The 72,089-nt window shown below is 36.8% G+C and overlaps 2 protein-coding genes across 2 annotated transcripts; both read left to right on the top strand.

Moving 5' to 3' along the window:
- Positions 1-50,617: 50,617 nt before the first annotated feature.
- On the top strand, positions 50,618-51,843 carry LOC111025840 (EH domain-containing protein 1-like). Its single transcript, XM_022303725.2, has 5 exons — positions 50,618-50,734; positions 50,862-50,941; positions 51,270-51,338; positions 51,417-51,480; positions 51,687-51,843. Exons 1-5 carry the CDS (start codon positions 50,650-50,652, stop codon positions 51,761-51,763), a joined length of 375 nt encoding a protein of 124 aa, XP_022159417.1. The 5' UTR covers positions 50,618-50,649; the 3' UTR covers positions 51,764-51,843.
- Positions 51,844-57,898: 6,055 nt separating this feature from the next.
- LOC111024297 (EH domain-containing protein 1) lies at positions 57,899-70,481 on the top strand. Its single transcript, XM_088118622.1, has 16 exons — positions 57,899-58,244; positions 58,372-58,451; positions 58,780-58,848; positions 58,927-58,990; positions 59,197-59,252; positions 66,876-66,918; positions 67,009-67,064; positions 67,174-67,287; positions 67,457-67,559; positions 67,829-67,878; positions 68,467-68,595; positions 68,676-68,927; positions 69,022-69,101; positions 69,408-69,534; positions 69,675-69,818; positions 70,042-70,481. Exons 1-16 carry the CDS (start codon positions 58,160-58,162, stop codon positions 70,225-70,227), a joined length of 1,638 nt encoding a protein of 545 aa, XP_087974748.1. The 5' UTR covers positions 57,899-58,159; the 3' UTR covers positions 70,228-70,481.
- Positions 70,482-72,089: the final 1,608 nt, after the last annotated feature.

The following is a 72,089-nucleotide window of genomic DNA, read 5'->3' as shown; positions in this document are numbered from 1 at the left end:
ATTTACTTTTTAAGTTTTTTTTATATCACTTTTTAAGTATTGTGAAGTATCTACTTTTAAAATTTTTGTTTTTATTTGAAAGAAAGTTACAAATAAAAAACAATATATCAAAATACGTAATAGATAAAATCTAATTAAAAAAATTATTAAACTATTTGAAAATAAAATTAAAAACAAAATGAAAATATCAAAATAAAATAACAAGCATTCTTTCTTATTTTAGAAATCTACAAATGACAATAGAGAATAAGATATAAAATTACTCAAATATAAATTTTATTGGTTTGAAGAAAGAGAAAAAAATGAAATAATAGTTACATTAACAAAAGAAAGTAAAGATATCAAATGTAAACTTACCATAACTTATTGGTTAAGATATATATCCCAATCAAAAACTCATAAATTTGAATGCATACATATGTTGTACTAAAATAAAAAAATTGCTGGAAAGACTTGCTTTTGTCGTGTTTCTAGTATTTGGAACAACTGTTTTCCAAGTTGGTTCACAACAAATACACTTTGTAGTAGTTTTGTCAATTTTATCCATAGCGGCCTTTTGAATTAATAAAAATGTTGCTGTTTTCAACTAAAAAAAATTAAGAGGTCAAAAAAAGAAAATAATGAAAGAGGAAAAAAGGAAACAAAGTGAAGAAAGAAAAAATTAGCAAATAAAAGTTAAGAATGAGAGAAATAAAAGATGTAAATAAGAAATTAATAAAAAGAGAAAGTAAATATAAGTAATAAATAGGAGAGAGTATGTATACCATTAAATTAAGAGAGAGAAAGTAAAATACGTTGAATAAATATTGCTTCTAGATGTGTGGGCCCCACATAAAATATATCTATTTTTATTTCTTATAATAATAAAGATACTTGACATGTGGCAACTTCTAAATAGAAGAAGTATGGAAGTTCTTCATACTACGGGAGGACTAGAAATTTTCTCGTCACTATCAGCTCTGTCCTTTCTGCATTTTTGATTATGATACTGTAGCATGAACAATGCTGCATCAAAACATTCAAAATTAGGCAATTCTTTGTAACTCTCAGCATTGTTAGCAAAAATAAGGAGGATAGTGAATTTATAACATTATTTTAATAACATTAGTGTAGATTGAGTGTTAGTGTGACTATCCTTAGCTAATTTATATGGAATTCTCTTTTGGAGAGTTATCACAACCCCAAACTTGAAATATTGGTTGTCCCCAAGCAATGATAATTCTACCTCTACACTCCCGAGAATGGAAAAAATAATGAATGCCAAAATCTCCCTCAAATGCCCATGATCCGTTACTACAGACAAAACCTTTATAATCTATTCAACTCTCAAGCTAGTTAGAAATCAATCCATTATTTGTACCAAGACTAAGGTGTTTTATTCACAAAAGACCACTTCATTCCACCCTCACCCTTGGCAGCCTTCAAACCTTTCCCCAATTTCCTTTCTTGAGCTAACTTCCACTCTCTTTAAATGCTAGCCTGCTACTACCCTTACTCATAGCTATGAGCTACTAGCCATTTCGAACCTTGCAGCTCTTTTTTAAAAATGTTTTTATCTCTTTTTATTTCTCTTTTTTTTTTCTGAACGATAGAGCTGAATTACGGGCCAAAATTTAGCATAGCTTTACAAATGAATACACTGCAAGGGAATTACAAGAATGAATGTTACAATAAAATGAAAGTCTCTCACCCCCAAAATTAAAGTGAAGCATTGTCCTCAATACTTGGTTAATGATATCGGAGAAATAAGGACAAGACTCCTCCAAACTTATAATGAAGATAGGATGAAGATAAATGATATAGGGAGTACTACCTATCATGATTGGTTCTAGAAGGGTGAATTTTTGCTACTTTTTCTAAGGCCATTAGCTTACTGGTAAGCGGGAAAAAGATATTCAGCCCTTGAAATTTTGCTAAGGTCAAATTTCTAGGGTTGACAGGGGATACTAGCAGAGTGAAGCTGCCCTTTGCTACTTAAAAACACCTTAGAAATAGGGCAAGAATGAACCTCTCTCTAACCGACTAACTTCAAGAATAGGCTTCCAGAATTTTGTCTAATCAGGACAATAGTTTGGACTCAACATGTATTATCAGCCATTCTACATTGGACCTCTCAATTTTCAACTTGGCTTGTCATTTTCCTTTTATTGAATTACACTGAGTGCAACTAAGAAACAAAAGCAAACTACCCTAGGTATTGAAAAACTAACAGCTACTAGAAATTAAACACTAATCTAAAACATGCAAGCAAATATAAGAAAGACAGAAGGTAAATCAGCATGGAAAATAAAATGTCAAGCATGGGAAACCAAATCCCCTCAGTCAGTCTTCTTCTTCTTCATCGCTAGAGCTGCTCGTGGGCTGAGATGCTCCAGCATTGATAATGTCCTCTACATGTTCGTAGGCTATGTTAAGTTCTTTCTCCAAGCAATCCAATAAGGTCTCCTTTTGTATTTCATTACTCAGCAAATTATCTATAAGTCTTAAGAGAGAGCGTTTTTCTATATCAGCAGGAAATTTAATAGGATTAAGAACAGAAAAGGTAACCCATTGATCGTTCACTCTCATGGTTCTCCCTATTATGTATATCTATTAACGCTCTACCAGTGGATAGAAAAGTCCTCCCCATAATTATTGGGATCTTGTTGTATGCTTCATAATCGAGGATGATGAAGTCAGCTGGGAAAATGAACTTGTCCACCTGCACTAACACATCTTCGATCTTGCCCTCTGGGTGAGTGATTGACCTGTCAGCTAGTTGTAGTGTCACCGTGGTGGGCCTTGCTTCACCAATACTCAACTTCTTATATACTAACAATGGCATGAGGTTTATGCTTCCACCCAAATCGCATTGAGCATGACCCACATTCTTACCTCCAATAGAGATTGGAATAGTGAAACTTCGTGGATCCCAAATTTTCTGTGGAAGCTTGTCTGTTAAAATTGCACTACACTCTTTGGTTAAAGCTACGGTTTCGAACTCTCCTAACCTCCTTTTTTTTAGTCAAGATATGCTTACAAATTTTTGCATAGTTGGGCATCTGCTCAAAAGTCTCCACTAAGGGTATATTGATGTGGAGTTGCTTCAACACATCCAAAAAATACTTGAATTAATTATCTTGGTTTTTCTTTTGAAGCCTTTAAGGATAGGGAGGTGGTGGTCTATATTCTTCTGGTGTGTCCACACTTCTCTGAACTGGTGCTTCTCTTGGTTCTGCTTCCTCCGTTAATTCTACTTCTGCTACTTTTTTTCCTCTACTAATTTCAAGTTTAGGTTGAGCTTTTGTCGCTAGTATCTGCTTATCCGATGCTCTAGCATCGTTCACTTCTTTATCACCAGCCAACACATTTTCTATAGTTTCCTCTGCATGGCAGTCTGCTTTATCTGCTCGCGTTTCCGAAGGGTATGATAGGGGTAAAGACTTGCTACACCTTAGAGTTATAGCTTTACAATGTTCCTTCATCTCTCTCTTGGGGTTTTCGGTGTAACTAGACAAAGTACCAAAAGGCTTATTTTTCAACTCATTTGCCATTTGCCCCAATTGGACTTCCAAATTTCTTAGAGAAGTTGCTTGGCTTTGGAGTGTTGCATCATTCTTCGCCATGTATTCTCTCATCATATTAGCCATAGAATTGAAGGAACTTGCTGTTGGATTCACTTCTTGCTGTTGATTAGACATTATGAGTCCAGGGAGGTGAATCGCCTTTTTCTGAGCTTGAAAGGCATTTTGTTGTCCTTAGTTTCCTTGATTGCCTCTCCAACTGAAATTGGGGGTGTTGCCTCCATCCTAGATTGTAAGTATTTGAAAATGGGTTGTTTGTATTGGGATTTACAAGACAGAAAATAGAAGCTGGATTTTTAAGGCAAGAATCATAATGGTGTTCATCCTCATAGTAGGAACATGAGATGACCATTATATTGCTGGCTCCTTGGCTAGTCGACGATGCTGTAGCACTATTCATGTTCTTAACCATATTGGTTAAATTAGTGATCCGGGCCTTCAGTGAAGCCATTGAATCATTGTTAGCAGCTCCTTCAATAGTTCTGTCAGTTATGGCTCTAAGATCTGACCACTGATGGTTGTTGGATGCAATCTTTTCCAAAATATCCACTGCTTCGACATATGCCTTAGATAATAAAGCTCCATTTGTCGAAGCATCCACTACCAACCTTGTTGCTTCATTTAGTCCATCTAAAAGGTCTCAATCTGGATACACTTAGGCAAACCATAGTGTGCGCACCTTCTTAGCAACTCTTTGAACCTCTCCCAGGATTCACTCACAGATTCTCCTAGTATCTGTTGGAAGTTATTGATTTCTCCCCTATACTTTGCATTCTTACTTGAGGGAAAATACTGTTGGGTGTGTTGCCCTAAACTCGTAGTTTGTATTTTGTAAAAACATATGTCTATTTAATAAAGTTTTATTCAATAAATTTGTTGTTGAATCATAGCTTTGCATTTTCCAAAATCCAATAAACTAAACATCCAAAGTTATTTATGATGTAATCGGGACAGTATATATACTGGGTATATAGTTGATATACGGGGTATATATTTGATATACCCCTGATATATGAATGGATAATGTCCCGTGAATAACCTAAAGGGTCTACAGTATATGGATAAGGCTGGGTACTTTATCCTGCCAACACTATGGATACGGCCCACTCTGTAAAGGTTACAGATGACTCGATCCAGGTCGTTCGTGTGGAGACATGCGAGTGGGGGTATCCTGTACAATGAGTTTGTATAAGACCGGACCACGAAATAGACAATCTTTAGATGTAACACCGTTAACTAATAGGTTGCCATTTCTTAGGATGACCAGGCAACTCATTCTCAATCATGAGTGAGTTATGGACTCCTGCCCGTGAGGGCTCGTCCTTTGATCTGTATGGGTGAGAGTGGCCCGAGTCGCCGACTCAACATTCCTACCATTTTGGGGACGAGACCGAGTGGGGAGCTGGGAACATAACTTCACAAGATGGAATTCACTCCTCCCCGACTTTAGGGGAGTAGGTGAGTGTTCCCTTAAATGCTGACTCCGGGACTTGAACAAGGGGCCCCACCCTCTCCTTGGCCGAGAGGGACTTGCAGTTATTGGTTGGACCACAACCGGGTTGTTCATTAGAGGAGCAGTGGTGTTTAAGGAGTAAGATGTAACTCAGGGGTAAAACGGTAATTTGACCCAACTTGAGTTACGAACACTCGTGAAGGATTGACTCGTCATTAATGGTCGTATATCCATGGACACGAAAACTTTTTGCAGTGAGAAGAGTGCAACTGCGGGTCTTTAGTGGAATGACCCGTAGTTAATGAATCTAGATTAACTCGGTCAATGAGTTTGACCGATTAATCTTGCATCGTTGGAGCTTCGGATCTGTAGGTCCATTAGGTCCCCTTGCTAGCTCATAACGGGTAAAACGAGAATCAAATTTTTGGAAAAATTTGAATTGTTCAAATTACTTAAGGGATTATATGTATATTGATACATTATAATATATATAGTTAATTGTAAATTAAAACTATATATTATGAGAGATATTATTTGAATGAGATTCAAATAAAATTAATATGAATGAGATTCATATTAAAACTATAGGTTAAAAATAATGTGCATAAGATGTAGATTAAAACTATAGGTTATACGAGAGAAATGTTTTAGTTAATGATCTAATTTTATAATAAATAATTAAGTGTTAATTATTTATGTATATATATATTTATTAATTATTAATTGGATTAATAATTAATTATATTAATTAATTTGATTAATTAATTATATATATATATTAATTATTATATATATATATATATATTAATATTAATATTATTATTAATATTAACTCCCCTGCAAAATTACAGGGGAGTGGGAGGTGTTGTGACGTGGGGAGTTACCCCACATCATCCTTCTTCTTCTCCAAGTGTTGGAGAAGGAGAAGAATATGTGGTTACAGAACTGAACAGAACTAAGGAACTCTCCCATCATTTTCTCTCAAAGGGCTCTCAATCTCTCCCTCTCGTTCCAAAGGATTGCTCCCACCAGCACGATCCCGAGACCCAAGAGGATAGCGAGGAAGAAATAGTGGTGGTGTTCGAGGAAAACTAGTTGAAGAAACGTTCTTCAAAGGTAAAGTTTTCTCTGTATTTTTCTTCTTTAAAATTTGGTTTTGTATCCCGAAAATCAGCAACGAAAATCCGTTTCCGCTCCGGGATTCACATCCCTTCAAATACTTCATCAAGAATTTTTTAGCAAGATCATTCCAAGAAGTAATTGATTCAGCTGGTAGAGAGTTCAACCAGTTTCTAGCCTCATCTCTTAGTGAGTAAGGAAACCGCTTCAACCTCAATGCTTCTTTAGATACCCCTAGCATTTTAAATGAATCACCTACTTCTAAAAAGTACCTCAAGTATTAGTGGGGGTCCTTAGACGCATGCTCATGAAACTGCCCCACCGTTTGGAGCATTTGGAACATGACAGGTTTCAACTCAAACGTTTCAGCCTCTATTTCTGGTTCTGCAATAACCAGATGAAAACCATGAAATGTAGGAGCAGCATAGACTCTAATTGCCATTTCTCCATCATCAGCCAGCATAATGGCATTAAGAGGAGGAACAGTTGGTACAACCACCACTCCTCTATTAATTCCTTCAACTTCTGGATTGGGAACCACATGGTTAGGATTTCTCAGTAGTTGATTCATAAGGCCAATTTCTTCTTGCTGTCTACGTTGTGCTCTTCTTTTGCGATGAAAAGTTTGCTCTATCTCGTTGTCAAGTAGATATTCCAATTCTTGTAGATCGTGCATTCACCTTCAAGATTCACCAAATAGTAGTTAAAAGAAACATTTCTAGCATAAATTTTCTTAAGCAAAAAGTGTAAAGTAAAACCAATCCCTGGCAACGGCGCCAAAAACCTGTTGTACGGTTTAGAACTCTTTTTGCAAATGTACACAATCGTTGTAGCAAGTGATAAAATGATCGTATCCTCAGGGATTGATAACTAAACACTTCAATTTCTACTTAAAAAAATTAAATAAGCTTAACTAAAGTATGGTTGAATACAAAGACTTTGGAATTTAAATGAAATAGTGCATAAAAAGCTTACTAACTAACTGAATAGAAAGCAAATGAATATAGTTCGATTTTAGGAAAGTGAATTAAACAAGGGTTAACTACTGATGTAACAAGGGTAAGGGGGAAGAGTTTATGTGACTTCTTCTGGGCTCACGTGTAAACAATGCTACAACATTAACAATGTAATATACTGGCCAAACAGATATGTAATCTTTTCAGATTTCCCAAATTTCTACTATTACATTTTAGGGCAAACATGATAGCATATTAGCACAATTTATAATCTTAATAGGTGAGCCTTATTCCTAAGTACCAACACTCTAAACTCAAGTAGATATAGCACGAGTTGAAGCTAAACACTCCTTATTACAATTTTCCATGAGCAAATAAAGAGGTATTCCAATATGGTGGCCAAGAACATTAAAAATCAAACGTTAAAAACAACTTCAACTCAATATATATATCATTATTAAAAACTGAAGCAAGGTTTACAACCTAAGAACAAGTTCACAACATCCTCCCCCTTACAATAAACTTAGCTATACAATGTCATAAAAGAAAAGGGAAGAAGAAAATACAAAAACCGTACACTTAATAGTACACAAGAAGAAGAAAAGGAAGAAAAACAACAGTTCTTCATTGTATCAGCTCCCTTTTTGTCTTCTTTGGGTTCCTCTCCAATTGTCTTCCCTCTTCTCTTGTCTTGTTATCTTTAAGGTTTGATTGATAATCAATGGAGGCACCCTTGAATGCAAGCTTTTATACCCCTCCTCAATTTTATGACAACCAAAATGGATAAAATGGGGTCCAACTCAATTTAAGGTGAATCTATGTTTTACTAAAGTAAATTCTCGGGTAAAAATTTGTAACTATCAGCTCTGTCCTTTCTGCATTTTTGATTATGATGTTGTAGTATCAATAATGCTACATCAAAACATATAAAATTAGGCAATTCTTCATAACTCTCAACATTATCAACAAAAATAAGGAGGATTGTGAATTTATAACATTATTTGCATAACATCAGTGTAGATTGGGTGTTAGTGTAACTATTCTTAGCTAATTTATGAAATTCTTTCACGAATAACTCTCTTTTGGAGAGTTATCAGAGGGGCATGTGGACTTCTCCCATAATTCGACGTCAATAGTTTGCACTGTCTATGGGGAGCGACGTTTTTTAGCAGAAAATGAAAACTAGTTCTCTACACTAAGACATCACTGGAATGACTTCTGATAAGGAATTGTCCTATGAAAGTTCTATCGACAAGGAGCGTCGATGTGACAAATTAGTTGACAAGCCCGCTCCAACTCCCCTCTGTACCATAGAAGGTTAGGGGATCACGCGACGCTGTCAACCCCCTTCACCCTATCAGCCAAATTAACAAGTGAAAAGGTTGGACGCCGCAAGGGCATTGGGTTCGGAGCGAAATGCGGATCGCCAACGCCTACATGACCTCCTAGATGGGGATTTTAATCGAGGTCATCCTGGCTGATCGAAGTCGCGGAACCATCCCTCCTCCAAATGGGAGTGCGATCAAAGGGGAGGTACCCGAAGGAGAGCTCCAAGCTCCGCCACGGGAGGGACTCACTAATGACGACCCCCAGGCAGCACTCGGACTCACCAAGGGCTCAAAGAACCTTAGGGACAAGCTCAACAGAAAACGGTCAAGACGTAGAGTGATAAGCTCCAACATAGAGTCTCGAACCAACACCAAGACGTCTAGTCGATCGAGCGGGTCACAAGTCGGGATTGGCTAGGAAAAGCTAGATTGAGTGAAGGAAGAAATCTTGAATCGGGTAAAAGTCGAGCTCGAAGTAAGGGGTCGCGAACCCACCACTTAGTACAAGCCCTCAAAGATCGCTCATGAGCCATTCACATCTAGTATCTATTGAGTGTGTTGCCCTAAACTCGTAGTTTGTATTTATGTAAAAATAAATTTGTATTCAATAAAGTTATGTGTTCTTATTCAATCAATTTTTCTTGAATTTATAACATTGCATTGTTCTAATCCAATAAACTAAACATCCAGGGTTATTATCATGTAATCGGGACAGTATATATACTGGGTATATATTTGATATAAGGTCGATATACAAGTGGATAATGTCCCGGGAATAAGCTAAAGGGTCTAGAGTATATGGATTAGACTGGGTACCTTATCTTGGCAACACTATGGATACGACCCACTTTGTAAATGATATAGATGATCCGATTCAGGTCGTTCGTGTGGAGACATGCGAGTGGAAGTATCCTATACAATGAGTTTGTATAAGACCGGACCGCAAAATAACCAATCTTTAAATGTAACGCTGTTGACTGATAAATTGCTATTTCATAGGATGACCAGGCAACTCATTCTCAATCCTCAGTGAGTTATGGACTCCTACACGTGAGAGCTCATCATTTTATTTGTATAGGTGAGAGAGTGGCCGAAGTTGCTAACTCAACAATTCTACCATTTTGGGGACGAGACCAAGTGGGAAGCTGGGAACATAACTACACAAGATGAAATTCACTCCTTCCTGACTTTGGGGGAGTAGATGAATGTTCCCATAAGTGCTGACTCTAGGACTGGAACGAGGTGCCCCACCCTCTCACTGGCTTGAGTTGTTTATTAAAGGATTAGTGGTACTTAAGGAACAAGATGTAACTTAGGGGTAAAACAATAATTTGACCCAGCTAGAGTTACGAGCACTTGTGAAATATTGACTTGCTATTAATGGTCGTATATTCGTGGACACGAAAATATTCTACAGTGAGAAGAGTGCAATTGTGAGTCTTTAGTGGAGTGACCTGTAGTTAATGAATGTTGATTAACTCGGTTAATAAGTTTCCAATTAATCTCATATCATTGGAATTTCTGATCTGTAAAAATCCATTACGTACTTTTACTCGCTCACATTGGGTAAAACGAGAATTAGACTTTGAAAGAATTTGAAATGTTCAAAATAGGGAATGTGTATAATGTATATTAATACATTATATAAATATATATTAATTTTGGATAAATATCTAAAATTAATACTATATATTATGAGAGAAATATTTGAATAAGATTCAAATAATAATTAATATTAATTGGATTCATATTAAAACTATAGGTTAAAATTAACGAGCATAAAATATACATTAAAACTATAGATTAAAGGAGAAAAGTATATTTGAATACCATTCATATATTAATTTGATCAAATATCATATATTTGGTTAATTAATTAATTATTTAATTAATAATCATATAAAGGATTTATTAATTATCTAATTAGTTATATTTAATATTAATTAGATTAATATTACCATTCCCCTCAATATTTGGTGGACAGTGACAAGTGATGAACTTTCGAACCACATCGTTAAAAGAGATGCAGAATTGTTCTGCATCTCTCTGGATTCTCCTGCAAAATTTGATTTTCTCCCAGAACTCCCAAATTTCTCCATTGCTTTCAAAACTGGAAAATGATCCCACAAATCGTTCCTCACCGGAGATATAGCAGGGAAGGCTCTCGTGGTTGTGTCGATTGGATTGAGAGAGAAGAAAAGCTTCAAAGGTAAATACACATTCTTCCTTGTTTTTGTTTTACTTTATTGTCAAAATTTGTCCTTAAATTCATGAATACGATCTTCGTCTCCAATGCTAAATTTTACGTCCCATCAATTGGTATTAGAGCGAGGTTTTCATTATCAATTTTTTGGATAGAATTCACACAGTTTTGGTGGGTTTTTTTTTCTGCATTTCATGAATATGGGTTTGCGGGTTGGATGTTTTCAAATTTTGGCATTTTGAATAGCAATTTCATCTTGCTTTGATCATGTAAAGGCCCATTGTTTTGGGCATTTTGTTTCTGTATCGAGCTTATAAGTCCGGGTCGACTGAAAAGTGTTGGTGGCGTCAGATTGGACAAATTTTTGAAAGAAAAAGCAAAGAAGATGAAGCTGACTATGACGGCAGTGCCATGACGTTATGCAGCAGCGCCATGGCGCTGTGTTTCTGGGCAGCAGCGCCGCGACGCTGCACTAGAGCGCCGCAGCGCTATGCAGCGCCATGGTGTTGTTGTGGCTGCTCTAGTGTTGTAGTAGTGCCACGACACTACTCTATGGCGCCGTGACACTGTCCCGGGTGATTCCGAGGTATCGGTTCGTGGTTCGAAGACTGGTTGGGCGTTTTTTCAATTTTTTTGCTTTCTTAGGATGCCAAAATTCGGTTCAACTTTGCTATTTAATTATTTTATGCATTTTGAATGTATATTTTAATTAAATGTATATTGCATAATGTTGCCATGTACTTTTAAAATCCCACCATAGGTTAAGCGTGATCATGCATCATATGTATATAATAGTTATAATGTATGATAACATGTTTTATATTCATAATTGATTGTTTACAAGTGTTGTATTAATTTGATGAAAATAAAGTTGCATTAAGCATGACATTACTTTAGTTAATATAATTGTTATATCATTGTATGTCGTCAATGCATGATTATAGGGTTAATTTCTTGAATTTTATAAGAGATAAAATTTTGGTAGGTAGAAATTAAAATTTTGGTGGGTAGAAATTAAAGAATTGCATGCAAACATAGGATCTAAGTTAATTAATTTTAAAAGGGTTTAAAATTAATTAGACCTTAGGTTATATCTTCTAATATGATTAGAGGGTAGTCTTTTATTTTGTTTTAACTAGGTTTAAAATGAAATAAAAAAAGACAATATAAAATATTTTCTATAAGGGAACCCTCTTTAAGGAAGTTCTGTGTAGGTTGAGGTATTTAAGCTGACCATAAGGGAACACCTCTACCTCGAAATCGACTTGGGGTTGAATTAGTCAATATTTTATATGCATGCAATAATGTTATTAGTTTATTAAAACATTTAATAAACTAAAACGTTAGTGTACAACTACCAATATAAATAGTTATACTAGACCGACTAAAAATTTACTTAGTTAATTTCACTTAACTGAAATTTACCTAAGTAATATACCCTAGTCTTAGAATACTAAGTGGGAGAAAACAAGAGTATGTAATATACTACATATATTTTTTATATACAAGGTATATATGACATATTTTTTTCTCACGTTTCTCCCTAAAGCTCACACTGTGAGTTTCATGCTCGACCTCATGTCGCCCTGGGTGCACGACTTCCCTACGGAAGGTGTTTGCATGGTTCAATATTGAGGTGAATGGAGATAGTATTCATAGTAAGTGGGAGAAGGATGTGTGACAATACATCCTATCGTCTCCACCATTAGTTTGCATTGTGAGATTTCATACATGACTTGTGTGTCGTCCTGGAGCGATCATCCCTACGGAGGGTCCATTGTATAGAATCGAAACCAAGGCAAACCCTAGAAATGGATAAGGGTTTCTTAGGTTTTGCTCCAATATTATCCTTCCCTATGGCAGGATTATTGGGGTGCGCTTTCGAGGTCTGAAAATGGTGGGTCACACTTACGAGGAATTGTTAAGCTAGTTAGTAATTTCCTAACCAAAGAAACAATGTCTTACGGTAGCTGTTGTTCAAAATCACTGAAGTGTCGTTGCAAAACATTTTTATTAGTCTGCTTGATTACTTTTGCTAAAATTTGATTGGGTTTAAAGGATAATGCATGAAACTGATATAGGTTTGTTTTTATTTTAAACATGTTGACTTCCATTATTGCTCTTTTAGCCGCTCAAAAACTTAATGGCGAGAATTACAAACAGTGGAAATCGAACCTAAATACTATACTTGTAATATATAATTTTATGTTCATCTTGCAAGAGGAATGTCCTCAAACTCCTACGCCTAAAGTCACGGTGGCAATTCGCAACGCCTATGACCGGTGCATCAAGGCCAACTATAAGGCCAAGGTCTACATCTTGGCGAGCATATCTGATATGCTTGCTAAGAAGCACGAGAACATGGTCACTGCCAAAGAAGATCATGGAATTGCTGCAGAGCATGTTTGGACAATCATTCTCACAGGCTCGACATGAAGCCCTCAAGTTCATCTATAACTCCCGCATGAAGGAGGGCTCGTCTGTGCAAGGACACATTTTCAACCTGATGGTTCACTTCAATGTGACAGAAACAAACGGGGTCGTCATAGACGAGCAGAGTCAGGTTAGCTTCATTCTAGAATCTCTTAAGAAGAGTTTCCTGCGATTCAGCAACAATGCGATTATGATTAAGTTAGAGTTACTCTTACCACGCTCTTAAACGAGCTGCAGATCTACTATTTGCTTATGAAAAATAAAAGATATGGGGGAGGCAAACATTGCCACCTCCAAAAGGTTCCACCGAGGTTCGACCTCTAGAACTAAGTCTGCATCCTCTTCATCTAGAAGTAAGATTTTCAAGAAGAAGAAAGCTACTGGTAATGGGCCCAAACCTGACTCTAATGCTGCCATTGCTAAGAAAGACAAGGCCAAGGTTGTAGACAAGGGACAATGTTTCTACTACAACGTGGACGGGCATTGGAAGCGCAACTACCCGAAATACCTGACCGAAAGAAGAAAACCAACGAAGGTAAATACAATTTACTTGTTTTGGAAACATGTTAAGTGGAGAATGATGATTCCACCTAGATATTAGATTCAGGAGCTAGTAACCACATTTCAGAGGATCAGTTCCTGGAGGAAGCTTGAAGCCGGAGAAATGACTCTCAAGGTCGGAATGGGATAGGTCATCTCAACCGTGGCGGTAGGGGAGCTCAAGTTGTTTATAAATAAGAATTTGTATATATTATTAGATAATGTGTATGTAGTTCAAAAAGTAAAAAGAAACTTAATTTCAATTTCTTGTTTGTTAGAACATTTGTATTCTGTTTCTTTTAATACAAATGAAGTGTTCATTTTTAGAAATGGTGTGAATATTTGTTCTACTAAATTTGAAACAACTTGTCTGTTCTAAGACCAACCATTACAAAAGCAGTTTTAAATACTGAGTTGTTTAAAAATGCTAAAACTTAAACAAAAAGGTAAAAAGTTTCTCCTAAAGAAAATACTCATCATTGGCACTTAAGATTGGGTTACATTAATCTCAATAAGATTGAGATTGGTTAAGAGTGACCTTCTAAACGAGTTAGAAGACGGCTCTTTACCACCATGTGAATCTTGTCTTCAAGGCAAGATGACTAAAACACCTTTTACTAAAAAATATTACAGAGCTAAAGAGCCTTAGAACTTATACATTTGGACGTTTGTGGCGTTTAACCGACTTTTCTAACTATGAGTCATTGACTGTGGTGTTTAACATTCTTCTCGATGAACGATCTAATCCTCTATAAAATTGCTCAATCTGCACACATGCGGGCAATCCATGGCTCGGGCACCTTCTAAGTAACTCTTTAAAATGCTCCTAAGCTTCTTAAACTGCTTCGTTCTCCTTTTGTCGAAAAGACATAATGTCCTCTCGAAGGTCTGTGTTTCTGGTCAAAGTATGGTACTTTGCCAAAAATTTCTCCGTCAGTTCCACCCATGTGGTGATAGAATTTGGTTCTAGCGCGTTTAGCCAAGTCCTTGCATTGTCCCTGAGAGAAAAAGGAAACATTTTTAGTCTTAGTGCATCCTTAGAGACACCAGGAAGTTGAAATACATTGGCTATTTCAATAAAAGATTTGAGATGGGAGTAAGGATCTTCGTCGGTTAATCCTTCGAACTGGCCCATCGTCTGCAACATCTGGAACATAACTATCTTAAGCTTGAACTGTGCGGGTTGGGACTTCCAACTTTCTTCGGTCAATTTGAACTTCTTTTGGTGACAATGGGATTGATGTGGTTTTCTTTCCATTATTAGCAAAAGTATATCGACTAAGGAAACCATCATACTTCACCTTCCTATCATATTGTCATGGTCTTCCAAACAAAAGGTCACAAGCATGCATAGGTATGACATCAAAAATAATCTCATCTTTTTACCTACCTATTACAAAAGAAACTCTAACTTGATTTTGGACCTTTATTTCACCACTATTAGTTAAACCTTGCAAATTATATGGGCATGGATGTGGTGTGGTGGCTAAGTGCAATCTATCCACTATATAGGTGGTAATTACGTTAGTAGAACTACCACTATCGAACAATACAAGGCGTGGTATTTATTATGCATTTAGTGTAAAAATGATTATTTTTATGTTCCTCCAAGGATCTTCCCTAGATTGTGCATTGAGAGATCTCATAGCATCTAATAAATACTTACATTGTGGACTTAATCCTTCTTCTTGGGAGTTAGTGGTGGCTTCTTGTGAAATCTTCCTTCTTGGCTCCATAATTACACAAGCAAAGGTTAGTAATAACAAATATAACTCTAACTTACTCCCTTACTTGTCCTCTCGACTTTCTGTCTCTTTTGGTAGGGTGGATGTTGGTGTGGATACCCTTTTGGAGATGCTCATTTGGTTGCTCGTGGCGAATTCGGCTCTTGAACAAGCAAGCATAAGCCTACAAGTAACTATGCAAAAATACCTTCTTTTTTTTACTAGGGGTTGATGGTATAGATGATACCAAAAACAAGAACAAACGGTAGGAAAGGAATACCAAATGATACTACAAGAAGAATAAAACAACCAAAAGATATAAACAAAGAAAGATAAGATGCAAACATCGAGCTTAATGCTCTTAGTAACTAAAGACTTGACAACAATGTACAACTTGAAGTCAAAGCACAATAAAGAAAGAACTATGCAATAAAAATCAATGAAAATAAAAATAACTTCAAAAGATGTACAAATCCTACTCGTAGTGCAAACACAAAAAAAAATTCTTACCAACAAAACAGTGAACTTTGCGGCAAGAGAGGTAACTTTGAGTGAGGGGTGCGTGCTGTGTATGGCTCGGATTGGGCTCAAACTAGTAGCAAATAAAAGTACAAGGGGTGTACTTAATGTGTATCAGTTGCCAAAAGGTTTTGAAATCGTTGGAGGGCTGCCTTCTCAAAAGAAATTCAGTGGCTGCACCAAGGACTCTCTCGGGAGGCCTAGGGGGGTGGCGGCTGTCCTCCTTCTTTTGGGCTATCTTAGGTTGATAAAATAATCCATAAATATTTTTAGGTTAAAACTAAACCAATAAGGGAATTACGTGCCAAAAATAATTTGATTTGTACCGGATTTGACTGCCCAAAGAAATTCTCCAAAATTGTCCCGCTTCAAATATGGAAAGTTTTTTGTCTGGATACCTTCTCTTAAAATGCCGATAACTTTCACTGCAGATCTCAGTTTGCTGCAATCTTTATGTCTCTAGAAAGCTCTTTCAAAGATCTTCAATTTGGCATCGTATTTGACTATAAAAAATAAAAGGGTCAGAGAGATATAAATCGTAGAAGTTGGGACAGTTTACTCATGGTGGCTGCAAGATTTTTTCGGGAATAGTGCTCACTAAAAATTTGATAACTTCCGGATCACGGATCAAAAATTATCGAATTTAGTCTCTCTAGAAAGCTAACTCATAGATCTTTCAAATAATACTAGTTTCACTCAAGTTGGACTTCGAAAAAAAAGTTATGGATTTTCAAAGTTTGCTCTTGGATTTGTGCTCACTGCAAGTTTCTCACAATTTATGAGGATTGAAGAAAAATTGATATCATTGGCTTCGGGGCTCAGATTAAAGTGAAACTTTCCTCTTGTTGCCATCACTACACAAGTAAAGTAATAAATGACAACTCAAGCGTATTGGACTACTCAAGCCACAAGCCATTTGAACCCAATCTTATAAATGGTTTCAACCTGAAAGGCTAATGATTAGAGGGAATTACCTTTGCAGTTACTACCTTGAGCAAACATAATACTTATTATGCTCGAGATTGGAAGCACTGTAGGAGTTTGGTGGCCAACCAAATAGGCATGCTCCGAGGGGTAAAATACGAAAACCTAAGTTCAACCACATAAAGGAATTCGGTATTTGGGGGGAGGAAGGTTTGCACACTGCAAAAATGAGAAAACACTCAACAATTTTATTGATTCAAAACTTAGATGTCTCAAAACAAGGGGGTGCAAGCCTATTTATAGGCTAAGATCCATGGCCTTTACAAGGAATGTGAATAATAAAAAAATAAAACAAAAAAAAGAAAAGAATTTCCCTTAAATTTCAAACTTGCTAATCAAGTAAGACAATCCTTTCATTAAAATATTTTTGATAAAAAAATAAAAGAATAAACTAAAGGAAAATCAAAATAAGGATCTTTCCTAAAATTCAAAATACTCGCTAAATCTAAAAAGCAAATAAAATAAATCCCATAATTATTTTGAAACAATTATGAATAGGGAGATTCCTAAAATGTCATGACGTGGGCGACAAGCAACACGGTTTTGGCGCGAAAGGGGATGGGTGGTAGCATTAGGTGGGCTCCCATGGGATGGTGGTAGGGCGCATGAAGGGGCAGGCGCTGGTCGTGCGCGCACGGGCGTAGGTGGGGGTGCGTGAGATGGTAAGCGAGGCACGCTGGGAGGATAGCATGGCAGTTGGCGTGTGCGGGTGAGATATAGTGGTGCGCGGGTGTTGGCGGCAGGGGGTGGGGGTATGAGCGAGTGGGCGAATAGGTCCTGGTGGCAAGAGGGCCGCACGAGTGCCAGGCGATGCGGAGGCATCCAGCGGGTGCGCGTGCTGGCGGGGGTGCTGGCCTCTTGTGAGGTTAGCATGGTGCAATTGTACGGGAACTGGCAAGGCTGGGGCGTGAGTGAGCGCTGGCAGCAGATGGGGGCACAGGCGTAAGCGTGTACGAGCTGAACGCTGGCGGGTGCGTGCGGGGTGGCGCCTTATGAGGTTAGCCCGTCGTTGGTGGCATAAATGTGCGCACTGTGTGCATTTTGCGTGCGGTGGTGCTTTCCTCTTGGCTTTATTTGGCTCCAAGGACTTGAGGCCAAATATGATCATATCACAAACGTTAGAAATAATAAAGAAAAATTCTCACGCACTCCTTTACTTGACCTTACAACTTCTCTCTCTTTTGCGAATCGGCACTTGAACAAGCAAGTACAAGCCTACAAGTAACTACGCAAAAATATCTTCTTTTTTTAGTGAATAGGGGTCGATGATATAGATGATACCAAAGATAAGAAACAATAATATGAAAGGATACCTATTTTTACTATAAAGGAAGAATGAAACAACAAAATGATATAGACAAGGAAAGACAAAATGCAAACCTGGAGCCTATTGCTGTTGGTGACTTAAAACTCGACAACAATATACAATTTAAAGTCAAAGCACAACAATTGAAAGGAGTATGCAATAAAAATTAATGAAAACAAAAATTAACTTTAGGAGATATACAAAATCCAATTTGTAGTGAAAGCACACACAAAAATTTTCTTACCAACAAAAATAGTGGGCTTTGCGCCAAGAGAGGTAACTTTGAGTGAGGGGTGCATGCTGAATATGGCTCGGATGAGGCTCAAACTAGTGACAAATGAAAGTACAACGAGTGTACTTGATATGTGTGAGCTGCCAAAAGGTGTTGAAATCGTTTGGAGGACTGCTATCTCAAAACGAAATCTAAGGCTGCACTAATAGCCTCTCTCGGGTAGCCTAGTGGGCTTGGCTGCTGTCCTCCTTCTCGACTGTCTTAAGTTGACAAAATAATCCATAATTATTTTTAGTTTAAAGTTAAATTAATAGTAGGACTACTTGCCAAAAATAAATCGATTTGTACTAGATTTGATTGCCAAATAAATTCTCCAAAATCGTCCAGCACCAATCCCTGATAACTTTTTACTGCAGACCTCAGATGGATGCAATCTTTCTGTCCCTGTAAATCACTTTCAAAGACATTTGACATCTCATTTTAACTATAAACAACAAAAGGTCAGTGAGATACAAATCATCGAAGTTGTAATATCGAACTCCTGACTGCTACATGATTTTTCTATAAATAGTGCTCACTAAAAACTCGATAACTCTCATACCACAAATTCAATATTATCGATTCTAGTCTTTCTGGAAAGCTAACTCAAAGCTCTTTTGAATGGCATCAGTTTCACTCGATTTAGGCTTTAAAGCAAAAAGTTATGGGATTTTAAAATTGGCTTTCGGTAGGTTTCTGTCAAATTCTGGGTTCGAAGAAAAATTAATAACTTCGACTTTGGGGCTCGGATTAAAGTAAAACTTGGTTTGCTGAAAATATTTTGAGGTGCTGAACACAAACAAACAAGATTTATACACATAAAAGTATTTTTCAAAATAAAAAAATTCTTATGCAAAAATGATCGAAAATTTTGGCACGTAGAAGAACAGAACAATGGTGATCTTTTTATGATTTTTGAATGAGATGAGTAAAGACAAGACTGGAATCTAAAGACAGAAAAATAACATATATCCTGGTCTAGAGCCTCAGCTCTGATACCAAATGATACGCGACAACCCAAGCGTATTGGACTACTCGAGCCACAAGCCACTTGAATCCAATCGTATAAGTGGTTCAACCCAAAAGGCTGAGGGTTAGATGAATTACCGTTGCAGTTGTTACCTTGAGCCTAAAATTGAGAATCTGGTCTAAAATTCAAATACAAATAAAATAAAAATGAAAAACATTCCTCAATTACTATTGGAATAAATAAGGAAAATATTTCGTAAATTGTTCTAAGAGTGGGCGGCAAGGAACAAGTGTTGGCACCAACGGTGCGCGCCAAGGGGGTGGCAGCATCAAACATGTTGGGCATCCATGGGGCTGTGGCAATGTAGGGGCAGGCGAGCGTTCGCAAGCAGGGGCGGCGGCATGCAAACGGCGTTTATGCTGGAGGAGGCACTAGCATGGTGAGGCATGCGTGGGTGTGCGGCAGGACTGGTGGATCACGCTGGTGGGGCGCGTGGGTGGCACGGTGTGGGGCGTGCGACAGGGGGGTTGTGTGCCTGCATAGGCGCTGGCGACGGTAGGGCGTGCTTGTGAGGTTAGTAAGGCGTGGCGTGGGCACACGCAGGAGCGCTGGTGGTGTGAGTGTGCAAGCTCGAGCGACAGGCAAAGCGAGTAAAGTCGTTGGCAATAGGTGAGGGCGCACGGGCATGTGTGGCCTGTGCTGTGAGATTCACACGATAGGGTCTAGCGCGCGGTAGGGACGCTATGGGGTTACCACCTGGCGAGGGCATGCGTGCGGTAGGTGTGCACGTGCATGTTGACTTGCGTCTGACTGGGTGTGCGCGCGGGTGCTTGTGGCCATACGATGGTGCAGGCGTGCACTTGGCTTATCCTTGGGGCATGCCCTTGGCACGTCTTTGAGGTGTGACCACTCGTTCAATTTTCCTCCACTCCTCGCTTCCTCTTGACCCTCGTAGGTTCTTCATTGACCTTCAAAATGGTCAAAATTTGTTGTTGGGTCCAATGAAGTCTTCTTTGTTTTGGGGGTCTCTTCTATTCTTTCCTCCTTGTTGGTGTAGGTGGAGTCTTGGAGTATGATCACATCAACAACATTTGAAACATGACTGACTTTAGCTTGAACTATATGACAGTGGGCAATGGGTTACTTATTTTCGAATTAAGATTATGGAAGGCATAAGTCACATAATTCTGCATGGTTGCATCTCAATTGTCAGCTAAAAAGAACGGATTAGTAACTACTCTTGCTGCTGGATTGCCTCATTTGACCATCAATGTCTCCGTTCATAGGTGAATTAGGTGGATTTCAGGGATTAGGTGGGTTAGTATCCATTTCGATGGTTTCTTAAACTTCGTTCTCTTTTTTATTTTCTCTTTATCTTATTAGCCTCTTGTCACATCTTATCCTCCTAAGGGTTCTTTCTACCTCGGGATCAAACTTTTGCAAGCCAAATCTTGTGCTAATACACAAAAATAAATCCTTTAAGGTTTAGATATCATAAATAAAATCTAAAAGAACGGAGGTAGACAACCATAACAATACTGAAATAGTTCACTAAAAAAATAATTTTGAAAATAAGTCCCCAGCAACGATGCCAAAAACTTGTTGCGCCTCTACCTTGATCAGTAGAAGGTTGCGTGCTAGCGCACATGACCACGAGTAATACTAGGAAAAGATATTCCAAGTTCATATCCCCAGGGACGTTTGTTAAAAAAAAAGTTATGAAAAGTTTCAAACTGCAATTGGGTTTATTGGTAAAAATATTGGTGGAAGTCGTGGTTTTGGCTTTGAAAATATCTAGCTTCTATTTAAGGACAACCCCTCTACTTCGTACCTTAGTTGTAGATGAAATAATACAAACGAGAAAATTTCACCAGGCCCTTTTCTAACCCACGTTAGAAACTAAGTTGTACTCTTATTACAAACCGCTTTTGGTTGTTTCAGAGCCTAGGACAACCATTGGTCATATCTCTATGCGTGATTACAACCTAGAAATTACTACCAAGTCATTTTCTTTTATGGGTTAGAAGACCTATGTCTAAGATCATGTTTTATGTGCTTATGTCTAAGCTACATCTCATATTAACTCCCTATTACACACTTAACGTAACCGTTTCAGTATTAGGCTTCAGTTTATCAAAACTTATTAGCGGCCAACTTAAGAAATTACTTGAAAAAATATGTTAAGGAGTTGACCAACATTGCACCAGGCGCTCCATGGGCTTTTCTTCGTATGTTATATTTTAAAGAATTTTTGTAAGGCATTTCACAAAGAGGTTGAAAACTAATTTAGTGCATAATAAAAGTGTGAAAAATGCATATAGAAATAAAAGAATTTCATGACATTTATTGAAATTGAAGTTTGACCAAAGTACAAGGAGCCCTAGATTAACCTTCTTCTCTATCGAGCTTCAAGGGATATAAAACTCGTTAGAAAGCGATTAAACTAATGTTCAAGTTAGATGAAGTGCAATAGACTTGAATCTTAGTCAGAATTGGAACAAAACATAACAAATGTAATGCGGTAAAACTAAGGTTCTAAAAGCGTAAAACGGTAACAAAATAAGAACAAAGTTGGTTCTAACTAAAAAATAGATAATTTCTACTGAAGAAGCTCTTTAATTTATAGGCATGGACGTAGTTGTAACTTTCCACCCAAATAGGAGGGTAGTGGAGCAAAAGTAATGAAATTTGGTTCAACTTAACGAATTTTAACTCTAACAGCGTCAACTTGACTGGGGAGTTGACTTTGGAAATGTTCTTAATGCCCTTGTGTCAAAAAGAGTCAAGTATTTATTTTACTTGCATTTTGAAAAAAACATAAGTTTCTGTTGCATTGTCCCACAAAGTGTTCTAATATACTTTCCATGCAATGATAATATGCTCTGACCAAATTTTAACAATATACAATCATATTATGCAAACTATAGGAAGGAATTGATCATTTTTACAGAAAAACATGCATAAAAAAAGTAACCTGTGAACCTTGAAAAACATGGTTCATTGAGGCTTAACCCAAAGATGAAGGAGGTGGTAAAAAAAGAAACCATTAAGTGGTTAGACGTAGGGGTGATATACCACATTTCAGACAATAGCTGGGTAAGGTCGGTACAATGTGTGCTAAAAACAGGAGGAATGATTTGTTGGGATTTATGCCCTAAATGCTCGTAATTAATAAATAATTTATTATTTATTTAAAAAATAATTATTTAATTATTTTAATTGTATGCAATATTTAATATCCATTTTTATTAAATTCCAAGGTTATAAATGTAATCTTGAATAGTATGTAGTTGACATATAAGAGAATCATGTTCAAGTTATAACCTAAATATTCTATAGTATATGGATAAAGTTGGATGCGTTATCCTATTAACACTATTTATGTTGTCCACTTTCTAAATGTTACAAATGATTTTATCTAAATCATTCATGTGGAGACATATGAGTAGTGAGGGTATCATATACAATGAGTTTGTATAAGACTGGACCGCGAAATATTTAATATTTCTTTGTAAATCCACTAGAAGATAAGATAAAATTTTCATAGGTTGATCATATGCAACTCGATCTTAATCCTGGGCAATTTACCTACTTTTGCCTGTGAGGGCATGTTCTTTGATCTACATGGTGAGAGTGGCTTTTGCAACTGATTCAATGAACCTACTGTTTTGGGGACTTGACCAAATATGGAGTTGGGAACGTAATGTCACAAGATGGAATTCATTCCTTCCCATTATAGGATAAGTAGATGAGTAGTTCCCTTAAGTGTATATTTCGAGACTTGAACAATAGGGCTCCACCATCTCACTGGCCCGAGAGGGATTTAGTTTATAGTTGGATCAAAAACGGATTGTTCACTAGAGGATTAGTGGTACTTAAGGTATAAGATGTAATTATAGGGGTAAAATGGACTTTTGACCCAGTTGTAGTTTTTGAACAATTCATGAAAGATCAACTTGCTTGTAATGATTATATCCATGGACATAACTTATCCTACAATACATAAGAGTGCAACTCCAGGTTTATAGTGGAGTAAGCCAAAAAGACGTACTTCTCTCGATGGGAAAAATCTCTACATAATTTTCCCTAAGCCTTGGAGGAAAAAGTTTTTCTTTTATTTCTTTCAAGGAAGTTCCAACCTTGGTCCGTTGACATCAAATTGAAGATTCTACAAAGGTAATTTTCTCAATTTCTAATTCATAATTTAGTTCTAAATAGAAATTCAATGTCGAGCCAAGATTTCTAAATTGTTTAGAAAAGTAAAATTCCGCTCCATAACGAATTGTTTATTCCGACCTGATCATCATAACCAATGATGAGAATGAGTTGATACCTACAAAGGCGATAACTGGCTGGTGAGTTTGTATGGACTAACGTCATCTAAACAAGGTAACAAAAAAAGACCATTTTCCCTTTTGTGATTTAGTGATCAAATGCTTGATCACCTTACAGAAAAAGAGTGCTTTCCTTGATGGCTATTCTGGGTACAACAAGATAACCAAGTTCCAAAGGGTCAGGAGAAGACAACGTTTACATGCCTTTACGGGACGTTCACATCCTGGAGGATTCCATTTGAACTTTGCAATGCCCCAGCTACTTTCCAAAGATGCATGACAACGATATTCTTAACTATGGTTGAACAAAGAGTTGAATTTTCATGGATGATTTCTCGATTTTTGTCGAATGTTCCGAAATATGTTTGAAAAATTTAGAAAATGTTTTAAAAAGATTAGAGGAGACTAATCTTGTGTTAAATTGGGAAATGTTCCATTTCATGGTACGTGAAGAAATTGTGCTAGGACATAAGATCTCAGGTAAGAGGATGGAACTTGATAGAGCAAAAATTGATTTAATTGCTAAATTACCTCAGCTACATTTTTTAAAGGCATTACGAGTTTCTTAGGACATGTAGAATTCTACCGTTGTTTTATAAAAAATTTTGCACAAATATCAAAACCTCTTCACCAATTGTTATAAGTGGACCGACCTTTGATTTTGATGAGGAATGTTTTAATGCGTTTGAAAACTTAAGGAAGCACTTAGTTGAGCATCTAGAATAATAGATCTCTATTGGAGTCTACCATTGAACTAATGTATGTTGGGTCAGCGAAGAGGTAAAATTCTACATCTAATTTATCACGCAAGTAAGACATTGAATGATAGTGAGCTTGACTATACTACTACAGCGAATGAGCTTTTGGTTGTTGTCTTTGCATTTGATAAATTTAGATGTTACCTAATGGTAACTAAAGTGATCGATAGTTCTCCTTTAAAATATTTGTTTGCTAAAAATGATTCAAAACCTAGGGTAATATGATAGATTTTGCTATTACAACAATTTGATTTAGAAATCAAAGACGATAAAGGTACTTAGAATCAGGTAGCAGATCACTTATCTATGTTAGAATCTACTCTACAGCACAATGAATGTGAAATCCAAGAGCATTTTTTATGAAAAACTCGTAGAAGTTACTTAAATCCCATGGTACGCGACTATGCAAATTATCTAGTAAGTGGTATAATTCCTAACAATTTTAACTAACACTAGACTGAAAAGTTTTTCCATGAAGTTAAGCTATTCATGTAACGCCCCGCGTTCTCTGTCTCGTTTATTTTATGATTTAAAATTGTGCCTTTTGATTTCTTCTTTTTTTTCGTTAAGTGAAATTATTGGAACTTCTTATTTTGGAGTTTTAATTTTGGATAATTTCGAATCAAGTTTATTTTCGTCTGATTTAGATAATTAAGTTCTAAAATTTTGAAAAGAGATTTTAATTAAAACTTAATTAAACTTTTGGAAATTTAATTTTTCCTCTTGGATTTCATTTTGGGTTGTTGTGAGTTTATTTTAATTACTCGAGTGTTTTCTTTAGGATTTTCGCTTCGGGCCTTAGATTTATTTGTTTTAGTTGAAGATCATTGAGTTTATATTGTTTGAAAGTAGAATTTTAGTTTCTTCAAACCCATGGGCCTTCTATTAATTTCGGAATTGGGCTTTTAGTTTAAAAATAAAGGAAATCAAAAGGAAAACAAGTCAAACCCTAGCCATCTCTTTCTTCCCCTTTTTCCCTTTCTTGTTGCAGCCGCCACCCCCCTTCGAACTTTCTTCTCCGGTGAAGCAGCACCGGCACGGCTCCCTCCGGCGACCCAGCCCTCGGACGGCAACGATCTCCGTAAAGCAGCGGCGGTTGTGTTCTCCCACAAATTTCGACGGCGTTGCCTCTCTGCAATGGCGTCCTCCGACGTCGGTTTGAAGCAGTCCACGACGGCGCAACAGCTCCAGCCTCGGACAAAGCAACGGCAACGTTCCGGCGTCGATTTGTGACAGCAGCGGCGGCAGTTGGCGTGCGATAGGAGTGGTGATTCGTAGTGGGATTTCGGTGGTCTGGTGATTCTTTAGCACTCCACGAACCTGCTACCACCATGTTAGCCGGCGACCGGTGTTATAACGGTAGTGGTGACGCGCAGCAACCCCGGCGGTGAGATGTTTTCCGGCGAGTCCTACAGCAATCGCGACCAGCACGCTTTGGCTCAGATCCGACGACCCGCTACGCCCAGATCTGTAACGCCCAGCCCTCCCTGACGCTAAAAGTAGCGACCCACACCTAAACGAAGTCGGTTTCGAGTCACCCATCCCTATTCGGACTCAAATCGGCGTTACTCATCACTTTTCCGCATCGGACCAGCAAGCTTAAGGCCATTCGAATTCGGATTTAGGAGCTCGAACCTCTTCGGCGTCGACCCAGTCCTTACCCAAGAGGTTTTATGGTGAGATAATAGGTAACGGATCATCTAAACTTACTTTCGATGCAAACTAAGTGTTTCTAATGTGAACTCTAATCAAGTTTGGTTTGCTTTTGGATCTAGGAACCCTTCGACGAGCTTAGTAGCGCTTTGGGACTTTGTAGTAAGTAGTTTCTTACTGGAGGGATTGGTTGTTGTGTGCTGATATGATATGGTTGTTTGCTCGTGTGCCCATATGTGATACTTGCATGTTGCTTGTCGTTGTTATGATTTAGTAAACGTCATTGTTGATAAAACTGTTGATATATCTTGGGAAAATTATGTGGTTGTATGAATCAATTGTAGCCAGGTAATCTTGGATGACTATGATTGAATTGTTGTTACGTTCTAATTGGTTTTCATGATGAAATTTGTATACCGGTACTATAATCTATTGTTTCGAAAGCATATTGAATATTTATGAGAAATCGGTTGTGTTTGATGTATGCTGGGTACTCATCAATTATATTTTGGTTAAGTTGTTGGTTGTGCATTTCTGTGAACGATGCCTGTTGGAGCTGTTGGATCATGCTGGACTATTTTAAATTGATTGGTTTTTACATATGATCATTTTGGTGTATCGCATATTGGACTGTTATGAGATTGGTGATGCATGAGGCATGGCGTAGTAGCAAGTAGGACTCTTGTGAGAGTTTTGAGACATAACAAAGTAAGTAGACAAGGGGCGTGTGCGTGCGTTAATGTATGCTAAATGGTCTCTAATGTGCTGATTTTGTGGCGTTTAATGCTAATTTTGTTACGTCATTGTGCTAAATAATTCTCATTGTGTTAGTCGAAATACTTGGAGTAGTGTTGGATATTTGTCGATGAAAATGGTGAGATTTCTGTTTTGCTAAACTGTTGAGTATTGATGTGGTAATGTTTGTTGCCTGGATATGCATGAATTGTTCGGCGGGTTTTGTGAGTTATTATACTTAGTAATGCTTGTTAAATAATGATGTTGGATATTAAGCATGATTGGGTTGTTATCTCATTATTAGAAAGTTGTCTATGTTGTGGAAGCATGCTGAATTGTATTTGTGAGTTGGAAGATGCAGGGGTAGTGGCTTAAGAAAGTTTATAGTAAGACTCTGGTGAGAGTTGGATTCTTGGAGAAAATGAATGGGTGAGTGTCAGGGCCTCGGGTATAAATGGTTGGGGGCTGATACGTCACTAATTGGGTATCGAGGTCTCGGGTAAAAACGGTCGACGGTCGATACACCAATATTGGATAAGGATGAGTGTCGAGGCTTCGGGTATAAATGATCGAGGGTCGATGCGAGGAGTCTTTTGAAAGGAACACTATTGGGGCCTTGGGTATAAATGGTCAAGGGCCAATAGATGGTGAAGTCATGGGGGCCTCGGGTATAAATGGTCGAGGGCCGATGCTGCAGTGTCGGGGCTCTGAGTATAAATGGTCAGAGGCCGACTCTACTCGAAGGACTTAACTGCGGAAGGCTAGGATAGCTGTGATAAGCGTAGAGGTACTTGAGATGTTAGGGAGACTAGAGGTTGGTAGTTAATGTGTTCCGGGTTGTGGTTGTCCCGAATTTTATAGAATGTGTCTATGTTTGATTGCATAATGTGATGAAAAGCATGACTATGAATGTTTCATGATTTGGTTGAGCATGATGAGTTTGACATGTACGGTACATGTATAGTTAAACATTTGCATAAACTGCTTCTTGTGATATGTTTCTATTTATTCAAAGCTTGAGAGTTGTGATAAGCATGATATGTTGATTCTTTAATAAGCATTACACGCTGTTTCCTTGATAAGTATGTTGTTTGTGCGTGACCTTTCGGATAAGGGCTGCTTACTGAGTACTGTGGTTGTACTCATCCCTCTTTTTCCCCTCCAGTTTGCAGGTATCGAGCTAGCTCTTGGGAAGGTGATGGCGAGGAGGAGGCTTGTTCAGAAAGACCATTGGCTATGCTGTGTGCAATTAATTTCTTTTAGTTAGGATAATTGTGGCTATTTAATCGTGTAGTTGAGTTGTTAGCTGTTGGTCTTGTTTAGTTTTATGGTCTAGAGGATGTTGTAAGGTTGCCGATTCATTATTCTTTTTAGGGCATTAATTGTGTCAGCTTCTTGAACTACGGGATTGTAACCTACTTAGGATATTTATGAATACATTTGTTTAAGTTGATCGTACTTGAATAAGTTTCTGCTTCATTGTCATTCGAGATGTTAATATTCATTTAGTGGATGGTTTATGGTTAGTAGAGGTTTCCTTGAACGGTTTGGTTGATGTGAAGTCGGTATTTAATGGTTTATCTGTATAGGATGTGAGTTTCTCTTAAATCTTTAGTGGTGTTGTTCTAATTGTTCAAGCTCTCGTGAGTGTTGAAAATCAGAGTAACGCGGGAGAAGCGTGGTAGCTTTATTGCTTAGTATTGTTGTGAAGACAATTCTCTTGTTTATGTGAAAATTTTAGGTAGTCTTAGTAACGGTCCCTGTTTGGAAATGGTGAAATGTCTGAGGCGTTACAATTCATATCGGATGAGCTATTTTTGTATAGATTAGATATTGACAACATTCTTCACATGTGTGTTGCAGAGCAAAAATAAAAGGCTATTTTAGAGGCATGCCATATGTCTCCTTATGGATGTCACTTTGTCAGACGTAATTGCAGAAATTATGCAAAATGGATTCTTCTAGCCATCTTTATTTCGAGACGCATACCTATTTTTCCAAGGGTGCGTTACTATCAGCGCACAAGTAATGTGTCCAAGAAGAATGAGATGACCCTTAACCCTATTTTGGAGATTGAGCTTTTCGATGTTTGGAGCATCGAATTCATGAGACCGTTTCCCCCGTCCTTTGATAAGACTTATATATTATTGGATGCATATTATGTTTCCAAATCGGTTGAGGCAATATCCAGCCTAGGTAATGACACCAAGGTAGTAACTCTATTTTTGCAAATATTCATTTTCACTATATACAAAACTCCATGCTCTTTAGTTAGTAATGAGAGCACACACTTCTTGAATAAAGCAATAAACAAGTTGTTAAACAAATATAATGCTCACCATGAAATAGTTACTGCATATCACTCTCAGACTAATGGATTAGCTGAAGTTTCCAATTGAGAAATCAAATTAATTTTAGAAAAAATAGTTAATTTAGACACGAATGATTGGCCTGTAAAACTCATAATTCATTATGGGCATACCTACTACATTTAAGACACCCTTTGGTATGTCTCCTTTTTTTATTAGTTTTCGAGAATGCTTATCATCTGCCCCTTGAATTAGAACACTTAGAATTTTTAGCAATTAAAAAACTGAATTTTGAGTTATCTATTGCAAGGGAAGAGATAAAACCCCACTTGAATGAACTTGAAGAGCTACGACATTTTTCCTATAAGAATGCAAAATTATATAAAGAAAAAATGAAATGTGGTCGGATATAAATTTCTGTCCTACAAAATTACAACCTAGAAACACGGTGTTATTGTTCAATTCTCGTTTGAAATTACTTCCAAGTAAATTGAGGCCATGTTGGTCGGGCCCGTTCACCGTTGTTAATGTAAACCCTCATGAGAGGTTGATCAAAGTAGTTTGTTTAGAAGGGAAATTTTTTTCTCTTTTACGCACCCTTAGAGCTTCATTCGTTTCGTCTTCCATCTTGTTTATTTTAGAACATGAAAACCCCTCTATTTGTGGCTAATGTATTGGGTACCCAAATGTGATGAATGAGTATGGAGGGAGACAGAAATTTGAGAATTGTAGGGAAATGTTGTGAGAAGCATGTGAATGAGGGATAGAAATTGGATAGCGAATCAAAAAATGTTGGTAAATTTGTGATTAAGTAGGATATTTTCCTTATACATGTTTATCTGTTTGGATTCTATTTTTACTTCTTGCGTAGGAATAAAATTAATGCATAATGAAAGATGAATCTCACCCTTAGGCTTTGTGTTTGTTTGTCCAATGCCAATTTGTTTTTTACATCGTAGATAATTCCCATGTTGTGTTTTCTCATCCTTTCAGTGAATTCTTCTTTTAAGTGAACTATGTGTCTATTGTGCTTTGTGTGAGGTGTTGTAAAAAAAAAAGGATTGGAATCGAATAGAGTAAGACGCAGCTAAAATGGATTGAGAAGAAGTAGAGATGAAAGAAGAAGAAAATGACACAGTAATTTTAGGTGGAAAACCCCTAAACGAATTAGGTTAAAAACCACGGGCAAGGAAGAAGAATTTCACTCAATAAAATAGGAGGTACAAACTTTCTTTCTTATGGAGAACAAAATCTCTCAAAAGAAGAAACACTCTCTATCTTTATCTCACCAAGCCTCACACTCACACTTTAGCTCACTTTGAATTGGAGATTTTTTGGGATGGTTTGCCCAGCATGGGTGCCCTCCTATTTATAGCCCATCCATACTTGCTCATCAAGCAAAATTCTATGGCTATAATTATGCCACATACTAACCTTGGATAGATGATGATCTAGTGGCCACAATTTTGCCACATATTGCACTCTAGTAGCTTCTAGTTTCTTCAATTATCCAATGAAGCTTCTTGAGCAAGCTTACTTATCCTAGTGACTTCTAGAGATTTCTATCTCCAAGGAGGCTTCTTGAGCAAGATTTGGCAAACCACTTAACCTAGTGGTTTCTAGAGGCTTCTTGAGCATACTTGGTAAATATTATTTAACAATCTCCCACTTGGAGATTTGATTGATAAGCAATCACATCTCCACACCATCATTTCTACCTTGCCACCTTTATTTTGCTTATGTTTCTACTAGGTCATTCTATGATCGACACCAATTGAACTTGTCAGCATTGATTGCCTTTGTTAAGTAGTCTGCTAGGTTTTCTTTTGTGTGAATTTTGTGCAAGTTCACTGTTCCTTCCTCCACTTTCTCACGAACGAAGTGGTATTGCACTCGGATATGTTTTGACTTGGAATCGAAAGTTGAATTCCTTGCAAGATACAAGGCACTCTGACTGTCACAAAACAGAGAAATATTCTTCTATTCATACCCGAGTTCCTCCAATAGCATTTTGAACCAGACCATCTCTTTACTAGCTTGTGTAGCTGCAACATATTCTGCTTTGTTGTTGATGTAGCCACAACTGACTGCAGTTTTGAAACCCAGCTTACAGCTCCGCTAGCAAGAGTGAACACATATCCAGTTGTGGATTTGCTTTTATCACGATCATCTGCATAATCTTAGTCAACATATTCTATGACAATAAAGTCTGATCCTCTATAACACAATGCAACATTAGTGGATCCTTTGATGTATCTAAGGATCCTTTTAATAGCATTCCAATGCTCTCAACCTGGATTCGTCATATACCGACTAACTACTCCCACTGCATGTGCAATGTCTGGTCTGGTACAGATCATGGCGAACATTTGGCTTCCCACTGCCGATGCATACGATACTCGAGACATCTCCATCCTTTATGCTTCAATGGTAGGGCTCATACTAGAGGATAATTTGAAATTAACAGGAAGGGGGTAGAGATTGACTTATAGTTTTGCATGTTGAAGCGTCGCAAAACTTTCTTCAGATAATTTTTCTGTGATAGCCAAATCTTCCTGTTATTTATGTCTCGGTGAATTTGCATCCCCAGAATCTTGTTTGCTGGTCCCAAGTCCTTCATTTCGAACTCCCTAGCCAGCTGAGCCTTCAATTCTTCGATACGATCTTTGCTGGGGCCTACAACCAACATGTCGTCAACATACAATAGCAAGACAATAAAGTCTTTTTCACCAGACCTATTGAAATATGTACAAGGGTCTGCATTAAGTTTGTTGTACCCAAGGCTCACAATGAAGGCATCAAATCTCTTGTACCAACACCTCGGCGTCTGTTTAAGACCGTACAGAGATTTGTTCAACCTACAAACCAAGTTCTCTTTTCCTTTTACTTCAAAGCCATATGGTTGGAGCATATAAATTTCTTCTTCAAGATCTCCATGGAGAAAGACAGTTTTAACGTCTAACTGCTCAAGCTGTAGATCAAATGTAGTACACATTGCAAGGATTACTCTAACCGTAGTCAGTCAAACTACCGGAGAAAATATCTCATTGAAGTCAATACCTTCTTTCTGAGCATATCCTATCACCACCAATCTCGCACGATATCGCTCCACTGTGTCATCGTTGTTGCGCTTGATCTTATACACCCATTTGTTGCCAATGGGCTTTCTCTCTCGTGGTAGCGTTACAAGTTCCCAGGTCTTGTTCTTATGGAGAGCTTCTATTTCTTCCTGCATTGTTGTTATCCACTGAGCAACATCTAAACTAGTCATTGCTTCTTGGAGAGTTAATGGCTCTCCATCCTCGGTAAGAAGACAATATGCAACATTACTCTCCGTAATGTAATCAGATTTCCAACTGGGTGGTTTTGTCAGCATACCTGATCGACGAGTCTTTGGTACTTGTGATCTTCTGGTTCCTGGATCTCGTGCGCTGGTTCAGCTTCAGAAGAGTCCTCTTCAGATTTTTTCCCCACGTGTACTGTTGTTGTCTCTGAATTTTTATTTATAGTGCTATCATCTTCTACAGCTTGTCTCTTGTCCTCCATAAAATATCAGATCCCTGCTAATGATAACCTTGTGGGCAGTGGGATCCTACAGGCGATACCCCTTCACACCATCAACATACCCCAAGAATAAACATTTTCTTGATTTTTGATCCAGCTTTGTAGTTTCTTAGGTTCTGTACATTACGTACACTGGACTTCCAAATTTATAGAGGTTTGATTAATCAGCTGGCTTGCCAGTCCACATATGCATCGGTGTCTTCAAGTCAATTGCGGTTGATGGAGCACGATTCACCACATATTGACTGCTTCTGCCCAGAAAGCTTTATCTAAGAATGCAGCTGCTAACATTGCTCTTGTTCTCTCCAACAAAATTTTGTTCGTCCACTCTGCTACTCAATTTTGCTGAGGAGTACAAGCCATGGTGAACTGCCTCTTGACGCCTTCCTGATTCCAGAAATTCGAAAACTCATTGCTCATATATTCCCCTCCATTATCTATCCATAAACACTTTAACTTCTTGCCAGATTGAAGTTCTACATGCGCTTTGAACACTTTGAAGGACGAACACACATCTGCCTTCCTCTTGATAGGATACACCTAACATCTTCTGGAGTAGTCATCTATAAAGGACACGTAGTACCATGCTCCTCTTAGAGATGTAACCGATGCTTGCCATACATCAGAGTGAACCAATTCTAGAATCTCTTTACTTCTAGAATTTGATGTGTTGAACTTTCACCTGTGCTGCTTACTTGTAACACAATGCTCACAAAAGGGTAAAGATATCTTAGTGAGCCTTGGGAGTAGATTCTACTTTCTAAGAACCTTCATTCCTTGTTCGGACATGTGTCCAAGTTTCTGGTTCCAGATCATTGAAAGTTTTTCACTTTGACTTCTTGAGGCAACTGATGCTTCTCCATCTTGCAAAGTCTCTCCCTCCAACATGTACAAGTTTGTAGCCACCCTTTTTCCCTTCATAAGTGTAAGCGCACCTCAAATCACCTTCATGATTCCTTTTTCCACGATCACCTTGCAATCAAGGTAATCTAGTTGACCTACCGAGAGGAAGTTCTTTGTTAGGCCTTCTACATGTCGCACTTATTGAATTGTGCGAACTGTATTGTCATGGAACTTCAACTTGATAGTTACAATACCGACAATCTTCAGGACATGGTCGTCACAGCTGAACACAAATCCTCTAGAGATAGGTTCATAATGATGGAACCGTTCTCGTTGAGAGGTCATGTGATAAGTGGCTACTGAGTCGATGAACCACACGTCAGCTAGACTCTTTCTGCCTTCAACAGTTGTCGCTGCTTCACAACACAAGACATCACCTTCATTTGAGGTGCTTGCTACATTTCCTTAAGGATTGGAGTCTTTCTTATTTAGATTCCAACAATCCTTTTTCAGATGGCCCTTCTTGCCACAGTGGTATCACTTCATGTTCTTCTTACTTCTTGATGTTGCCCTTCCTTGATTTTGACTCACACTTGAGCCACATTCCATTAACCTACCTCTTGTCATCGCCAGAGCCTCTGCTTATTGTGAAATTGCCAACTTATCTACTTTGTTCTTGCGCCGATTTTCCTTTTTCAGGACAGTAGCTCCAATATCTTCAAAGTTTAGATAATCGGTGAGAACATTATTTGTCAGGTTGATGACAAGTTGATCATACGAATCAAGAAGACTTTGAAGTAGAAGTTCAGCACGTTCATTTGGCTCTATTTTACAACCCAATGATGTGAGTTGAGAAAATAGAATATTCAACATGTTGATGTGCTATGTCATTGGAGTAGATTCTGACATCCGAAGAGTATACAATCTCCTCTTAAGGAAAATCTTGTTGTGAAGTGACTTGGCCTTGTACAACTTTTCGAGATGATCTCAAATCTCATTCGCAGCTTTCTTCTCCTCTACGCTTGACAACACTTTATCTGCCAAAGCCAGATGAAGATTTGCAACAGCATTCTCGTCCATCTCATTCCACTTATCATCTGTGACATCCGCCAGCCTCGCACTGATGGCTGCATGGCAATTATCTTTTCTCAAGATAGCCTTCATCTTCATCTTCCACAATGAGAAATTAGTCTCGTTGAATTTCTCAATCTCGTACTTTGCCGCCATTACTTATATCACAAACTATAGACAATCCTGCGCGCCTTTCAATTAAGGTGAAAGATATCTAATTTATTTTCTGATGTGGAGGATCCACTTTTAGTGGCAACCACAGAGCATACGATAAGTAGATATTAACACCCAAAACCAGGCTCTGATACCACTTGTTGTAAAAGAAGGATTGGAATCAGATAGAGTAAGACGCAGCTAAAATGGATTGAGAAGAAGTAGAGAGGAAAGAAGAAGAAAATGACACAATGATTTTACGTGGAAAACCCCTAAACGAATTAGGGTAAAAACCACGGGCAAGGAAGAAGAATTCCACTGAACAAAGTAGGAGTTACAAACTTTGATACCACTTGTTGTAAAAAAAAGGATTGGAATCCGATAGAGTAAGACGCAGCTAAAATGGATTGAGAAGAAGTAGAGAGGAAAGAAGAAGAAAATGACACAATGATTTTACGTGGAAAACCCCTAAACGAATTAGGGTAAAAACCACGGGCAAGGAAGAAGAATTCCACTGAACAAAGTAGGAGTTACAAACTTTCTTTCTTATGGAGAACAAGATCTTTCAAAAGAAGAAACATTCTCTATCTTTATCTCACCAAGCCTCACACTCACACTTTACCTCACTTGAAATTGGAGAATTTTTGGGATGGTCTGCCAAGCATTGGTGCCCTCCTATTTATAGTCCATTCATACTTGCTCATCAAGCAAAATTCTTGTTAGGAAAAGTGGAGACAAAAAGAGAACCATTAAATGTTGTTATTGGGACAAGAAAAAAATAGGCCCAATAACCTTTTACTTCTCCTCCAAGTTTAGTCTTCCACCATTTTTATATGTTTTTTTTTTGTTATTTAGTCTTCTTCACCCGAGAGATTAAAATAAAAAAGAAGTAGCAGTGGTGGCGGCCATTTTTGCCAGCAGAGAAGAGAATAAGTCAAAACTTGATGTGTAGAGTGTCGTCAGCAATTCGTTCTCGTGATTGTTGTGAGGTTTTTCATTCTATATCCCTAAGTAGCTATTGTTGTAGTGCTTAGAAGCTAGTTGGTAATTGTTGTAGCATCTAGAGAGTGTTAGAGCGAAGTGAGACCCATTGTAATCTTCCAGTTACAGTGGAACCTACATATTGCAGAAGATTGGACGTAGCTCCAAGCTTGGAGTGAACCAGTATATTTTCTGGTGTTTTTTCTATCTCTATCTCGTATTTCCTTTATTGCATTGATAGAACTGTGACTTGCTCATAACTGTGGAAGGGGAAAATTACTAGTTAGAGATTGCTCTTGCTTGAGAACTAGGGATATTTTGTTTTCACTGCATATATATATATATATATATTCCAACAATTTTATGGCTATAATTATGCCAGATACTAACCTTGGATAGATGGTGATCTAGTAGCCACAAATTTGCCACATATTGCACTCTAGTAGCTTCTAATTTCTTCAATTATCGAATGAAACTTCTTGAGCAAGCTTACTTATCCTAGTGGCTTCTAGAGATTTCTATCTGCAAGGAGGCTTCTTGAGCAAGATTTGACAAACCACTTAACCTAGTGGTCTCTAGAGGCTTCTTGAGCATACTTGGGAAGTATTATTTAACATGAGGTTCATGTTAGTGATGATGTATAAGAATGGATTTGCTAGAATCTCCAGTTTCATGATAAACCTAAGAGTTATTTTCGTTGTTATTTCTCTAATAAACTATTTTCTGCCCCTTTAGCATCTAAATGAAAACTCTTCTTCAACGCTACATATGAGTCCGTATCTGTTTTGTTGATTTTATTTTGATATCTATAAAAATATTTTCCAGGTGAAAACAATGCCTCCCTTAAGTTTGGGATTCAGTTTTGTGTCTTTTCATATTCCAAAAGAAATCTCGGTGGCTAGTAGCCAGGTCTGCATTTCTTCTTGATGTAAAACTTTTGAAACAAAAAGGAAGCATGCAGATTCCTGATCTTTGTAAAAAAAATTTTGAGTTCGATAAAGAGAGGATATAGAAATTCTTAATTTGTGAAACAATGGTCGTTTATGGTTAATTGGCTTGAAAGTGAGAATAGTGATTTAAACTTTGAAGTGTTTCCTGAGACATTATATGAATATTTCCTTGGTCCATCATGTGAAGTAGTTCATTCATCTATTTAGTTCGGTGGCTATGGGAAATTACTGCTGTTCTTTTTTCTTAGGGAAAAGCAAATTGCTACGTTTAAGGGGTGATAACACTTGTTCTCAAGTGCTACAAGTGGTTTTCGTGCATATTTAGAGACCTATTTAGTTTATTCAGGTTAATAACTTGCACACATTTGGACACATTTAGTTAATATCCAAACTGAGCATGTACTAATACAGAAATCAAGGAAGTGACCACTGTTTGGAGGAAAAAGTAATGGAAAACGCTTTTATTTTGGTGCAGAGCAATTGGCGCAAGGTGCTGCTTAAGATGAGGTTGAAACATTGTGTTTTTCATTAAGGACAACAAGGGCATTTTAATTGGAAGGGCATTTCGTCATGTCAACACAAAATAGGCCGTTTTGATTAGCTGCTCATCTAGACTCCTCCTTTCTAGCACTTACTCCCTGCAATTATGCATTTAACTTGCAGCTAGTCGAAGCTTAAACCAGCAGTACCTCAATAGAAGCATGCAATATCTTTTGAATTTACTCAGTTCTTCATTTAGTTTCAATCCCTTATATTTTTCAAGTTTTACTTTTCATGTTTTGAAGTTATCTTTATATGTTTCAAGTTTTAGTACATTTCAATTTTATACAAGTTATTTTTCAGCATTCCTTTACCGTTCTTTTACTTTTCTACTTTAGTTAAGTTTTGTACATCCACCTGAGCGAGTAATACACTCCCTCAAGCTCAAAAGAGAATAAAGTAAGCTAAGAGGACTAAGTTTTACTCATTTAAATTGTAACTCCTTCTTTGAATCAATGAAAATTTACTTCATTCATTTTATTTATGTTATTTACTTTACCATGTCAAGCTAATTTATTAAACCAACCCTTTTGTAGAATACCTTACGAGAAGATAATTACAAATCACCCCGATTGCTAGTAGTGCCCGTAGCTATTTGTTGATTCTTAAGATTCATGTGTTTTTAAGTGATGCTTTTCGTTGGCAATTAAGCATTTGGCTAATGCTGAAAGGGTTAGGTTATATTTATAACGCGAGAGTCGATATTGGATGTGACTTAGATATAAGTACATAAACGAGGCCCTAAACATAGGATTCCTTACTTGTAATCTAAAAGTTGAGACTTAACATTTAGGTTAAATCACTTATAAACATTTGAGAGTGGTTTCCCTAAGCTCGGAAGTAGATGACAACATTTTGTGATAGGTGTTGAACTTACTTTTGATAAAGTGTGCAAGTAGCGCCCACAGTAATTTGGTAGTTCGGATTGTTTCCATTCAATTGTAAAGTATCAAAGGGATTGACTTCATCTTAATAGTGATACCTTTTTAAACTAAAACAACCACATCATCACACCTTTTGTGACTAATAAACTTATTGCAATTCAAAAGCCTTTTATAAATTGATTTATAAAAGTCCATGTGGATAGGAACTTGGAAGACTCACATCTTCATTATATTACTTGAAGTCTATTTTAATCTACCATTGTAGGCACACGGCAATGTCTATCCATCCCACAACCCAACCCATTTTCCTCATCCCAGCCCAGTTTATTACTCCAAACTCTATCCACGATTTTTCCCTCACACCACCTAATTCATTTTGCCACCAACCAGCTTAACTCACTCATATCAAGCCCAACAATTAACCATAAAACATTTACCACCCAACCCACATTCTTCTATCGTTCCATCAGTCCAATCCAACCTATCTACCACCTCATTCAGCCCTTTTTCTCAATCTTCCCCAAGCCCTATTATCGAACATGCTCCCCTTTCTATCATCACATGTTCCAAAGTCGGCATTCACAAGTAAAAATTGTGCTTACTTGAAATTGCACTCTCCACCATTCACCAACTCCTCCCTTCCCTCACTGAACCCAACACTTATAAAGTTGTCATGGCTGATCCAAATTGGAGTAAGGCTACGCTTGATGAATATCTAGCCCTTATTCATAATAAAATATGGTCTCTTGTGCCGCCACCTTCACGTTCCAAGATTGTTGGTTATAAATGGGTTTATAGATTCAAAGACACCTTCTGGTGAAATAGAATGGTATAAGGCCCGCTTGGTTGCTCAAGGTCACATGCAAGTAGATGGAATTGACTATTTCAAAACTTTAAATTCAATGATCAAACCAATCGCAATTTGGATTGTTCTCCCCTTTGCTGTGAATTTAAATTGGCGGGTCTGTCAACTTGATGTTCATAATGCCTTTTTTAATGGAGATATACAAGTAACCTCCATGTTTCATTGATAAGGTTTTTCCATCTAATTTTCTATGTTTACACAAAGCCTTATACGAGTTGAATCAAAGCCCACGTGCCTTGTTCCTCAATTGAGTTTGTATCTTCAAAATTGGAGACTTTGTGGTTTGAAGTCTGATTCTTCAATGTTTATTTTCTGAGTTGATTCCTCAACTGTTATCTTCCTTATTTATGTTGACGACATTTTTGGTGACGGGAAATAACTTTCCTCTCATACAGCAGTATATTTCTTCACTCAGTGCTATGTTTTTTTTTTCTAAGGATCTTGGGGATCTCTCTTTCTTCCTTGGTATTCAAGTTATTCGAAATTCTGATAAACTTCATTTGTTGCCAATGAAATATATCTCAGCAAATTTGAAGTGTGTAGATATGCTAAACAGCAAGTCTAATCATACCCCTAAGTTGGTACCACGTTGGCTGTTACATATGGTTCTCTACTTTTAGATCCAACTTCGCACTGCAGTCCTGTGGTGCTCTCTTGTACGCCACTTTAACTCGTCTAGATATCAGTTATTCGGTAAATAAGCTTTGCTAATTTCTACATGCTTTGACGACAAGTCATTGGCAAGCCTTAAAACGTCTATTGCGCTATTTACCAGGTATATGCATTTGGTATCACTTTTTCAAACTCTTCATCTCAACCCCTTACCTGTTACATAGATGTGGATTGGACAAGTAGTCCTGATGATCGACGAGCACTAGTGGTCACTATCTTTTTCTCAGCAACAACCCTATTTAACGGGGTTTAACTAAACAAAAAGTTGTCTCTTGCTCCAGCGTCGAATCTAAATATCGAGGTATGGCTAATGCTTCCACTGAAATAATTTGGGTGTAGTCTATTTTTACCGAACTAGGTTTTCATTCTCTTCATCCTCCACTACTTTGATGTGATAATATCAGTGCAACTTATCTCGTTGCAAACCCAGTTATGCATAAATGAATAAAATATGTTGAGATTGATCGTTAACATTTCATCCTTGAACGAGTTGCTAATAAGTAGTTAGTGGTTCGATTTGTTCCCTCGAAAGACCATCTTGCCAACAATATGACCAAATCTCTCTCATGTTAGGTTTATAAAGTGTGCAAACAATGTCCCACATTGGTTAGGAAAGGGAATGATCTATGGTATATAAGAGATGACAATTATCTCCATTGGTATGAGGCCTGTTGGATGAAATCAAAAGCAAAGTCAAGAGGGTTATGCTAAAAACGAACAATATCATACCATTGTGGAGATACTTAGAGTACGAGATGTACCGTGTTGGCAACTGGTGACTACACACTAGCATGCTCTTCTGCCCACCACCTGTTTGTATTAATGCCTCAACCAACTTCTTCACTCTCTTTATTCTTTCTTTTCTTTTCCACGGTTGGATTTCCAAGCTCATCACAGCAAACCCATTTGGCTCACTCCGTTGGACATAACGAGTTCCAAAAGTAAAACGTTAAGAAACCCTTGAGAGTTGGAATGAACCCAAGGAAAGTGATAAGAAATTGCACAATATATGGGAGATAAAGTTCTCAACCAAGTTAATGAGAAAACTCACTTTTCATTTGGAATTTGTTCATTATCCTCTTAAGGCATAGGAAAATCTTCCTCTTTTTGAACCGATTTTGTAGCATGCCTCTTCATGTCTTCGTATCTTATTTTGAACTCTTGGCACAATTCATTGAGGTAATTTATGTTTTGTGAATCTCGGGCAATTTCTTCGTATGTGGATCTTCGCCATGGTGGTTATCATGATGTCTTCGGCCATGGTGGAACTTCGATTTCTGTGAACGTCCAGTGTGAAACATGGCTGCAAAACCAAGTTAAAGAAACAAAGAAAAATGGACCTCACAAGCGCTCCCTCACTATTCCACTCGTTAATGAAGTTCACTCGTTTTAACACTCAACACTCAAAATAATGTATGTTTCTCTTTCAATCTATCCCTCATGACTTAGTACACTCTTACATACATCAAACAAATTGGTAAGTCAGTAGCAAAGTCAAAGAGCAATGTGCATTTCAAGTGGTTTAGACAGGATATAAGAACTCATACAAGAGCATGATTTTAGGAGTAACCGAAATAACAACAAAGAAACAAGTGAAGGAAAAAAAATAATGGACAAAATTAGAATGGTAGCTAGAAAGAAATGAAAGCAAAATAAAAGATAAAGATGGTTGAGAATTAAACAAGGGAGTAATGAGAATTCAATCCAAGGATAGTAAATGAACAGAAAGTGTAACCACCAAAGTGTAATGACAAATGGGATCCTATTTTCTCTTTTTTTTTATTAGCTATAGAATAGCAACAGCACAATAACTTCAAGGATAAATGCTTTCACGTCGAGCAAGTCTTTTTTTTATATCAATTAGCAAATTGCATGAATTTCACCCTTAAGCAAGTCGAATTAGAAGACTTCAAAGAAGACAAATTTGTAGCTAAGATCCAAATCTATAAGAATTCAGAAGACGAAAATTGGAAACGATGAAGGAATTGATACGTTTTTTGTACTTTTAGACAAAATACTAATATGCTTAGATCTAATCAAACATAAGCAAATGAACAATGAATTCAAATAGATAAACGCAAGGAACATATATCCGATCAAAGAGTCTAATGCTCTGATACCAAAATGTTAAGAAACCGTTGAGAGTTGGATCTAAGAACCTTGCTAACGAACAATACCCATAGAACTCAATCCCAAAAATCCCAAAAACAAGTATGGAATCAATCCAAGGAACTGTTTAAGAACGGATTACCTTGATGATTAATATCATGAGTAGAGAAAACTCGTTTCTAAACTCGTGATTCGAATCACTCCACAAGAGGTATGATCAACACCACTTGAGTGATCCTAACATGCAAATTCTAAAGACACAAGAAATGAGAGATAAAGCTCTCAACCAAGCTAATGAGAAAACTCACTTTTCATTCAACTTCAAATTGTGTTTACAACAAGACATTTCAAGGCTATATATAGCCATCCTAGGAAGCCATATGAAAAGGTCTTAAGAAAATGAAAAGACTCATAACTTACAAGAAATGAAAGGACATGTAAATGAAAAGTCATAACTTAAATAAATGAAAAGACAAGCAAATGAAAAGGTTAAGAAAATGGAAAGCGAACCTAAATATGTGCAATCCCGTCCATAATGAGGGATATGGGTGTTTGACTTGGATTTTTAATTGAATGAGTTGACTTTAACTTGTCTTCATGGAGCTGACTTTGACCTTAACCAAGTGGACTTTGAATTGCCTTAAAAACACTTAGAAATGCATAACTTGCACTAAATTATAGTGAATTGTTCCAACATATTGCACATCTTCCTTTAATTCTCGTTTCGAGTTCACGGATGCTTGGACATGAAGTAGTAAGGCTTGTTGAAGTTTTCGAGCTCTTGATCTTGTAATTAGTCCATGAGGCATGATAAAGGGAGCTCCTTGGTTCATATCACGGGCCCTATACGATAAGGACACTCAATCCTGAGTCGTGGCAGAATGAGAATATTGCTAAATGCTAGGGTAGAGAGAAGTCAACCGAGGAGGTGAAGATGTCTTATCATATTCTCATTCCCAGTGTTCGTCGCATTAAGTCTGGCAAAGTGCCATTTCTTGCTACGCATCATGTGCCTAATTGACTCTCTTTAATGTGTAATCCTTGAAGAGAGAGAGATTTTTTTTCTTTTTTAGTACACCAAACAAAATGTGTGAGTGAAACGAATTCACAATATTTTGGAAGGACATATATGTCTTAACCAATTGTTATCCTTAGGTCTATCGGAAAGAGATACTTGTAAGATATTCAACATATTGTTACTCCTCAGTGTCTTGTTTTACCTCACCCTACAAACGAATGTGTGACATATTTTGGACATGTAGTATGCATGAAACATGAATTGTCTGATTTTATTTGGACGATATGAATATAGAGTTCAACTAGTTAAGATATTACTGATAACCCTTGTTTCTAAGGGCTAAAAGGTGAATTTTATGCAAACTTTAATCTTCAGAACATGCACATATTAGAAGATATATTGCTAATCTTCAAGTTTGACACTTCACTATTGCATAAGTATGATTTTGAGCACTGTTGGAGACTAAAACTAAGAAAAACTTTAATTTTTATGGTGCAGACAAGTGGTCCCAGTGCTATTTTAATAGAAGAGGTAAAATGTGTCCTTTTTTAGCATAAGACAACAAGGTCAACTCATAAGTAAAGGGGCTTTGACATAATACTCACTATGCTCTAGGATGGAACAACTCCATGAGTTCGATAACCAATCAAACAAGCATGCTTTGAGTTGGTAAAACATGAATTGCTAAGTTCAACCACACAAAGTAAGACAATATTTTAGGGAGGGTTTGCACGAGGCAAGGCTTGGGAGAAAACTTTCAACTTTGATTTTATTCAACTCAATTATAATTGTAAACAAAGAGGGGAACACGCCTATTTATAGGCTAAGACCAATTACCTTTACAATGAATTTATAAAATAACAATAATCCTAAAATCTAAAGAAAATGAAATAAAATAAAATTATTTGCTAAAATTGAAAAGCAAAGATTTTCCTAATTTGAAAAGATATTGCTTGTCCAACCAGCTAAATGAATATTTCCCAAAATAAATCTAAATAGAATAAAACAAGTTAACAAATTAAGGAAAATAATTTCCTTACTTTGTTTCACTTAGGCAGCAAACAAATTCCAAAGGAGCACGCGTGGGGCAAGGGCTGATGGGGTATGTGCGTGCACTGAGCAAGCAGGCGTGCAGGCGTGGGTGGCATGGCGTCATGCAAGCATGGGGCATGTGGGCGCAGGAGATGGGCGAGGCAGGCATGCGACTGATAGGCGTGCCAGGCACCGAGCATGGAGTGCTAGAGGGAATGCTGGCGACGAGAGACGATGGGCAAGGCGAGGCATGCGCTTGGGTAGGCAATGCTGGAGCAAGCGGCAGGTGGTAAGCCATTCGGACTAACAGGCATGCGGCTTGTATGTTCACATGGGCAAGCGAGGGGGCATGCACTGGGATGAAAGGCCCAAGCGCGCATAGGCGGGGCGCTGGCGTGCGTGTAGGGGCTGCCAAAGGCGATGGCGGGTGCGCGCGGGGACGTTGCTTGCAAGGTTAGTGTGCTGATGATGCTCTTCTGTTAGGTTTTATGCCCTGAACTCATGATTTGTAGGTATAAAACAAATATTTATTCAATAACGTTGTTATTTGATGTTTCTTTTAGAATTGCATTAACCCAAATCCAATAAACTAACATCCGAAGTTATGTCATGGAACTGGAACAGTATATAACTGATATATATTATATATTTAATATACATGGTATATATTTGATATGCAATGTATATATTTAATATATATATTCGATATAGAGGTAATCAATATCCATAGACGCAAAATATTCTACCATGCCAAGAGTGCAGCTATGGGTCTTTAGTGGAGTAACCCACGGTTAACGAATTTTGGTTACTTTGGTTAATGAGTTCAATCATTTAATCTCGTATCATTAGAGCTTCTAATCTATAGGTCCATTAGATCCCCCTATTAGATCACAACGGGTAAAACAAGGATCAAGGTTTTTTTAAAGAATTTGAGTTGTTCAACTTATTTAAAGGAATGTAGGTTAATTGTATAAGATACAATTAATATGATGTATATAGATACATTATAATATAAAATTATAATATAAAGTTAGTTATGAATGACATTCATAATTAAACTATATATTATAAGAGTTATATTTAAATATGATTCCAATGATAATTAATATGAATTGGATTCATATTAAAACTATAAGTTATAAGAGATGTACATTTGAGTATGATTCAAATAAAGCTTTAATTAAATATATGATATTTAATTATTATTAACTAATTAATTAATTAAAAAATTTATTTTATTTTAATCAAATCAATCCACTCCGTCGCATTTTGCAAGGAAGTGGGAAGTTGGTGGGTGGGGAGGTAGCTTCCTCCCCACTCCTTTCCCTCTCTATAAAATTCAAGGAGTTGTATTTTGGTGGGTTGATGAATTTCTCTCAAAAGCTTTATCTTTAATTAAATCAAATTTCCTCTCTTTTAAAAGGACAGTTCCCATAAACCAGTCCTTGCCAAGAGAATAGCGGGGAAGACTTTTTAGTGGCGTTTGGGTTTTGACATCTTCTACGTTGAAGAACGGTCTTCAAAGGTAGGTTCTGATTCTTTTCATTGCTATTGTCTTTTTCTTTATTGTACTTCTAAAACAAAATCGAAGCACAAGCGTTCACGCACTTCCGCTGCGAGATTCGATCCCTTCACTTGTACAGGCGGTTGGTTTATCCACTTTGTGTGATTAAGTTCCAAAGATTTCATGCCAAATATAATCGTATCATCTCCTCCTTCTTGAAAAGGAATATTCCTCCAATCAAAATTGTAGCCTACATATAAATCATAATTATAGCGTTGTTGAGAAAACTTGAAATCTTGTGATAGTTATGCTCTTATTGGCTTCTCTTTGAATGTCCCTTTAATGCATTTTCAAAGTGCTTCCAAGCCCAATCACTTGGTTTGTGGACATTGTGCTTCAAATTCATTGGCATCCACTTTGTGTCTGGTATCTGAATTCTCCAACTTAGCAACTTGTGTTCTCAGCCATGGCTTTGTTTAGAGGACTTTTTGAACAAGTACTTCTTCATGATCTTTAGCCAACTCTTTACTTGTTCTTTATCACCTACACAAAGACAAAACAAGTTAGTAACTTCAAAATCAAGATGTATAGTATACTTACCTTATAAGGTGATCTCAAAATCATGTGAAGATGGTAGGATGAATCTTTTTCGTTCATCTTGTGATTTATCTCCATAGGATTCAACTCTACTTGGATTCAACCATGATTGAGTTTAAGAGTTGAAATTCCCTACAAAAGTCTCAAAAGAGTACAAGCACTGGGATAAGATATGTTAGCTTGTAATTACCATATTGAGCGTTACCCCCATAAAAGAGAGAGTAAGACAAGAGATCAAGTGAGGAAGTGAGTCAGAATTTATATTTATTATTACTATCCTTTGCTTGTGTAGATATGAAACCAAGAAGGGAAAGTTCACAAGGAGCCACCACAAACTCCCAAGGAGAAGGAGTAAGTCCACATTGTAAGTATTCATTAGATGCTAGAAGATCTATAAACGCACAATCTAGAGAAAAATCCTTGGAGGAACATAGAGATATATATATATATCTTTTTTACTCTAGATGCATAATAAATATCACATCTTGTATTGTTCATATTGATAGTGGTAGTTGCACTAATGTAATTAGCACCTATATAGTGGGTCGATTGAACTTAGCCACCAGACCATATCCACGTCCATATAGTTTGCAAGGGTTATTTAATAATAGTGAAATAAAGGTCCAAGGTCAAGTTAGAGTATATTTCGCAATAGGTAGGTATAAAAATAAAATTATTTGTTATGTTATACCTATGCATACTTGTGACCTTTTGTTTGGAAGACTGTGGCGATATGATAGAAAGGTGAAGTATGATGGTTTCCTATATAGATATTCTTTTGCTCATAACGGAAAGAAAACTACATTAATTCCATTGTCACCAAAAGAAATTCGAATGGATCAAATCAAGTTTGAAGAAAGAAGAAAAGAAGTCACAACCAAGGAGGCTATAAAGTTGGAGGAAAGAATGAAAGAGGTTGCAATCAAGGAGGCTACCAACATCCAAGTGGAAAAAGTGAGTATCCCAAACCAAGGTGAAAAGGCCGACAGGCTCAAGATAAATTCAAAAGAGGTTGAGGATAAATTGCTTTGTTATGATATGTAAGTTGATCATATTTTATTTGACTACAGTGACTTATATGATTTTATGCCTATGGTTGAAAAGGAAAGTAGTGAACTTGAAAACTGTAAAACCATGCATGAAATTACTATTTCAATTGCTAATAACTAATAATAAAATGCATGATATTTTGCCACTTGCCGAGGAGGAGACTACTAAGAAGGTACCTTGTGATTCAATGCATCACATTGCACTACAACAAAATCACATACAATAGCGTCAAAAAAAATGCTATTATAGACTTTCTATAGCGTTTTTGAGATGCGGTCGTTTGCGATGCTATGGAAAGTCTGCGATACTTTCCATAGCGTTTTTTTCATGCTATGCTCAACGTCATAGAAAGTTCACTTATAATTGTATATTTTCAATGTTATAAATTATTTCCATAGCGTTGATGAAAACACTATTATAAACTTTATATATCTTTAAAAAAACGCTATGAAATACCTTTTATAGCTTGTCGTGTACGCTATAGTTGATATTCCATAACATTTTATATAGCATCGTTTTAACACTATTATAAAGATCTCATAACATTTTTTCAACGATGTGGTAGCCGATGTTATGGAAAGTACATGACTTTTTATAGCATTTTTTTTAGTCATGCTAAACGCTAGTAAATATTACATAATTATGCTATTATTAACATTTAATAGCATTCGTAAAGTGCTATGGCAAACTTTTCTTAACTTTGCAAAAATGTTATAGAAATGTTTTCATAGCTTTTTTTTTCTTTTTACATTTATAGCATTTTTCATATAGTATTACACCTTCTTATAGCATTATTCCCACCACAATTTGAGATAGTTTTCATATTTAAGCAGGAAATGAACCCAATTTCATATTCACACCTACAAAGTATTATAAATTTTAGCTACTGAAATTTCTTATGGTTATAAGGTATCCATATTTGTCCCACCAATTCATGAAAATCCGCAAGTTGAATGTGAGTTGAAAAGTATGAGAGAAGGAAAAGAAGAGTTGAAAGAAAGTAGCTATGGAAAGAAAGAAGAGGAAATAAGAATGGTCCACATTATTATGTCTTATAAGCCAAATCTTGAAGAAGTGTTGCATAAGGATCCCTATTTATGAATAAAATTATCATGAGATGTTATGATGGGATCATAATAGGCTCAAAGTACCAAGACTTAACATACACCAACAATGAGGAAAGGCTAGAAGAGAGACCCCAAAAATGAAGAAGACTTCACTGGACCCAACAACAAATTTTGACCATTTAGAATGCTAATGAAGAACTTACGAGGGTCAAGAGGAAGCGAGAAGTTAAGGAAAAACCGAACGAGTGGCCACACCCCAAGCACATGCCAAGGGCATGCCCCAAGGACAAGCTAAGTGCACCACAAGCACCATTTCACGCCCATTCATGAAAGCACCAGCACACACGCCCAGCTTTCACAAGCCCCATCGCACGTGTGCGCCACTCACGAAGCCGCCCACCTTGAAGCGCTAACCTCGCAAGCATCTTGCCCAGCGCGCACTAACCTCATAGTGCCTCGCTGTTGCCTATCGCCAGCACCCCTACACGCGCTACCTACCACCCGTACCTGTATGCTCATACCGTCAGCGCCCCACACGTGCCCACGCCCACACATTGCTAACCTCGCAAGTGCATCCTGCCGCCGCCAGCACCCATATGCGCACACCTCTGCCACACACCTCGCACTGTGCCACCTGCAAACCCACGCGCGCCTCACCATGCTAGCACTCCCCCTAACGCGCCTCTAGCACACTGCCACCCCCTCATCGTGCACGCCCGCCCGCCTGGTTGATGTTACCGCCCACCCCTTTGGTGCCCACCCTTGGGGCCAACCTTTGTTCCCTGCCGCCCATTCTTGGAACAATTTAGGAAATATTTTCCCAATTTGTTCCAAGAGCAATCGATGAATGTCTTTGGTTTTACTTTATTTTATTTTCAATTTTTGGCAAGATTTTACAATTTTAGGAAATTACCATTTTAATTTTTATTAATTTAATTTTGTTATTTCCTTGTAAAAGTCATTGGCCTTGGCCTATATATATGCATGTTCCCCCTCATTGTTGAGCACCTTCGAATCTTGAATCATTTGAATAAAATTGAGTGAGTCTTTCTCTCATTGTTGTGTGCAAATCCCCCCACCCAAATATCGAATACCTTTGTGTGGTAAAACTTATGTTCTCATATTTTACCCTTTGGAGTATGCTTGTTTGATTGGTCATCACACACGTAGAGTGTTTTTGTCCTCGAGCATAATGAGTATTCTTTCTGCTCAAGGTAACAAGTTCAATGGTAATCCATCTAACCCTTAGCCTTTTGGGTCGAACCACTTATACGATTGGATTCAAGTGGCTTGTGGCTCGAATAGTCCAATACGCTTTGGTTGTTGCATATTATTTGTATCAGAGCTTGGGCTATAGATCTGGATATATGTTATTTTCTTGCATTTAAATCCTGTATTGGCTTTATTTTCCCCTTATTCGAAAAACTCTTAAAAAAACATCATCCTTTGTTCTTGTCTTCCGCGTGCCTTTTGATCTATCATTCTTGCATAAAAATTTCTTTAAAGTGTATAAATCTTGTTTCAAGAAGGTAATTCTCGCAATCACTCACTTTAAAGATTATGCACTAACTTGGTAGGATAAAGTGATGTCTCATAGAAGGAGGAACAATGAATGACCCATAGATTATTGGATCGAATTCCACGAGTTCATATAGAGTAGGTTTGTGCCACAATACTACCATAGAGCGATTTCAAGGAAACTAAATAAGCTCTATCAAGGCACTAAAGGGGTTGAAGACTACTAGAAAGAGATGGACATGTTGATGAGTCGTTTGCAACTAAAAGAAGATAAGGAGACCACCATGGCCCGATTCTTAGATGGTCTTAATCAGACATAACCGACAAGATTGACTTGCAACATTATGAAAACATGGAGGAACTTCTACACCTCGCTATCAAAATAGAAGAGTAAAACTGAAGAAGGGCTACCCCTAAGACTGCTAGTAGTAAAGTTCAGAGCAAATCCCTAGAGTCAAAGCCAAAGGCTAATTATGAAAAGTGAGAGTCATCGAAGTCCAAGTCCCAACCCAAAATTCCTAAGGCTAGAGCTAGTGAGATTAAATACTTTAAGTATCATGGAGTAGGCTATATAAACCGAAATTACCCTAACCAAAGAGTCGTGATCCTTAGAAAGGGAGAGCTAGTCACGGATGATGAGGAAGAAAAGGAAGATGTTGGGGAAAGAAAAGAGAGAGTAGTCATGAAGAGGAAGTAGAAGAGGACTCCAAGGATATAGCCTTAGTGACTAGGAGAAACCTCAATGTGCAATATAGGGAAAAACCCTTAGAGGCACAAAGAGAGAACCTATTCCATATAGGTGCATAGTGAACTCTACCCCATGTAGTGATATCATTGATAGAGGGAGTTGTACTAATGTTGCTAGTAAGGATATAGTGGAGAGATTGAAATTAGCAACGAAACCTCACCCACGTCCATATAGTTTACAATGGTTAAATGATAGTGGGGATATGAAGTTCAAGTTCAAGTTCTATTCAACATAGGTAGGTACAAACATGAGGTAACTTGTGATGTAGTACCTATGCATGCTAGTGATCTCTAGCTAGGATACAGCTGTTCTCTGATCAGCTTTTATGGAAATCGCTTCCAATTTTATCGGTTCGTGCTCCCGAGAGCATCAGAAGATCTACCAAGAATGGTTTGATTACGCCGACTCCGGTGTGTGCGCGTTTCTTTCTTCTTTTTCTTTCAGTTGTTTTGATTTACTGCTGCTCTCTGTCTGATTCCTTGAAAGAGTTCATTCGATGTTGAATTCTTATTTTCTTATTTTTTGGTTTAATTTCAGATGGAGACGGGCGTATTACCGGGAATGATGCTATTAAGTTCTTTTCCATGTCCGCATTGCCCCGGCAAGATCTCAAGCAGGTTGCCTCCCTCCATTTCTTTACCCTTTCCATTTCCACATTTCGGTTTTGGTTCTCTCTTTTCGGTGTTTTCTTTCGTTGCTGATCGTTGATAAATCTTGAATATTACGACAGGATAAGCCAAATTGAATTACATTTTGAAAATTCTGCTTTATTTCTTATGCTCTATAACTTACCGTTGCTCCTCGTTCGGATAAACAACATTACGTGAAAATTTTGATTTAGTGTGACGATCACGTGAACTTGAGGATAAAAGATGTCTAATTTTGTCTTTACTTTTCATTTTCTTCGTTATGACGAGGATTTCCTGTATAATATTTTGTTCAAAGGTGTGGGCAATTGCAGATTCTAAGCGGGAAGGATATCTTGGTTTCAAAGAGTTTATTACTGCTATGCAGGTTGTAGTTAGAATTTGGAGTATGTAGATTCAAAATGTTCACTTATATTCTAAAGTAATACACTTCTTTTGTGATTAGCTTGTTTCTTTGGCGCAATCTGGAGGGGAAGTAAGTCATGATGTATTGAGTTCAAACAGCGGAGGTCAGTTTTCAACCCTGTATACATAACATATTGTTTAGACTTTACTGTCTTGTCGCAGTTATAACTTATACCCTCATATTAATTAAGCCAACAGTTGCAGAAGTTTCAAATTGTTGGCGACTTTTCACTGTTGTTCAATTTACTATGCTTTTTGTCTTACAATTTTAGGCTTTTTGATTTGGAGTCATTGCTAATATGTATTGCAGTTGATTTGAAGGGTTTGAATCCTCCTAAAATGGAGGGTCTGGATGCCATATTAGCTGTGAGTATTCTTCTGCTATAGTCTAAATGAATTGTTAAAAGAACTAATTAACTTTTGATTAAAGTTTTTAAAGTTACTAGTGAATTAGCATTATATTAAAATAATTTTTTTATTCATATTATTCCATTATTTGTTTCTTTTGGGGGGAGGGGCCGATTAAAGTGAAGTATTTGATGGCTCTCCAGAGCTAAGTGAATTAAAAGAGTAATTACAAAAATGATGCGAAGAACCCCAGGACCTGAAGAAACGAGTAGTAGCACATTCCACGACTGACTAATCATCTAGAGATATTTCCTCCCTTGAAAAACTTCCCATTCTTTTCTAGCCACATGTCCCAAAAAAACACTTGAAATGTAAACCAGTATACTATTGCTTGATTTTTAGAAGACTGACCATTGAGACTTCTCCAAAGGAAATTCAGAAGTTTCCTAGGGAGCTAGGGGGGAATCAGAAGGGAAGCCATGAAAATATCTAAAGCTTCTGCCAAATATTAAGACAACCTCAAGAAGAGACACCCTGTGTTTATACATTCTGTCCACCCAAAACACAGCCACTAGGCTGCCAGCACGAATGAGTGTCAAGGCTCTTAGCCAAGGGAAGACAAAAAGAAATGTTTTTCTTGTGTAATCTGCTTCTAAATCCTATGACAACTGGCATGAGGATCCATTGCATTTTGAAGTAGATGACCCTTCGAACAACATTCTTCTGGGGAAACATCTCCTAGAAGAAAGATGATACTCAAGATGTAACTTTAGGTACCCAAGCTTGTTTGGGTCCTTGAGGGTTAGTAAGCAAAAATTTAGGAATCCATCTCTTTTCGTTTAATGCACCATTTTTCTTCAAGTTACAAGCATAAAGTTTATGACCAAGTTTTCCGCATGCATTGCAAACAGTAGTAGACATTGAAGTTTCTTTAACAAAGTAGTTTACAAATTTCTTCTGTTTTTGATGAGGTTTATAGCCTAAGCCACTTTTATCAAAGATAGCTTGTTGTTTTCCCATCATCATGTCTAAGTTCTTTTTACCGTTTGTAAACTTTAAAAGAGTAGAAGATATGTCTTTATTTTTTACTTCTAATAATTTATACTTCTCTTTTAAAACATGCAAATTTGACTTAGACATAGCAAGATCTTTTCTAAACATCTCATTTTCTTTATTTATCCTATCATGCTCAACTAATAAATCATGGTTCTCATGAGCTAGCTTAGTATTCTTCTTTTTAAGAGCTAAATATTTGCTACCTAATTTTTCAAGTTCTTCTTTAATCTCGTTGTAAGCATCCATAAGCTCATCAAAAGAAGGATTTTCAAAACGTACCTCGTCGTCGTCATCTTCATCTCCAAAAGCCATGAAACAAAGATTAGCTACTTCCTCTCCACTTTCAGAATCACTTCCTTCATCACTTTCATCCCAAGTAGCTTTCATAGCCTTCTTGTTTCTCCTTGAAGATGATTTACGTAATAGAGGGCATTCAGATCTTACATGTCCAGCCTTTTTGCACTTGTAGCAGATGATGACGTCTCTAGTGCTCTTTTCTCCTTTAGCATTTTGACTGTTGGTTTTCTTTGGAAAGTGCCTCTTCTTGAAATGCTTCTTGAACCTCTTGGATAGGTAGGCAAGTTCTTCCTCGTTTAGTTCTTCCTCACTTTCAGAAGCCCCTTGGAAGGATGTAGACTTTAATGCCAAGGTTTTCTTCTTTTTGACGTCCTCTTTCATATTACCTTTCATGATTATCTCATGCGTCATGAGAGATCCACTGAGCTCCTCCAATGGAAGTTTTGAGAGATCCTTCGCTTCTTGAATTGCTGTCACTTTGGGTTCCCAACTTTTTGGTAGAGATCTTAGAATCTTCCTCACGTTCTCAGCTGTAGTATATTCCTTTCCTAAACCTTTCAAAGCATTAACAATATTCGTAAATCTAGTAAACATCTCAGTAATAGACTCGTTAGCATCCATTTTAAACAATTCATAATTATGAACAAGCATGCTAATTTTTGACTCTTTTACTTGATTTGTTCCTTCATGAGTTACTTCAAGCATATCCCATATTTGTTTAGCAGAGTTACATGCAGATACTCGATTAAATTCATCAGCACATAAAGCACAAAACAAACAATTCATGGCTTTAGCATTAATCGATATTTTTCTTTTATCATCATCATTAAACTCATTTTCATTTTTAGCTACATCTACATTCTCAACTTTCTTAATAGGAATAAAAGGACCTTTAGAAACAATTTCCCACAAGTTATAATCAATTGAAATCAAATAAATTCTCATCCTAGTTTTCCACCAAGTATAATTATTTCCATCAAAAAGTGGTGGTCTAGTGGTAGAATGACTCTCACTAAATCCATTAACCCCAATGTTTGTCATAAGCTCAAACAATTAAGTTTTAAGAAAAGATTCAAAGAAAATAAATTTAGAATTAAGAAAGGTTAACTTTCAAAGATATTAAATTTCAAAATAATTTCAAAGATTTATTATAGACAAAATAAATTTCCAAGAGTGAAGAAAGAAAATAGTTTTTAAAAGTCAATTTTTGAGGAAAATTAATTTCTAGTAAAATCGGCTCAAAAACTCAATTTAAACTCTTCTTAATAAAGAAATTTCCGGAAAAAAAATAATAAATAGTATTAGAAAAAGATGGAATTTTTAGAAACCTTTTAAAAAAATGAGCTACCTGCTCTGATACCAATTGTAGGATCGAATGGCAACACTAGAGGGGGGTGAATAAGGTTGCTTACCACTTTTTGAAAATTAAAAATAAATTTAAAGTAATGAACAATTATGCAACCAATAAAAGAAGATTAACAAGAAGAGGAAACATTGAACAAAATATTTAAGTAAACCTATATGCAATCTACCAAGATTCAAAGTAGGTAAATACTGAATTTAAAAGAGAGAAGAGAAGAGAGTGGTGACACCGAGAAATTTTATAGTGGTTCGGAAATTCCTACTCCACTCCCCAAGACTCCTTCTTGGGTATTTTACTGCAGTGGCTCTTTTAATGGGTGAAAACCAAACCGATCGACCCTCTTTTTGTCCTAGGCTAAAGAGAAACCCAAAATCCTTTTTACTGGTTCAGGATCCAACCAATTTACTTTTCTCACAACCCAAGGTGCACCCACACCTTAATACAAAACCCAATTTGAAAATATAGAATTCAAAACAAAGTAGATTACACAAGTTTTGCACCAAAGTAATGGCTAAAAAGTCACACTCTAATGAATCTCTCACAAAAAAGTTGAGCAAGTTATGTGTAGGAGAGAATGAAGATTTTGCAAAAGTTGAGAGGAGAATTTGAAAACAAATGATTTTGATTTGATAGTTGGTGTATAGAATGATGGAATTTGGTGGCTTTAAATAGAGTTTCTATGATGAATTTTGGTCATTGGATTTAGGGCAACAAATGATGAATGGTATAGATTAAGATGTGAGGTAAGGAAATGAAATGAAAACATAATTATGGTGATTAAAAGAAATTGGTGGAGATTGAGAAATCATTGAGATTGTGAGTGATTGAGGAGATTGAGAGAAATTGGTGGAAATTGATTTGTGGAGATTGAAAGCGCCACATGTCATCTTCTCATTTGTTCGATTGTTGGATGCCACGTCAGCATAAGTATGTCCTCTTGATGCCACATGTCAACTTCTAAGCGGTCCACTTGTCCATGTCACCCACCATGTAGGATTTGTCCACTTGTCCACGTCACCCGCTACGTAGAACTTTTCTCCTAACTTGTTTTGACCATAACTTCTTCGTTTAAACTCCGATTTGAATGATTTGACAGACATTTGTTTTGTCTTTTCGAGCTCTACACTATGGACACTTTGTAACACTCAAATTGTTAGTTTATACTTTGTTTGTGATCATCAAAATATTTGGTTTGATTGAAGCCATAAAGCTAACAAAAATATGAAAATAATGCATACAGGTTGCATCCATCTAGCTTTACTATGCATATGCATTATTATATCATGACATTGGAGCAATGCATATTTGAAAATGCATGTATCCAGTTCACACACATCATTCACATGACATATTGTACTTGCAATGAATATCAGGGTCTTAGTTGTACATTGCTACTTTTGTCAAGTCCATATTTTATGCATTTTTATATTTCTATCGAGCATATTTCTAAACCATACAATTAGTAGAAGCCTTCATCACAATCCAAATAATCTCAATTACATTTCATTATTTTGATTAAACTCGACTCAATCCAATATGGAGATTGAAGAGCTTGCGCCAAATCCATATTCATTAAATCAAACTCGATTCAAGATTGTGATTAAAACCTTGCCAATGAAGGTTTTTTGCATTTTTGCTCAATGCAACTCAATCTAATATTTGGGTTGAAGCTTGTGCAAAGCCTAGGTCCATTAAGTCACATCCGATCCAAGATTGTGGTAATAGCCTTGCCAAGTAAGGTCATTTGCATTTTTGTTCAATCGTGAAGCCTGTGTCAAGCTCAAGTTCATTAAGTTAAACTGATCCAAGATTGAGGTTACCAAGGAAGGTAAATTGCATTTGGGTTAATCCAAATTAAGGTTGAAGCGTGCACCAAGCCCATGTTCCTTAAATCAAGCCTGATCCAAGATCGTGGTTAAAACCTTGCCCAGAAAACCTGTTGCATTTTTCTTCAATAATGCAACCTAATCAAAGATTGAGACTAAAGTGTATGTGAAGACCAAGTCCATTAAATTAAATCTGGTCCATGATCGAGGCTAAAACTTTTCCAAGGATGGTCAATTGCATTTTTGTTAAATAAAATTGAATCCAAGATTGAGTTTGAAATCTCCCCAAGCCATGTTAAGTAAATCAAACCCGATCAAATATCGTGGTTAAAAACTCTCTGCAAGGTTGTTTGCATTTTGGTTAAATCGAATCTAATCAAAGATTGAGTTCAAAGCTTATGTCTCATCCAGGTCTGGAATATCATTTTTGGTGAAATCGACCTGATTAAAGATCGAGGTCAAAGCCTATGTCTCATATAGGTCCATTATATCTTTTTCAGTTAAATCGAACTTGATCTTCGATCGAGGTCAAAGCTTGTATCTCATTTAGGTCTAGAATATCTTTTTCAATTAAATCAAATTGGATCAAAGATCAAGGTCGTAGCCTGTGTCTCATCCAAGTTAAGAATATCTATTTTGGTTAAATTGAACCCAATTGAAGATCGAGATTGAAGCCTACATCAATTGTTCATGTCCAATGTTTTTGAACCCTACCTTACAACCAAGGTCGAATGATATTTTTCAAACTCTATTTTTTGAACCTTGCCTTAGAGCTAAGTCGAATGCTATTTCTCAAATTCAGTCCTAAATATGAGGTCGAAGCCTGCATCCATCCATGTCCAATGTTTTTCAAACCCCACATTAAAGTTGAGGTTGAAGTTTAATCCCAGATTTTGGTTAAATCGAACTCAGTCTTGAAACTGAGGTCAAAGCCTACGTCTGTGCAATTCCGATGATTTTCAAACCCTTTCCTATAATTGAGGTCGGAATTTACTTCTCAATTTTTTGTTAAATCGAACCCCTAGAATTGAGTTCGAAGCTTGCCATTCATCCAGATCCAACGTTTTTCGAATCCTACCCTACAGATGAGGTCGAAGTCTATTCCCAAGTTCTTGTTAAATCAATCTCAGTTTTGAAACTGAGGTCGAAGCCTGCATCTATCCAGATCCAATGATTTTTGAACCCTGCCTTTTTATTCTTGAGTTTACCTTTATAAAATCTAAAGATTGGTAAGCAATCATATTTACCCTTCCAATGTTTTCGTATCGATCCTAGAGTTTTAACCAGACGAGTGCCTTATGTTGGTCTTGTAAAAGATAACATAAATATTTATATATGCATACAAACGAATGGAGAAGAGAATTTTGGGACTATTAGATAATCATTTTGTTTGTAATGTTTTCACCTATTGAAAACTATTCTGATTAGTTTTTAAAATTTGACCTAGATTTTGACATATATTTAAAAGAACTATATAACAAAACAAACGTAAATGTAATAGTAATGTTTTGGAAAAATTGTAAGAAAAATTCTGGTAGCTGCAACCCCTTAGGACTGGCCACGCCACCCAACTGAATTTTCTAAATACGACAACGTTTCTTCAAATTTATTACACGTTCGTCGGCATGAAACGTTAGCAAAAAAAAAACTCCAATTCCCATTTCCCTCTCTCTCCGCTTCGGTTCTTCCTCCCTTCTCTCTCTCCTCAAAAGAGGGGCGAACGAAAGGGGGAAAAACAACCGAAACAAATTTTCTGCGTTTTCCATTCCGCATTCACAAACGACGATTCTTCGACTTTCCAGATCTCGAAACTCGCCTGAAACCAGAAAACAAGATCAAGCGGAGGAGGAACACGATCAAACCAGAGATACAGCTGTTCTCTGATCAGCTTTTATGGAAATCGCTTCCAATTTTATCGGTTCGTGCTCCCGAGAGCATCAGAAGATCTACCAAGAATGGTTTGATTACGCCGACTCCGGTGTGTGCGCGTTTCTTTCTTCTTTTTCTTTCAGTTGTTTTGATTTACTGCTGCTCTCTGTCTGATTCCTTGAAAGAGTTCATTCGATGTTGAATTCTTATTTTCTTATTTTTTGGTTTAATTTCAGATGGAGACGGGCGTATTACCGGGAATGATGCTATTAAGTTCTTTTCCATGTCCGCATTGCCCCGGCAAGATCTCAAGCAGGTTGCCTCCCTCCATTTCTTTACCCTTTCCATTTCCACATTTCGGTTTTGGTTCTCTCTTTTCGGTGTTTTCTTTCGTTGCTGATCGTTGATAAATCTTGAATATTACGACAGGATAAGCCAAATTGAATTACATTTTGAAAATTCTGCTTTATTTCTTATGCTCTATAACTTACCGTTGCTCCTCGTTCTGATAAACAACATTACGTGAAAATTTTGATTTAGTGTGACGATCACGTGAACTTGAGGATAAAAGATGTCTAATTTTGTCTTTACTTTTCATTTTCTTCGTTATGACGATGATTTCCTGTATAATATTTTGTTCAAAGGTGTGGGCAATTGCAGATTCTAAGCGGGAAGGATATCTTGGTTTCAAAGAGTTTATTACTGCTATGCAGGTTGTAGTTAGAATTTGGAGTATGTAGATTCAAAATGTTCACTTATATTCTAAAGTAATACACTTCTTTTGTGATTAGCTTGTTTCTTTGGCGCAATCTGGAGGGGAAGTAAGTCATGATGTATTGAGTTCAAACAGCGGAGGTCAGTTTTCAACCCTGTATACATAACATATTGTTTAGACTTTACTGTCTTGTCGCAGTTATAACTTATACCCTCATATTAATTAAGCCAACAGTTGCAGAAGTTTCAAATTGTTGGTGACTTTTCACTGTTGTTCAATTTACTATGCTTTTTGTCTTACAATTTTAGGCTTTTTGATTTGGAGTCATTGCTAATATGTATTGCAGTTGATTTGAAGGGTTTGAATCCTCCTAAAATGGAGGGTCTGGATGCCATATTAGCTGTGAGTATTCTTCTGCTATAGTCTAAATGAATTGTTAAAAGAACTAATTAACTTTTGATTAAAGTTTTTAAAGTTACTAGTGAATTAGCATTATATTAAAATAATTTTTTTATTCATATTATTCCATTATTTGTTTCTTTTTGGGGGGAGGGGCCGATTAAAGTGAAGTATTTGATGGCTCTCCAGAGCTAAGTGAATTAAAAGAGTAATTACAAAAATGATGCGAAGAACCCCAGGACCTGAAGAAACGAGTAGTAGCACATTCCACGACTGACTAATCATCTAGAGATATTTCCTCCCTTGAAAAACTTCCCATTCTTTTCTAGCCACATGTCCCAAAAAAACACTTGAAATGTAAACCAGTATACTATTGCTTGATTTTTAGAAGACTGACCATTGAGACTTCTCCAAAGGAAATTCAGAAGTTTCCTAGGGAGCTAGGGGGGAATCAGAAGGGAAGCCATGAAAATATCTAAAGCTTCTGCCAAATATTAAGACAACCTCAAGAAGAGACACCCCGTGTTTATACATTCTGTCCACCCAAAACACAGCCACTAGGCTGCCAGCACGAATGAGTGTCAAGGCTCTTAGCCAAGGGAAGACAAAAAGAAATGTTTTTCTTGTGTAATCTGCTTCTAAATCCTATGACAACTGGCATGAGGATCCATTGCATTTTGAAGTAGATGACCCTTCGAACAACATTCTTGGGGAAACATCTCTTGAATTTTTTCCTCAACATGTCCATGGATCCTTATTCTCAGTAAAGGAAAACTCATCTAATCTACTCATTTAAGAGAGAGTTAGTCTACCATCTCTAAATTTGAGAGGTTTACTTCGAAAGGTAGCAGTGACTGGATTTCAACCAACCGTCATGTATTGACCCATCCTTACTATTAGCATGGCAGACAACCAAATCAAAGAAAAAGAAAAGGTAAATAGAAGATTCAAGAGGACCAGATAGAAGAGGGAAGGGTGGAATGAGGCACAAAAGGGTGAGCCCATCTCTCCAAATATTTTCCCAAAATCTGATATTGGGTACTAGTCGATACTTTATGCAAAAGACTTCCTGAAAGCATCCTTAGACCGTTAATCTCATCAGTCTCATAATGAAACAAAGGGCTTCCCTTTCAAGATGAAACCTCCCAAGCCACTTCTCAAGTGAGTTTGAGTTTATATTTGTGATCATCACATTTTTTGTGCCTTGGCTACCTATCTTAATGAGCATCTTCCAATTAGTTTGATGAATTATCCTTTTGATTCATTAGGCGCTTGTAAATAAAATCCCAAAGTTTTCTCAATTAATATAACAACTTGTGTTGGGATCTTGACAGAATTCAACTTTATTTATTCATAATTGAGGATCCATTCCTCATAAAGATGAAGATCAGAAGGTTCCCCTACTCTCCGAATTGCTACCTCACCATTGACAAATGCATACATTCTTTAAATTTCGACCAGCGTTTTTCAAAGCATGGGGAACAATAGCCATCAGGGGCTTAAGCATGGAGCACAAAGAAAAGTGAGGCTATTTTTTTAGGAGACGCACACTAGAAAAATGTACTAAATTTGGAAATCTTTAAATTTATCCCTAAACGTAGGTAGGTGAGTCAATTTTAACCTTAATGGACCAATCTTTTTTTTTTTAACAAGAAACAAACTTCTCATTGAATTAATGAAAAGTAATGAAAATGTTAAAAGATACAAACTCTCGTAAGAGTGAAAAAGATAAGAGAAAATACAAATAACCAGAAAATAACAAGATAAGTTCAAAAATTAAAAGATAAGGTAAAAGCTCCCCAATTGTAGCAGATAAGCGAGGGAGAGAAATTCTCAAACATAGGTGACATTGAACTCCACTGTGAAGCCTTAAATTTAGCCAAACTGAAACGACCCCACGGAGGTTTGCGATGATCTTTGAAAGTTCTGAGATTTCTTTCGTACCAAAGCTCATAGAGCAAGGCCTTGACTCCGTTTGTCCACAGCAAGCTACTTTGTGGAGATAGGATTGGGCCAAGGAGTAATTGGAGAACATTATCCACTGCTATTTACTGAAGACCCAAGATAAGTTGAACTCTTTGAATAACAAGAACCAGCAATGCAATGCATAAGGACATTGGAAGAAGATATGGATCAGATTCTCCCCACTTGCTTGACAAAACATGCATATTGATGGCTGAAGACAAAAAGCAGAGAGCTTTCTTTGTAGAACATCATCTGTATTCAACCTTCCTTTAATGATGATCCAAACAAAACAACCGATCTTCTTTGGGCTCTTTGTTTTCCAAATAGCCTTATAAAGATCAGAAGGAATTAGAGATGTCGATGAAGAAGATTTGCAAAGAGATGCCACTGAAAAGGAGCCTGAAGCTTCCAAGGACCAGGAATGACTATCTTCCAAACTATACTGTTCGGGATGTAGGTGTTTAAGACAGCCAGTAATTCAATAAATTCCTCAGCTTCCTCATCTTTAAGCAACCACCTTCTTCCAATGATGAGAAATGTTGATCCAAGGACATCTTGCACACCTGTTTGGTCTTTCCCTTGAAAACCAACCAAGATTTCTCAGGCCATAAATACTTTCCACCACTTGATGCCAAAGTGCAAAAGGTTCTTGCCCAAAACTCCACCCCCATTTGGCAAGGGCACTATTTTTAGTGGATAGACCGCCAACTCCCAAGCCTCCATCCTCTAAATGTTTGGAAGTGATATCCCACCGGACTAAGTGAAGTAACTTGTGATTTTCTCTGCTGTTCCAAAGGAAACTCCTCAGCCTTTTTTCAATCTGTTTTCTAACCCCTGTTGGCAGCTAAAAAAGTGAAAGATGATATATGGGAATATTAGATAAAACCGATTTGCATAAGGTCAACCTTCCTCCTCTTGATAGCTGGAACTTCTTCCATCGATCAAGCTTCTTTTCTATTTTCTCAATGACTGGACTCTAGAAAGAAGCAGACCGTGGGTTGCCACCAAGTGGTAAACCGAGATACGAGAAAGGCAAGTGCACTATCTGACATTTAAATGAAGAGGCAACCTGTTCTAGCTTGTTTTGCTGGATATTAATGCTGCAAATAGCAGATTTCTCCCAATTTACAGAAAAACCCAACACCCATTCAGGCTTTGACTGTTTTGAAAAGGTTAGCCAGCATTTCATCGTTATCCTTACAAAAAATAAGGACGTCATCAGAAAACTGAAGATGAGAAACGTGTACCTGTTTGTTGCCAATCAAAAAGCCTTCAAAAGAGCCATTCAAGTAAAGCTTATCCAACATACTACTAAATTCATCGCTGACAAGAAGAAAAAGGTAGGGAGAAAGTGGATCTCCCTGCCTTAGACCCCTTGAAGCCTTTATTCTGCCCTTTGGTCTCCCATTAATGAAAACTGAAAAACTAGTGTTCCTTACACAACCGTTGATCCAGTGAATCCATCTACTCCGAAACAATTTCTGATGAAGAACGGTTTCAAGAAAATTCCAGTCAACTTTATCGAAGGCCTTCTCGAAATCAAGTTTAATCAGCCAACCTTTCTTTCTTCTGAATTTATAATCCTCCACAGCTTCATTAGCTATTTAAATTGGATCAAGAATCTGCCTACCTTCGACGAAAGCGCTTTGGGTAGGAGAGATGGCAAGTGAGATTACCTTATTTAGGTCGTTCTGCTAGAACCTTGGCCAACACTTTATAAATGGAATTTGAAAGGCTGATTGGTCTAAATTCCCTGATGCTTGAAGCTGCCACCTTCTTTGGTATTAAACATATGAAGTTCTCTTTGAGACATCTGTTGAGATGACCATTTTGACAGAACTCCTGAAGCAAACGAATAAAATCAGACTTCAAAGGCTGCCAAAATCTGATTAAAATTCAGTTGTATATCCATCAGGTCCCGACACTTTGTTCCTGCCAAGGTCATTCAATACTGACCATATTTCTGATTCTTCAAACTGTCTTTCTAACCATAAACTATCTGAGGATGAAATAGGTCTCCAATTAATACCTTGTAAGGAGAATCGAGGAGCATTCGTGCAAGAATAAAGATGCTCAAAGTAGGATATGATTTCTAACTCAATATCCTTTTGATTGATCAGTGAAATACCTTGCTTGTTCTTCATTTCAGAGATCAGTGACTTTCTTTTACGGGCAGCCAGGTACCTATGGAAAAAGTTGGTATTTTCGTCCCCTTCCTTCAACCATTTAACTTTATTTTTCTGAAAAAGGTCCCTCTCCTCAATATACAAATTGAGCAAATTAACTTGGAGGTCGCTTCTTTTTTCAGACTCCTCAGTGGAGAGACCGGCTTCTTCCTCTTTGATGCTAGAGAGGAAATTTGACTTAATATCTGACACTCTGCTTTTTTTTTCCTTTCTTCATTAATGCCAAGCCTTTAAGGATGATTTGAGGTTTCTCAACTTAGAAAAGAGAGAGAAACCAGCCCAGCCATAAGATCTATCCTCAGCAAGCTTATCTTCTATAATGTTGATGCAATCTTTGTTACTTAACCATGAATTAAGAAAGCGGAATGAGCTTGGTCCCCATTTGAAATCCCCTGCCTCCAAAAGGATTGGAAAGTGATCGGATACTATTCTATCGGCCCGAGAAGCTCTGGAATTTGAGAAGACAACTTCCCATCCGATTGAAATGAAAAATCTATCCAACAGTGAATGAATAGAGGCATTGCCAGACTTAGACCACGTGTATTTCCCATTTGATAATTTCAACTCTGTGATCTCAAGCTCCTCAATAAGATGATTGAATTTCTTCATGGCTCTTGAAAATCTTGGGAGTGTGCTCCTTGAAGATTAGGAATACTTCGATTCTTCTAAAATGGCTGTGGAGATTTATGAACAGGGAAAAGGCCCTTTTTTGGAGAAGAGTTGTTTGCCAACATCGGTCGGTTGGTTTGATAGAAGGTTTTCTTCCAAATCGACCTTCCTTCATTTACCCCATTCTTCTCCCCTAAGTTGAAAGATCTCTGGTTGCTAGCATTTGGAACTACAAATTCCCCAAAAAGGTGAAGCTTTTCCTGGACAGTGACTTATTGAACTTTCAATACTTAGGAGAAGCTTCAGAGACAGTTTCCCAGTGGGCTTTATCCCCTTCGATATGCAGCTTGTGTTACAAGAATGTAGATTCCATCCGATAATATTCACCTCCATTATTCTTTTGTGAGGGAGGGGTGCTATGTTATTTGGAGGATTTTTGGGTTGTCTTTATGTCTTCCGAGGAAGAATTGATGATTGGCTTTCTAAAGCTTCCGTTGGCTAGCAGTTCAAATGAAAGGCAAAAGTTATTTAGAATTGTGTTATGAAATCTCTCCATTGGCATGCAAGCAAGGAAGATGTTTTTTACCAGACATTGCCAAAGACAGTGCCTTTTCTCTCCAATTCGTGAAGTTTGTAGCAAGGAGTAGAAAAAATATTGGAAGCATATGGCTTTCTTAAAACCTCTTTGGCGCATCATTTCCTCGAGGTTTGCTTTGTATCTTTTAAGAAACCAGGCGTCTATTGCTGACCGTTGGATTTCGGACAATCATTCTTGGGATTTAGGGGTAAGAAGATGCCAATTTGGCCAAGAATTCAGCAGTTGGATTCTCCTAATTGACATACTCAACTCGATTGTGATTGGGAATAGCCTGGACAAAGTTAGTTGGCACATTGACTCATTGCGAAGGTTTTCTTCCGAATTGATTTCCTTCATTTACCCCATCATTATCTCCTAAGTTGAAAGCTCCTCTAGTTGCTAGCATTTGGATCTAGGAAATCCCCAAAAATGGAATATTTTCCTGTAGCTTATAGAAGTTTGAATTCTAAGGAGAAGCTTCAGAGAAAGTTTCCCAAGTGGGCTTTATCCCCTTAGATATACAGCTTGGGTTACAAGAATGTAGATTCCATCTGATCATATTTTCCTCCATTGTTCTTTTGTGAGGGAGGGGTGTTATGTTATTTGGAGGTTTTTTGGGTTTTATTTATGTCTTCTGAGGAAGATTGATGATTGGCTTTCTGAAGGTTTTGTTGGCTGGCAGCTCAAATGAAAGTCGAAAGTTATTTATAATTGTGCTATGAGATGTCTCCATTGGCATTCTTGGAGGGAGAGGAATTGTGGAATTTTTTAAAGAGAAATCGTCTCTAATGTATTATTTTTGTAATAGTTTTCGATACACTGCTTTCTGGTGGTGCTCAAGCTGTATAAAATAATTTTGTGAATTGTGACTACAGCCTTCCCACTGTAAAAGATTGGAAGGCCCTTCCCTCTAGGTTTTATTTGATAGTTTTTTTGGAATATATCTCCTTGTTTCTTATCAGCCAAAAAAAAAAAAAAAAGGTGGTTGAGCTTTTATTAAACTATATCATTGGAATTACTCCATTTTTTGCCATTTTTGTATTTTAGTAGTTTTAGCTCTCAGAAAAAGTAATTTGTATAATGGGTACAATAGTTTGGAAGATAGTACACCAACTTTAGCCATTAAAATTAAAGCCATATGATGGAGACTGAAACAAAAAGAAATTAAAAAAAAAGGGACAAGAAAAATAGACAACCTACCCCGAAACTAAAATTTGACAATTTACTAAAATATGAAGTGATGTTTTTCGCTCGATATTCATTACCAAATGAAGTATGGAAATATGCCAAGGCTTATTCCACCAAGTTATCAATGGGCAAAGAGAATATTATCCCTACATTCTTCGGGAATGTGTGTTCGTATCCCTCCTAAATCTTCCATTGACCTCCATTCCAAACACCTTACTCTCACCTCATAACATTGCCTTACCTCGTAGTTTCATCTTCTGTATTTAGTTTTGTATGTTAGTTTTATTATCTTGTACTTTTGGTGGCCAGTTATCTTCATGTCTACCATAGGTAAAATTCTTTATAATGTAATATAGGGGTACCACCACTGACCATCCTCTCTATACCTTGAATTTTATGCTTTTTAAGACGTTGTTTCTCTTTTTCTTTGATGCCTACACATACCTACCAAAATGCTTTCAAATGCTTTCCGAAATGTTTTGTCTAACCACATTTTCTAAAACTGGTTTTTCTTGAATGGTGGGTGGAGGTTGTGACTTGTGAGATAGACCTGCTTGTTGGCTACGCGGGGAACTGAGTTGCTTACAAGCTAATGCTGCAAAATCGTTTTGCATTATGAGAAACATGATTGTGACACCACGAATTCATCTCAGATGGAAAACATGGGAGTATAACAAAAAGGAAGGAACTGAGAGTGAGAGGAATCTATTTATTTATTAATTATTATTTTTTTGAATAGAAGAGGAATCTATTTATTAACTTGATTGATACCGTGATTTCATTGCATGTCATAAAGTCATTGATCTAAAGCTCTGACAATTGAAGATTACATGTTTCTTCTTCTACATAGAAAGTTGCACTAAAATCTTTTTTTAGGCCTTCCCCATAAATTTGAGTTGCACCCTCTCCTGCACATTAAATTCTTTCATCCTCTTTTTTCCCCTTATCAATATAAATTAATAACTCTAATTTAATTGCTTAAACTCCAAACTCTTAGTATTCACGAACCATGACAATTTAAGTACACATATTACTTTGTTCCTTTTTCTCTTCATTCATTGACATCAAAGTTCTAAAGTTTTCACTTTCTTGATCTCACAGAAGAGAGCTCGTAAACAGAAGTCAAATGACCATGACTCAAATGGTAGCAACTTTATCTTTGCAAATAATGAAAAAGAGGCTGAATCATACTTTTGTTTTCCTTTTTTAACTTGGGCAATTGATGACGATGCAGGTAGTAAAGGGCAGCAACTTTCAGCTACTTGGTTTTCAGCAAAGTCATCTAAAAAGGTTTGTGATCATGAACATTTCATTCACATCACCATATTTGTGGCAGTTGTTAGTTATGGCAGTTTTTCTAACCTGGATGTATCCCCCCCCCCCCCAAATGCCATTTCAGATACCTCTTTCTTCCGTTACATCAATCGTTGATGGTTTGAAGAGGCTATACATTCAGAAGCTAAAGCCCTTAGAAGTTACTTATCGGTTTAATGATTTTGTTTCCCCATTACTGGTCAGTGTCATGTATGTTTTTGTATATTTTTTTCATTACATATGCGAGATTTTCTCCCTCTTAATTTTTTTTTTAATTTTAATTTTTATATTTAACATTCATGATATGATGGATCATGGTTTACAATGTAGATTATATAGTTATATTGGCTTGTCCTCCTATGACTCAGACAAATAGTGACTTCGATGCTAAACCAATGGTTATGCTTTTGGGTCAATACTCTACCGGTAAGACGACATTTATCAAGCATATGCTGCAAAGCAGTTATCCAGGTGAGATTTTGTATTTTTCTGCTGACAACAAAGTACTTGCTCAAAAGCAGTTGTCCCAAGTATAAGGCTCCATCAGTGAGAGAGAGAGGGGTGGACTGATTGAGGGCCCACCCACACAGACCATTTTTTCCCCTAATTTTAGCAGGGGCCCCATGTTTATGTGTCATAGTTAGGAACAGAGACGGGGAGTGAGGGTGAGGGGAGAACGTGAGTTTCTTACACATCTGATATTGTTTTAATTCTCTTTCCCATTTATCCACTTTTAACAGGAGCCCACATTGGACCAGAACCTACAACTGACAGATTTGTTGTTGTTATGGTAAGTGCTTATTCTTTTTTCAAATCGCTCTCCCCCCATGGAGGGAGACATGGTGTGGCTAATGCTGGAATGATCAAGGAAATAAAATATTGATTTCTAAGCTAGTAATTTGATTCAGCTCCACAATCTAATAGTGTTGTTGATATCTAAATTGAAGAATATATTGCTGTTACTTCAATTATATTTTCCACTTTTTATGCAAATTTGACAATTTCTATTTACTATCTGGCTTTTTTCTTCATGGCGCATGCTATTTATTCTGTGAAAAATGTTAATTTTACATGTTAATAATTTCTTATAAAAAATGTGTTAACAACTTCACTGCCCTCGTCTAATGCATCTGATGGCTGCATCTTTTCAAGTCCTTTATTTCATAGAAGGGGAAAATGAACTAAATTCCTTTCAAGTATTTTCTTCCTGCATCTTGGTTGTTGTGTGAGAATTTCTTCTTGTGTTTTTCTGAAGATTTTCTTAGTGTCAAAGATGGATGTTGATTTTTTAGGTTTTCTTTGAAATTCTTCATAAAAGGAATATATATATTCTTTTGTTCTCCATACCTAATTCTTTGTTGGTTGCTCCCTTTTTTAGTCTGGCCCTGATGAAAGAAGCATTCCTGGAAATACTATTGCCGTTCAAGCAGACATGCCATTTAATGGTCTCACAACCTTTGGAACTTCTTTTCTATCAAAATTCGAGTGTTCACAAATGCCACATCCTGTAAGATTATATCAAGTTGTTACCATGAATACTGATTTGAATACTCTTTCCATGGCGTTTAACTGTTATTTTTAATGTAGCTGCTACAACATATTACATTCGTGGATACTCCCGGAGTTTTGTCTGGAGAAAAGCAACGAACACAGCGAGCTTATGAGTTTACAGCTGTAACATCATGGTTTGCTGCTAAGTGCGATCTTATTCTACTTTTGTTTGATCCCCATAAACTTGATATTAGTGATGAATTCAAGCGAGTTATATCATCGTTACGTGGGCATGATGACAAGATTCGAGTAGTTTTGAACAAGGCAGACCAAGTTGACACGCAACAAGTAACTTATTTTTATTGTTATCCTGGTTTTCCATTTTACAGGACGAAAATATATGGCCTTGGTGAATCTAATTAATCTCTTTTGAACATTTCAGTTGATGAGGGTTTATGGGGCATTGATGTGGTCGCTTGGGAAGGTTCTGAATACTCCTGAGGTTGTACGCGTTTATATTGGGTGCGGTCTCTTGCTCGATATCATACTCCTGGTTTGCCATTTTTATCTCTTGGCTTACATTGACATATGCGGTCATATAATTTGGCCTTATCCAATGCTGAGTGGTTTCTAATGGATTTTTCGACAATGATGTATCTTGCTGGTTCACATATGGAATTTTCTGGCAGTGACTTTTAGTGATCCATTTTTCATATATGTTGCCAGCCATTTGGTCATTTCATTGTCTAGATCATTGACTTTTTATAGGACTCTTATATTATCGGGGATGTCATATGCTTACATAGTTGACATATTTCCTTGTGACAGGTCATTTAATGACAAACCAGTCAATGAAGCTGCTACGGGTCCGCTTGGGAAGGAGCTCTTTGAAAAAGAACAGGAAGATCTTCTTTCTGATTTGAAGGATATTCCGAAGAAGGCCTGCGATCGAAGAGTGAGTTTCCCTAGTCTAATATTCACAATTTTCTGATGTAAAGTGGTATTTATCTGTGTAATATGGAGCTGTATGGAAATCGGAAGTCTACTAGAAATAGAAAAAGAAAAGTAGTTTATAATAACATTGGTTTTTGACAGATAAATGAATTTGTCAAGCGCGCGAGAGCTGCTAAAATTCATGCCTACATCATTAGCCATCTAAAGAAGGAGATGCCCGCCATGATGGGCAAAGCTAAGACCCAACAGCGGCTTATTGATAATTTGGCCGATGAATTTGGAAAGGTATTTTCTTTGCCCGATAGGAAGTTCTGTATTCGAACCTTTGTAATTTCCTCCTCAATTTTCAAATTTTCAAATTTTCAAATTGCCAGGATGAGTGTTAAAGAATTGATAAAATGATTAGATTTACTATTACTCATGAGCTTAAGCCTTGAGTTTAGTAACGATTCAACAACTCCCAAGAAAAATGGTATGCATGCTTAAAACTTTTGGTAACTCTCTCCAGGTACAAAGGGAGCATCACTTACCCGCTGGAGATTTCCCGAACGTCGACGAATTTAGAGAGATATTGGCTGGTTACAACTTCGACAAGTTTGAGAAGTTGAAACCAAAGATGATTCAGTCCGTCGACGACATGTTGGGATACGACGTCCCAGAACTTTTGAAAAACTTCAGAAATCCCTATGACTGAATGAGGCAGTAAATTATCGAGCTTGGACTTTCAGGTATACATTCAAGGCCTTCTTGAACTTGACTTTCAGGTATTACACGGCTGCTTTTTGCAGTCAGTTCATATCTTCTTGAACTTTTAATGTAATGTATAATTATAACTATAGTCTATTGGAAGCATAGTTACCGTTATTACCAATCAGCATCCATTCTTTAAATTATTTTCTATTTAATAAAACGATTTATATAAAAGAAATATATATTATTTTCTATTTATTCGAGCTTGACTTTCAGGTATTACACGGCTGCTTTTTGCAGTCAGTTCATATATAAATAATTTTTAAATTCCTTTCGGTGTTTTTGTAATAATCTTGTGTATTGCTTATTATAGTAAATAGTTTGTTCCATTTGTTCCATTAAATACTTTTTACCATTTTTTACTAAATATCTCTTTCTTAGTTAGCAATGTTTTTGTAAGAAATAGTTTAAATTGATTATCTAACTAGTGGTTATAAAGTGATTGATTGGTATCACTTCTTTTGGTAAATTGGCATTTGTAGAATTACTTCTAAATGTAATGAATAAAAGTTTTTAAATTAGAAGATATGTCAACTTGCCGGTATCAATTTCACTACTTTATTTAATTTGAAAGTTCCAGGGTCAGAAATCATTTGCTCATTCTATTCTTTCCTTTTTTTCCTTTTTTTTCCCTGAATGATAAGTTTAAAAAATGAAATAAATTTCTCAATACTGGAATATTATTAGAAATTTTTTTGAGTTTGGTGACTGCTTGATATGCACAGCCACGATGGGAAATGATTAAAAATTATTGTTTTATGAACAAGTTTTGAAAATATTGTAGTTTTGATTTTTTTTTTCCTTTTAATTGTGGTAGTTTTTGTCCACGTGAAGAATTCTCATTGTCTTTCAAGTATGACTTGAGAGAAAAAGAATCATCTTTGAATTTTGCGTGTAATCTAAGATATTGTTCTTCAAAGACACGATTTGAAATTTGTAATTTTGAAAATTTTGTTATGTTAAATTCGTGCAACTATAAGGGGCGGTTCATTGGATCAAAATTGGTTAGGATAAATCGAAAGGGAATAAGGGGTGGTTCATTGGATTAAAATTGGTTAGGATAAATCGAGGGGGAATGAATTCAAATCTCACATTATAAGCTTGAATTCAAATCTCACATTATAAGCTTTTTGTTATCAATTATATTTTTGTAACTAATTCTAGGATTAATTACACCAAACATCTTTGGTATATTTAATTAATTTTAATTTTTTTTCTCAAAACGAGGATTCCTCGTCCTAAACCTCGATTCTCAAAATCGAGTAATGAGGTGGGGACGGGGACTTCATATTTTTCTGTCTCTAGTATATCTCTTCAACTCTATGATGTATTAAAAACATAAAAACAAAAAATGGTTATAAAACATTTTAGTTTTTGGTTTTTGAAAAACAAAAAACAAAAAACTATTTCATATATTAGAATTGTACATTATTTGAATATTATTGAAGTGAATAGTTTATTAGTATATATTATAATTTAATAAAACATTGTTTTCTTGATTAAAATGATCATTTTGGTCCATATACTTTTAAAAAGTGATATTCTAGTTCATATTCGAAAAAAAAAATTAACATAAATTCTATATATAATTGATACCTTTTAGTATAAATTCATTGTTACATTTAAAGAAATGTATTGAGTGTGGTGTCGTGTTGAAATTGTGATAAAAAAATAAGATCAAAAAAATAAAATTGAGGGACCAAGATGATCACTTTTTAACGGTAGAAAAAAAAAAGAAAAAAAAAGAAGAAAGTAGGACTAAAATTAACCAAAGATGAAAGTATAGAGACTAAATGAACATTTTAA

The sequence above is a fragment of the Momordica charantia genome, assembly GCF_013281855.1.
Source record: "Momordica charantia cultivar OHB3-1 chromosome 10 unlocalized genomic scaffold, Mcharantia_2.0 BLBB01000010.1, whole genome shotgun sequence".
Lineage (NCBI taxonomy): Eukaryota > Viridiplantae > Streptophyta > Magnoliopsida > Cucurbitales > Cucurbitaceae > Momordica > Momordica charantia.
The sequence above is the reverse complement of the archived record's forward strand: the minus strand, read 5'-3'. Positions and strand labels throughout refer to the sequence as shown.

Bases quoted from the DNA above. Each gene is read 5' to 3' on its own strand.
- LOC111025840 (XM_022303725.2), top strand. From the start codon at position 50,650: ATGGAAATCGCTTCCAATTTTATCGGTTCGTGCTCCCGAGAGCATCAG. The intron at 50,942-51,269 runs GTTGCCTCCCTC...TTTTGTTCAAAG, and splicing joins CCCGGCAAGATCTCAAGCAG to GTGTGGGCAATTGCAGATTC. The intron at 51,481-51,686 runs GTCAGTTTTCAA...TATGTATTGCAG, and splicing joins ATTGAGTTCAAACAGCGGAG to TTGATTTGAAGGGTTTGAAT.
- LOC111024297 (XM_088118622.1), top strand. From the start codon at position 58,160: ATGGAAATCGCTTCCAATTTTATCGGTTCGTGCTCCCGAGAGCATCAG. The intron at 58,452-58,779 runs GTTGCCTCCCTC...TTTTGTTCAAAG, and splicing joins CCCGGCAAGATCTCAAGCAG to GTGTGGGCAATTGCAGATTC. The intron at 67,560-67,828 runs GTGAGATTTTGT...CACTTTTAACAG, and splicing joins GCTGCAAAGCAGTTATCCAG to GAGCCCACATTGGACCAGAA.